Source organism: Coffea arabica, chromosome 3e, assembly GCF_036785885.1.
Source record: "Coffea arabica cultivar ET-39 chromosome 3e, Coffea Arabica ET-39 HiFi, whole genome shotgun sequence".
Taxonomy (NCBI): Eukaryota; Viridiplantae; Streptophyta; class Magnoliopsida; order Gentianales; family Rubiaceae; genus Coffea; species Coffea arabica.
The window spans coordinates 36,982,959-37,055,047 of NC_092315.1; the positions used below are offsets into that span (position 1 = coordinate 36,982,959).

At 34.8% G+C, this 72,089-nt stretch overlaps 2 protein-coding genes and 1 pseudogene across 2 annotated transcripts in view; all 3 read right to left on the bottom strand.

The window, feature by feature from the left end:
• Positions 1-1,376: 1,376 nt before the first annotated feature.
• Positions 1,377-11,527, bottom strand: LOC113736763 (uncharacterized). Its single transcript, XM_027263856.2, has 7 exons — positions 10,818-11,527; positions 9,126-9,225; positions 7,479-7,541; positions 6,607-6,658; positions 4,511-4,593; positions 3,228-3,289; positions 1,377-1,771 (listed from the first exon to the last, which is right to left on the bottom strand). The coding sequence occupies exons 1-7, from the start codon at positions 11,180-11,182 to the stop codon at positions 1,663-1,665; spliced, it is 834 nt and encodes a 277-aa protein (XP_027119657.1). The 5' UTR covers positions 11,183-11,527; the 3' UTR covers positions 1,377-1,662.
• Positions 11,528-47,494: 35,967 nt separating this feature from the next.
• LOC113736765 (uncharacterized) lies at positions 47,495-54,815 on the bottom strand (annotated as a pseudogene).
• A 15,909-nt stretch (positions 54,816-70,724) lies between these two features.
• Positions 70,725-72,089, bottom strand: part of LOC113736766 (serine/threonine-protein kinase RUNKEL) — a 9,018-nt gene continuing 7,653 nt past the window's right edge. Inside the window, exons 10-11 of the mRNA XM_027263860.2 lie at positions 71,150-72,089; positions 70,725-70,993 (exon numbers count right to left, since the gene is read on the bottom strand). The exon at positions 71,150-72,089 is cut by the window's right edge and continues 185 nt beyond it. Of these exons, the coding sequence (XP_027119661.1) occupies positions 71,159-72,089 (931 nt within the window). The 3' untranslated portion in view covers positions 70,725-70,993; positions 71,150-71,158. The remainder of the gene's footprint in view (positions 70,994-71,149) is intronic.

A 72,089-nucleotide genomic window follows, 5' to 3' on the forward strand; every position in this document is an offset into this window, starting at 1 on the left:
ATGAGAAGAAAAATACCTTACCATGTGAACTCTTTTGAAATTTATTTACTAGGTGATTACAACTTTGTTCTGAGATTAAATGACCATGATAATTTCTTTTGTCCACACAGGAGCATATTGTATGTGATGATTTCATTTATTGGCTCTGGTCACAATTTTGTTTAAATTTTTCGTATTCTAGTATTGTGTTACAAATTGTTGTGTGAGTTGTCCTATAAAAAGTTAAATAAAAAGTTCTCACCCCTAACTAAACAATGGGAAGAACTCTGAAAGCCCTTCTCTGTCCAATTCAAGATCAATATACACAAAAACTTGGGAAAGTTTCTTGTATGAACTTGTCTACGGTTAATCTTTGGATGGTTATTTGTAATGGGCCCAATATTTTAAAAAGAAAGTTTAAACAATCAAAATTGGATTTGAACAAAAAATATAGAAAGGTTTCAATCCACCCCTAACTAGCAGACTCAAAATTCGAGTCCTGAGTTTGCCAATGGGAAGAACTCTAAAAGCCCTTCCCTCTTCAATTCAAGATCAATATATACAAAAACTTGGGAAAGTTTCTTGTATGAACTTGTCTAAGGTTAATTTTGGGTAGTTATTTGTAATGAGCCAATATTTTAAAAAGAAAGTTTAAACAATCAAAATTGGACTTGAACAAAAATAATAGAAAGGGTTCAATCCACGTGGACCAGATGATTGCATGGTATATCTATACATCTATACAACATACAATATATGAAGGGAAGCAGTTGGAGTGGGTGTAACATTTTTTATACCATCATTTAAATTTTCAATTTTATCATTAGAAAAATTAATTCTTACTTTAATCTCCTAATGACATTTGCCAAGATAACCACTTATAACTACCAAAATATCTATTATTTTATTGGCAAAATATATATGATTAATGAAAAATTTATATAAATTTTTTTTGTGTAAAAACAAAATTTATATATTCATGAAAAGTAATAATTATTTCTGAATTGCTCAGACATTGAATGTGTCCTTAACACGCATATACGTGTCAACCGCAATGGACTTACATTTGTTATGTAAAGTAGAAGAGGAAGAAGAGTTCTTTAATAATTGATAATTATCTTTTTTATCGTTCTGATGCTTTATGCTTTATTCATATGATGAACTGAACAAACAACCACGATCCACAGCAAGAAGAATTCATCAGCTAATGGCAAATAAGATGAACTGAACTCATCAGCTGATCCAACATAAACATATCCAATACTTTGTAAACAAAAAGCAGGAAAAAAAAAAGCTATTTGGGATAAATTCATCTAAATGTCCAATCGTTGCCTATTCTAAAGTGAGCCTAAGCAAGAATTAGTGTTAATGTGGGGTTCAGAACAAACTACAAGCCATTGAGCTGAAATTTCATGGATAAATTAACAAGTATACCTGTATAACTACAAAAAATATGGACATGAAACAGGTTTAGTTGTTTCAATCAGCAAACCCAAAACAGAACAAAAACTAATCTGATCTTCATACTTCAGTTAAACATGATCTCATTCACAGCGTTGCTAGCTGACAAAATTGCTGAGGTACTAAATCCACCTCTTTTTATCTACTATGGATTTGCTTGAAGAGTTAAGATGTCTCAAAACAGAATGGTCAGCACCGCTTCTGAAAAAATGCAGCAAATCCTCATTGCATTGGGTGAGTTGAATGGGGAAGGATGGAATTGGCTAGCTGTTCATTCACCTTTACTGGAAGTGCTGGCATTTGCTTCATCATGTAGGGTGGCTCATTGATCCTGCAAATGAGTAAATTAATAGATAGTTTCTCTTTCGTAGCAAGAAGGTATTGCATTGTCAAGATATGCCACATGGAGATGTTATTGCGAATCACATCCTACCGAGTAAGTCAAGTCCTCCCTTGTCTTCTGAGTACTAGATAGGATTGGTGGTGGTGCACCGCGTATGCAACACTAGGCATATCTTGACTATCTATAGGATAATTATCATGGAGAATCGAACTTATGTGATACTTAAAAGGAGGCAAAAAATGCAATCTGATTGTTCTTTTTACAATGGTCGTATGTCACAAAACTGGAAAGCAGTGTTAATTTAAGCTCCTCAAATTTGATATAACGTTAGATAGCAACCAATGTATCCCTAATAGAAAGATGTAAGCTAATTTAAGCTAACTCTCTATGATGACTGAAAATCCAAGCCAACATAATTGATTGTATGACCCTATGGAAGTTATGATTTGTATCTTGCACACTACCAAGTAACCTATGAATACAGCAGGCTGTCGCCAAAAGGGTAGCCTATGTACCAATTAAGAGAGTAAGGACATTTGTGCTGATGGTAATACCTTGAAACCTCTGGATATTACCCCTCAAGGTGGAGGGAGTTTACCACAAGCTCTAATCAAGAATATATCTTGCTTTATAGCCCTCAGAAGCTTTACTAAATGACTTAATAACTCTCTTGAGGTTCTTCTTCAGACTACTGTTCATAGACAAAATTTACAAGCAAATTGTATTCAAACCAATATGACACCAGATAATTTACAATTAGAAACTAATCATGCTTAGTACGAGTTATATCAGAACATTCATATACTGCATGTATCAAGAACAATGTTTATCCTAGTCTTCCGGGATAAGCTGACACCAACATGATAAGATACCATCCATACATCTTTGATTTATAATGCCCAATTAAACCCTTGAGCTTTCAGTGTGTGTCATTTAGTAACTGGTGGATTACCAAAATCCGAGCATTTATCCAAAGAAATTGGTAATTAAGCTGAATATTACATCCAACAATTACATGAATGAGGACTATCCATCAATCACCTTCCCCACAATTATATACAATGTGACAGCTCTATAAATACACTAAGCCACAAGGAAGAATGGGTAAACAGATAATGGCATATGTAAAATGCAAAATAATGAACATTTATGACGGTACATTGTCGTGACCTATATGGACATCTGTTTTGTCCTAATATGGCGTCAGTTTCAAAAACATTCACTTGGCAATCTTCTATCTTATGACCCTTACAAGGGAAAGATAAATATCAGGCGCAAGAACAGTGAAAACATTACAAAGGGAAGAATATTTCCAAAACCACACAATAGAGATTCATTCGGAAAATTGTAAATGAAAATACACATTGAGATGCACTTGTAAAGACAGAGGGCTTTCTGGAAAACTGAAAAATGGAAAGCAGCATGTAAAGATTGTTTTTCGTACCTCTTCAAGATCTGGGAGATGTTATCGCGGGCTTGACAGAAAATACCAATGTTGTTGTGCATCTGAAAATGGGGAGAGAGAGAGAGAGAGAGAGAGAGAGAGAGATATGTCATATAACGCGATCTGGAATAGGCAAGTAGAAAGCAACAGTGACTCAATGTTACACAATTTTCCTCCCTCTCTCAGCATATTACTGTAACATTTGTATAAAGTTCATTTGACACCCAAAATGTCAATAAACAAGTTATAACTGCATAAGTTCCAGAAGATATGAATGAGTAGGACAGTATGTATACATGTGAAATCATAAACGGTGAAAGCTTTTTGTTACCATATGTATATTACATAGATATATGACTATACCGTTAAGAATGTTTTTTAAAAAGGTTAAAACTGCATTACTTGCCAAGTTGATAAACTTTATTACTTACAATTCCTATAAGCCAGAACAATTTCATAAGAACTTGGGTTTCTGCTAACCAAGCAACTTAATGGAGCTTAACCATAGATATAAAGATTTGGCCAAGTTATTAGTAGTCCAGAATCTGAAAGCTTGTACCTAACTACCTGTTGGAGCCTAAACCAATTAAGCCAAATTCTTGTGGTACACAACCCAAAGCCTTGGAAACAATGTATGTTTTCCACATTTCTCTGCATGAGCTATATCTCTAGGGTATTACAATCAGCCACAACCATCAAACAAAAATTCTCATTGCTGCAGCCAATGAAAAGCCATTCTTTCTGTGTTCCAAGATCAAACTAGGCTACTCTATTACCAGCTTTGGCAACTAAACTGTTCGAGCCTAAGCCATTTTTCCAAAGTGCCCAAGTCCAAAATTTGCTGGTAGAACAAAACTCAAGGTCTTAAATACCAATAAAAAAAATCCTCGGATGCAATGTAGGGAAAAGTGCACGTTGTACTTTTATTAACATCAATAAGAAATTTACATCATAATCAAAATCCTTTTTAGTACAATAATCAAATCTTACCAGATTTTGCGCAAAGGATCATAAACCCCTTACATCATGTGCGAAGACAGATTCATGAAAACAATCTTACAAATTAAGTTGGTATATATATTGACTGGCACAAGTTCAACGAAGATTTCTTTGACTTATACCAGACTGCATTTACAAGGTAAACTTTTTATCTCTTAAAAGAGATGAGAATATTCATATTCAATCACAGGTGATAAAAGTATCTATCCCTATAAATATGTGGTTTCTTGGATGCTTTGTAGATGACATGAACTGAAATAAAATTAAATGGGAAAGCAATTCACCTGATAAGTGGCTAAATTTGCAGATATCTGTTCAAAGGCCCGAGCATTCTGTCGAAGTAGCTCTTGTGTAACACCATCAATGGCTGGCAAGAACACAAAATATTTGCTGGTTGATCAACATCATAACACTAGGATAAACAAACATGTAACACATTTACTATTGAAGATCTATATTCCTCATATCTTCAAACCCATTATACATTTTTCAGTGATAAGATCAACTTAAGGCATGATGAAATAGAAAGAGTTTCACAGATAGCAATTGTAAAGCAATACAGTCCTTTAGCCAGTGTCAACTGAACATCTTAAAAGGCACAAATAATCTTTTTGTTTTTAGTGCCATTCTTAAAAGGCACAACTGGCAGTATGTGATGCCATTCTGAAGCGTGAGATGTTTTCCAAAACCTTTTGGGGATACTCATCAAATCATTGATTAAACATTATGGACTGAATCCAACTTAATGTTTGAACTATAGAAATGTCAGAATATTATGGCTCGTCCCAGCATGTGGCACAAACAGCTAAACAAGGTTCTACAAAAGCTGAAAAGTAATGATAACCAAAGAAAAAAACAATAAGCAGAAGTATACAGCAAAAACATATGTAATGGGAACGTGTTTCTCAAGCATTTAAAATTTTGTATTATACAATGCTTGCTTCAACTTTTCCAACCATGATTAGTTGCCTGTTCCAACTATATGGACTTTGTTAAAGATATGGACTTTTACCTTTACCAATCTAATAAAATGCCTTATGAAAAATAAGTTTGTTTTATGAACCTAAACATGCTTCTGACAATGATTTTTTTTTTTAAATGTGGATCCAGCCACCACATATGGCATTCTAATACTGTATCTTAACATTTGCATTTGGAAAAGTGATACCTTATAACCTGGACACTGTCTCCAGCCAGTATATCTCCTATGCTACTTTTAAATTCTCAAGTGTGGTTTTGTCTCAGTTTCATTCCTTTTTCCTACTCATATTGCCTATTTCTAACACAGAAATATCGCAGAACTCTTGCAGTCATTCAATACCAGCAATTTACTTCAAAATCATGCCATTAATTGAAAATCAAACGACAAACATATACTGTTTTGGTTAGGTGCACAACTAGGAACCATAAGATGTCTGAAGTCTACAAAGATTTCTAATAGAGAAGACAGAATTTTAACATCTATTGAATTAGTTGCTTAGATGAATACATGTAGTGTATCTGTATGAGGTATTTCTACAGAGGGTGGTGCTTAAAACTAATTTAGATTAATACGTGTCTGAGGATCGCTTGACCCGCATATGATCCAGTTATACATCTTATCAGTACAACAATATAGAGACACTAAACCTCAACTCATGAAACAGGATAAGCATCATGGGTAGCAAGCTGCTCTCAATGTTGAACCTTTCTTTTCAACCTTTTCTCTTTGTGTTGGTGATTCTAGTTTTATTACATATGGTGTAATCAGAATTTTATCCACAGATCCAGAAAGTCATCAGTCTTCCTATGTACTTTCCACAGTTGTTAGAATTTTAAAAATTTGGTCACATCACTCAAATAACTTACGTTAACTTTTATAGTGTATGATGTCTAGAGAAATAATCCCGCTCCGACTCGAACAATATGATATATATTGTATCTGCTTTCTGTCCTTTCTGCCACATCCCACTTTCACTTTTCCTACATATCACCTCAAACTAGAGTACAAAATGAATGTGGGCCAACTTTTAGATTGTGTTCACAAGTAATATTCCTTAAAAAGCATATAGTTAGTTTCTGGATTTTCCATTGGCTTACTTCTGCATCAAATAATGTTCCATAACACATTTTCCACCGAACATATTTAAGGGAAAAATAGTGTATCAAACTTCAGCACTCAGCAATTCATTTTCAAACATAAGATGCCAAAGAAAAACAAAGTCACAAGATATTCTTCACCCAAAGCAGTATATGCTCAATAAGATTCAATATATGTCCTTGTAAAGTCAATCACAATCAGAATATGCTTTAGGAATAATATTATTATATATCCAAACATTGCAAGAGATTCCAAAAGCAATCTTATTAGTAACCACTCCTTGAGCATATGGAAGAAAACCTGGTTGCATCAGTGCCTGAGATGACATTGCTGAAGGATCAGTTGCTTTTTCCTGAGAAAAGAAGGTAAGAAAATTCTTGAGTCTCTGCTAGTCCATAAAAGTGAACATGACAATGAAGTGCAGGGAAAATAAGCCCGTTATTGTAGCCTTAAACAGTTTTTCGTAATTCTGATATAAGCAGGAGGAGAACAATATAAGGGTAATCCTACAAGAGATATTGCTATCCTTGAGATGCCAGTTAGAGTGAATCAGATACTAATACCTTAAGCTGAGCTCATCACAAACACTTTACTGGACATCCTATCCGTAGTACACAGTTCGATTTCATATATTCTTGTTTATAGCTTCAGCATGCCAACTTCAAAATTTACCCTTACAAATAACTTCTATGAACCATGAAATATATCTAGCCATACATGTTACCTTGCATTTACAGATATTCAGTCGCTCAATTAGCTCAGACATGAGGACCCCTTAAAACAGATTGTGTAAATAATATGCTACTCATTTATTATGTGCAGAAAAGAATCAAAGTACAAGGATGCTGTAGCTAAATGAAAAAATAAATAAATAAAAATATTACACACACACACACACATATATGCATGAACAATTTTTTTTGTTGTATTATGTTCTTGCATTTGCTTCGTGTCAAAATGCCAGGACCAGAACTATTATGAGTTTGTTTGACACTCTTCCGATGCAGCAAACACACTCTTCTTGGAAGATACACAATCTTCTCTGATCTCATTTCAACTTAGTCAACGAGGCTTTTTCATTTACTGCTTTGTGCTTTAGATATTCTTCACGGATAAATTTTTTTTATTGCATTTAACACGCATATTTAATTCTTAAATACAAGAGTTCTTACCTTTCTTTCCTTACTTTTCCTCAAACTAAGATCGTCTTTTCTTCTCCTGCTGAAATCTCTTTTCTGGATATAAATGCATAGTTAAAATATAAATAAGAAGCATCAAGCACTAAAATGAAATGTCAAAAAGAAATTAAGAGCTTGAATCTGAAAATCAATCATGGTAATAATTATGGTAATTGATGATGCACTCAAGCACTAAAAGAAATGTCAAAAAGAAATTAAGAGCTTGAATCTGAAAATCAATCATGTAATAATTATGGTAATTGATGATGCACTCAAAAGTCCAATTGAGTACGAGAAAGAGTAAGAGGCAGATATGAAAACTACTCAGTATTCCTTCAGAATCAGAAAGGGACTGGAGAAAGAATGACAACTATATAAAAGTTGTTGAAAGAAGTAATGAAATTTAGAATCAGAAACACTAAGTGTTCCTTTATCAATAATCCTGATGAGTAGGAGAAGAGTCATTGGAGAGGTAGTGGCTTTGTATAGTGATGGGTAATCAGGGATACAATCCCCTGATATAAAGGTATAGTCATAAATGTGCTTATTTCTGAGTAAACAGGGTGCCTCACAGTTTAGCACCATTAGGAAATGAGATAAGAACATGCCTTTGTCAAAGCAATAGCTTAACAAAAAATGGAAAAGCACTGAACTAAACATATAACAGTGTAACCATTAGAAATAGGAGCATAAGTCATGAAATGAGAAATTAGAAGAACAAAAAGTGGGACATCAAAGACACATTAAAAAGTTTAATCTCTCTTAAGATGTAACTGTAGAACAAGGCACAAAAAATAATTTTAAACTTCATGTTTGTTACTCAATTACCAGAAATTTCATATAATTAAGGGGCACTTATATGTAATACAAAATGGTCTTATAAAGCAATAGCATCAGAAAGAATTGAAAAGCCAGCATTTAAGCATCCAACACAGCCCAACATAGCTCAGCCAAGACATCAAAAAGATGGGATACAAGAAAGAAAGAAATTGGCTATTAGAGTCAGTCAATCAACTCTTTTGACTTGAATGTTTTATTACTTAGTATCACGATCGTTGATTTACCTATTCATCTCAAACCTTAGGCTGTAGGAAAGGAGGCCTAGTTTCTCTTTTAAGTCTTTGTATTGCAGGGCAAAAACTCTTTTAGTATGTTCATAAGTACTACAACACAGATACGAGACTCAGATTCATGAGTTCAATTCAAATGGGATCAAGTAATGTACAAGGCAGCAGGAAGATTCAACTTTGAAGTTCTTTTTCTTCTTTACTCCCTCATGTCAAACTGAAAGTATGAAACAAAAAGAAATATTCTATAACTTCACTTGTGAGATGCGTATTTGATCGAATTTTTTACAATGTTTAAACTGCTCATCCATCTAAAGTGTAAACATTCAATGCTTTACCAAGCAACAAATGAATGAATTTAAGGCCTGTTCTTCTCTCTAGTTTAGTTCGAACTATCAATGAAGTGAGACTCGCCATCAATTTCAAAACTTTTCCCTAGCAATACCTTTCAGTCCATTCACAAACAATCAAATTGGACATTTATATTAGATGGTTTCAACCCTTTGTAAGGCAGAAATAGAAAAATAAAGTCCTCTGGTATGGAAAATAGTTATGGCTTTATAACAACACTTACCGTCATCCATCTGTAGCGTAAAGCAACGTCACGGACTGTTTTGTTCTTTAGCAGCACGGCAATCTTTGCATAACGGGCAATGATTGATTCAGCAGCATATCTGGAGAGTATTTAAGCAAACTGAATTTTATACACCTCTCATTGATTAGAAAATAGTGCTTGTGAAATACGTGGATGAACTCCAGCAATAAACAATACAGTACCAAAGAGTAGTTAAATCATTTTAGTGAAGTACTAACACTATCCAAAGTTATAAATATGTCTAAGCACAAATAAAGAGAATGCTAGATAGTAAATAAGGGAGTCCTTTATCTTGCCAAGCACCAGCTATAGAAATGTTAAATTACACCCTCTGCTATGAGTCCATTTATCCCAGAAATCTATCTCCTTCCAAATAGCTTAATAGTTGTTGAACTTGATTTCTTTCCAAATGAGTTAATAGTTCTTGAGGAGCCAAAATTTAGGTTGGACAACTTAGACACAAGAGTGGTAAGTATAGATTTCTAAGAAAATCCGCTAACGAAGTTATTATAAGCATAACGAAAAATCACAAAGGGTGGTGTGCCCACTTGCTAAATTAGTAGCCTTGTGCCGACTTGCTAAATTACATACTTCATTCCATCAGACCCCCTTGTACTCCGTTGATTCTAACAATCAGAACTGATAAAAGAACTGCTTCAAGCACAAAGATACATGTTTGCAGTCATGACGAGGGAGAGGGAGAGGCCAGAAGATATTAGTTTGTCATGATCTAGCTCACATTTGTTGAATTTATTTATAGATAAATATTTTAGTTTCTTTCGAGGTAAAGAACAATTGCTTATAGATTTCTGGTATAATTCCTAGATTAATAATTGACTGACCAATCAATCTTCAACTATAGATTGTAAACGTTTCTAAATATACCTTGAAAATGGTCTTAAAATCAACACCAAAATCCACTTTCTACGCTAGATGCAAACTATGAGTGGATCTCGTCTATTTATTACTATCTTAGGAAAAGCAGCCCATAGATTCAAAAGTGTAGTGCACTGATAGTGTGTGATAGGGGAATGGAGCATCATTATTGATTTTGCAGCCATATTATAGTAATCAATTTGACAACGTACCTAACTTGATTTTTCTCCCAATCACCAATTGCTAATTGCCAAGTCTAAACTCGTATTAATAAAGTAATTATTATCTAACTCACAGAAATCTGAAAAGTTCATATTCTAAGGTAGAAGTGATAGGATCCAATGAAATAATCTATCTAAATTTCACGGAATAAAAAAAGGTAAAATTTCATTCATATAATTAAGCAAACGAACAGCAGAAATACAACCTAATCACCTAACTGAAAAGTTAAAAGGAGGAGAAATCTTATGAACCAACAGAAACAGTATGCAATCAAGTGCAAAGGGCCAAAGACGTTCAGAAACAAGAATCATACATCAAATCTATTCCATTTCCAAATTAAAAGCTACAAAATTCTCTTTCAACAAATGTATGATTACTAACTGTCAAAAAATCATCACAAGAATTCAACGCACCAATCCATCAAGCACAAAAAAGTAACCCAACAAGCAGCACAGAAATTATCAAGAAAAATTTAACCAAAACCAATATTAGACAAAAAACAGAAAAACCCATCTCAAGAAATAAAACATAAATCAAGAAAACGCCCAAAATAATATACATATATAATCTCACGTTTTCAATCCTTCATCAAGTATGGCCTGCTCGTCTGGTGTCCAATCCATTGAAATTCCATGCAGATTAGGCTGGAACCTGGTTGTAGCAGTACTAGTATTATAAGAACTCTCAAGAACTCCTGCTCCAGAAGAAACACCGGAACCTTTCCCATTATTATTAGTATTATACGAACAAACCACAGCTGATGGTGATGCTGCCGCTGCTGATGGTTGAACTACTGATGGTGGTTGTTTTAAGCAGCCGCCACCATGATCAGCGCCACCACCACCGCCACCACTATGATGATGAAGGTAACTCCTAGCTACTGATGCAGCTTCTTGGTGATGTTTCATCATACTTGATGAATTGTTGCTGGCCATCATCAAAATTCATGCAAGAAAAAGCAGTAAAAAGATTAATATATATTATATTATATGTTTATATGGTTTCTTGGGGTGTGAGTTTCTGTAAAGATTCTGCTGCTATGTGTGTCTGTGAGCGTTTGAGCTGGATGGAAATGGAAGGATGCTTTAAGCCATTAAGGTGGAGAGAGAGAAAGAGAAAGAGAGAGAGAGAGAGAGAGATGGAGAGAGGGGAATCTATTGATGGGCACGTAAGAAGTAGTAGTGTTGAAAAGGGAGATTTCTGCAAGTAAACCACTAAGACTCGGAGTAGCCAAAAGAATTGAAGCAAAGCCAAATCTAATGTTTTGGTTGTTTGTTTTGATTTTGTGATCTGTACGTTTTTGTTGTAACTGGTAACTGTTTCCATTGAATGGGATTCTGGGAATTTATTACTCGTATTTATTACGACTTGTCAGTTTGTAGAATAAATATTCTGCTATTTTGTTGAGTTTTAAAATCAAGAAAACCCTTTAAACACATAAATTATCATCTAAATGTACACATTTATTCCGTATAATTAATTATTAGATTCAGGATGCGTTTGATAAAGATTAATTCTGAAATCTGAAATTTGAAATATGAAGTTTGAATCTATTAAATTATTGAATTGTTAATTATAAAATCTAATACATTTGAATATATTTCTTAAGTACCAAAATTAATACATTTGAGTATATATTACATTAAATAAATAATTTATCACTTATGTTTGAGAGCAAATTTAGACTAGAAAATTCAGTAACACTAATTAATTCAGATGTTCTAGTTTTAATCATTAAAACACATCTAAACATGTTCAGATCTGAATTCATTAATTTTAAATGTTAAATTGGGTTATCAAATAGGACATTTTTTTTTTAATATAAAGCGAAGGACTCGAACTCGAGACCTCTCGCTAACACTCCCTTCCCCCCAAATCAAATGAGGCCTTAGCTTAACTTCTAGAAAATATTACCACATAGAGCTGCAATCAATGAGTGTCCCCGGACACTGATTAGACAAATCTTTTTCTTTTTTGACCACATATAATTCGACAGTTCATTATTTTTGCCATGACAAATAAGGCAAAATTGTTATTGTTTACTGATACACATGACCCTCTTGTTTTTAGTTATTTTTTTTGCTTTAAGCTATCCGTTATGTTCAGGACACATTAGACAACCCTTTTGCTTATTTTATTTGTCACTTTTTTTTTTTAATTTGGTTTAACTTTTGTCCTGTATTGCAGGGGAGGGATGGGCAAAAGAATTTGTTATAGAAGCAAGTCCAGGGCAAAGACAACGTGTTCAGTTAGGCCATGTTATGGCACGTATGCAATTAGTTTTACTGAAGCCGCTTCAAATCATTTGCTTCGAATTTTATCTTTGTCACGCCTACCCATATTTTGATTAACGGCTATGCATATTGGGCTGCTGGACATCCTCCAATCCATTAAGTTTTTTAATTGTTAAATATTAAATTTAATACATTTTAGTATATATCACATTCACTGATAAGTGAATAGCTTATCACTTATTTTTCGAAATCAATTTTGTCTAAGAAATTTAGTGTCACTTAATTAATTCAGATGTTCAATTTTTTATTATCAAACGTGTTGAACATATTAAGATCTGAATCCATTAAATTTAAGTGTTCAATTGAATTATCAAACGGGGTCTAAGTACTATGAATTGTTGGACTTATCTACAATAAAATCCTAGGAGTTATTAATACTTAAATAGGGACAAAACAAAAGGGCAGTAAACAAAATCCGGGATAGACGATTTCAAACGGTTAAAGAAGAGTATATTTTAAGTTTTTGACAATTTTTGTTTTTAAACACTATTTGGTCTTAAAAACTTTAAGATAGAAGATTTATTCTAGTAAGTCGTTTTCAGTAGTGCTTCCGAATACTTCGTACAAGTTTTTCAACCTTGGTAATTTGTAAGGCATAATCAAATAAGTACGAACTATAAAAAATCACATAAGTACCTTAGCCAAATTTTCAGTTTACAAATGTTAAATCAAGTTCAGTCTCAGCAAATTCATTAGAACCTGCCCAAAGGGCTTGCTTATACTTCAGCATCAGCTTAAGTTAAGCTACTTTAAGGATTTGAAATTAATTGATTTTTTTTACACTTTTATCTGTACTTATATATTTGTCTATGTATTTTTGCAATTGGCGAGCAATTCAAGAAAATTTAGTGTTTTGAGAGCTAAATTTTTCCACATAATATTTCGCTTGTATCATAAACGCATTTTTCAATCCACATTTTTATATTCCCAACTACTTTTTTATCTCACATATATCACATCATAAAAAATACTATAATAATTATTTCACATAATATTTTAAATAATACTTTCTTCAAACACGGCTGAAAAACTTTTTTGCTCAATAATTGGCAATTATTTCTGAATAATTAGTAGGTTGAAATGACAAGTGTACCAATTCAATAGAAAATTTTTGTGGGGTCCACTTTTGTAAATTTGGAGGGGTAATTATACAGTTAAGAATAATGATACCGACATAGGAGTTAATTTTATTGGTCTGCACATGTACAAAAAGAGGGCTGGGATTTTACTATTCAGTCTTTTCTTTTTCATAAGCCTTTAAAGAAACGGACGGTTGAGGTTTGGGTTGGGTGGTTTTGGCCCTTTTGGCAGTTTTGAAGAAAAATTTTGCATTTTGTAAAGACAAAAAGACCGAAGCGCAAGTGCGGGCTGACGCATTGACAGCTTCACTTCTGCTTTTAAAAAGAGAAAAGTTCTTTTATGCTCAGTATTTGTTACCCATTGGCTTGGCAAAAGGTTAATAGATTTTTCATTTTTTCCTCTTTCCACATTCTTTTATTCTTTTTAGACAAATTACATCCACAAATCCTTTGGAATATTAGTCTTCAAGCTATCTATAACGATTCCATTGTATCTTTGCCATCCAAATTTTTTAAGGTATCACAACTAGGGGGAAAAAAACTCAAAGAAATCACTAAAGTTTAGAGAAAACATATCTCAATAGCTAAAGTAGTATCACATAACTTACTTTTTGTTAAAAATTTTAGTAAAAATGGCCTAAAACAACTTAAGAGTAACTTAAGAGTAAATGTTTGTGATGGAAAACAAATCCACCTATGATGGTCCCACCTGATAAGACACTTGATAAGAAAAGAGTCTAACTGTCTAATGGTCTTCACAGGCTTTATAAACTCTCCTTTTCATCGAATAGAATAAATTAGATTACAGGAATATTATTGTTGCGGCAAAAAAAAAAGAAGAGGAAGATTGGGATGGAAAACTTCCTCTCCTTATATGTTTCTATTTCCAGAAGTTTTTCTGATCTCTATGTAATTGTGTAAGACAAAGTGGAATAAACTGGGATTGACTAGGGCACTCCAGCCGCGGATATTTGGTTGCATTTCTGGTAGGTTCAACCCCGCGTGAGTTTCGCGTCAAGAACATTGTAAAAGAACTTTTAAGATACGTAATTTTATAAAAGAACTTTTAAGATACGTATTTTCGCGATTACTTAAACAGATATTAGAAAAAAGATGCCATTCTGTTCATGTTTTTAGATATTTAATTGTGTTTGATTTTAGATATTAGATTTTTTCTGATTTAAAACCATGTTTTGTTACACAGTGATAGTATATATACTATCACTGTTATATGGTAAGGATCAATTAAGTCATAAAAATTGAACCAAAAAGACATTGATCTAGTGGTTAAGGTTGATACTTTACAAATTAAAAGTTTTAGACTCTAATCCCATATTCTCTTCCCACTTCTTAAATTCCATCCCACTTTTTAAATCCACCCTTCTCCTACTAAAAAGAAAGAAAAAAAAAATCCATTCCCATGCTGGAAAAATTAAATTCAAAACATTATCATCTATAACATGTATAAACGATGTGAAGCCATTATTATTTAGAACATGTATGAAATTATCCATTCTCTCCTCCTTCTCTTTTTAGAGCTCATCGTCTCTTCTTCTCTCTAAAACTCCTCCGATCAAAATCTGATTTGACACTCTTATAGGGGAGAGACCAGATTCCCTATGGTAGGGAGTTGTTTCCCAAGTTTGATTTCCTTTATTTGAATAAATTCTCTTCTAGAGTTTCCTATGAGAGATTGTTCTCTCCTAAGGTTTCTTAACGAGAGATCTTTCTCCCCTAAATTTTTCTAACGACAGGTTTATTCTCTTCTAGAATATTCTTGTGAATTTTTTTTTTTATGTTTTAATCTTTTTTTTAGTGGGTGAGATTAGAGATCTGGTAGGAAGCCAAATCTGGAGGTCTTATCTAAATTTTTATTTGGATTTGAAGCAATTTTTATTAGATCTAATTGTTGAAAAACATGTTCACTGATTTATCGGGTTACAGTGATATTCATGTGATGGAAGATACTCTTGGAGTTTAGAAATTGTGATTAAGTTTTTTTTTTCTTTTTAGATATGTTGTTTTAGTTGATTTTGAGATCTATATACCTGTGTCACATTTGATATAGTTGCTGTTATGAGTATTGTTATTGGAATGAAATTATCCTTTTTTTTAGGAAAAAAGAACATGTATGAAATTTAAAATCTATTGGCCTTGCATTTTGGGAGAAAACCTAAATCCTAGTTTAAGTGAAATTCTCTAATGTCAATTCCCTAGGTTTGATGATTAACAAATCCATACAATATACAAATGGTTTAAATTGAGTTTAGTGGAGATTAGGATCAAGCTGAAGTTATCTTAAAGAGGTTGTGCATGATAAAAGGACCTCAAAAAGCGAAAAAAAAAAAAAAAAGTGACATAGTAGTGTTTGTCAAACGTAGGAAAGGACCTTCAGCCATCCTAAAGGTTCGGAAGGACTTTTTTTTTTTTTTCCGTCAAAACGGCATTGTTCGGAAGGACATTCTGACTCAAGTTCTTGTGCACAGCTGTCCGAAAAAAACCACAGATATTAAATTAAGAGATAATTTCAAAAACCTCCCTTGAGGTTTTATCTAATCACACCTAACACCCCTCAAATTTCTAAAATCACACTTAATATCCTTAATATGACAACCTTTGTAACATGTCGGCCCTTTTATGTAAAATAATATTAAAAAATATATTTATTAGAGGGATTATAGTATTCTTTCAATTTTACCCTTTGGTAAGTTGATTTTCGAATTTTAGAGGATGAAAATAAAAACAAATAGTGCTGCAATACTTACATAAAAATTGAGGGGGTGTAAGTACAATAACTGCTGAATTATATAATTTTTGTTGATTCATAATACCGTTATAAGATCTGTGCCAAAGTTTTGGATGGAAAAGAAATAAAATTTTTTGAATACTATTTGTTAACCAAATTTTCAAAAATTTTGTTTTCGATAATTGAAGTCCATTATAGGTATATTTAATATGCATTTTTTCATGATTTCAACTACATCCGAGCTTTTTTCTTCACCAAATGAATGATTTTAACCTATTTTTCCCTCACCTCTTACTGATTAAACTAGATAATAAGATAAAATTGCAGTTTAAAAAGATAGATTTTCTATGTTTAGATTGTCTAAGTATCTCAAAACCTATCTTTGGTCCCAAAATGTGCCCAAATTTTATGGCTTTTTTGTTACTTTATTTTTACATAATCAAACATAAGTGTTTTTTATTTTTTCTTGCCTTTTCCTTCATAAGAAATATGAAAATGGCAGAAAAAGAATCAACTTGTTTTTATTTTCATCTTCTAGTTTTCAAAAATCAACTTGCAAAAGGGCAAATATGAAAGAATATTAGTCTCTCTCCTAAATATATTTTTTTAATACTATTTTTACCTAAAGGGGTTGATATGTAATAAAAGTTGTCATTCTAAGGGTGCTAAGTGTGATTTCAAAAACTTTAGAGGTGCTAGGTGTGATTAGGAAAAACCTCAAGGGAGGTTTCTAAAATTATCCCTTAAATTAACTAGTAGATCTTTGTTAAATGAAGGATCAAACTAGGATTGCAAAATGAATCAACTGCTTGCGAGCGACTCGAGTTCGAACTTGACTTGAACTTGATCAATATCGAGTTCGAGTCGAGTTCAAGCTGACCAATTTGAACTTGAATTCAAAGATATTTAATTCGTTAGTTCGCAAATCGACTTGATTATACATATTTATTTATTTTAATAGTAAAATTACATATATATCCTTAATATTTTATAATTTATTAAGAAAATTATTATTTTATTTATTTTTCAAAAATAAAAATAATTATTTTTTATTTTTTTTAAATTCGAGCTCGACTCGAATTTGAGTCGACCTGAAAATCGAACTTTATATTGAGAGCTCGTCGAGGTTGAGTTCGAATTCAAGATTTATAACACTAAATTGAGATTTGACTTGATTAAACCAAAACTCGATTTAACTCGACTCGTTTGTGCTCTTAGATCAAACGCAAAAGGAATTGATTTGAAAGATAATTCTCGGCACATTGACTTCGGGCAAGCGGAGCTTGGGATGAGGAAGTCAAGCAAGTGGCATGGCTGAAGGTTTTATTTTTAGTAGCTCTCTCCGTTCCATTTTATGGCACCTCTTTAAGGATTAAACACTCTATTTGTGTTAGAAAATACTTCTATTTGTGATATTCGTGAGTTTGATCAGAATGTTGTCTTCAGAAAAAAGTGAGAAAATATCGCACTAAAATGAGGTCTTCTGGTGAGAGTTATATTTAGACCCACAATTTGGCAGTTCTATTCCAACATGGTCTTCACCCCTTTTTTGTTACTTTCTATAAGTAACTAGAATTTTGCCCATGCCTCAACACGATTTATTTTTATTTATTGTGAATTTATACAAATATGAATAATTTAAATTCAAAAATTAACAACAATTCTATATGTTCATTCATATTAACTTTAAAAAATTAATATATTCTAAATGTTCAATTATTTACTAATTTTTAAAAATATGTTTACATACTTTCACTATAATATAATATTATATATCAAATAACGTATCCCATATCAAAAACTTGGTAGATATTCTTTTTTTTTATAAATATTCTTTTTAGATAATTTAAATTTTTATAATAACCATAAATCTAGAACTATATATATTCACATTTGATTAAGTAGAAAAGATCCAGCAATCTATTTTTTTATCAAGAAATATTTAGTTTCCAACAATATTGGTAATTCCGTCGGTGTACTGGTTAATTTTTTTTGCACTAGGTTAATTCAAAATTAAGAGAAGAGATGATGAACAATTTGAATACTAATCAACGATATGGTGGTGAAAGAAAGTAATTTATAGAATATGTAAAATTTTAATAATTGTGATTTGAAAAAGCTTTTACTATAGTTCTATGTAATAATTTGATAGAAAGTAAACATCATTAAGATAAGATAAGTTATTTTTTAAAATTAGGGATAATTTTTAAACATATAATATAATATTCAACATGGATAGAATCCAAATAACCTCTAACCTGTTAATTATTTTCAATTAGGCATGTCACATAAGCGTGAGAAACATTTTAATTAAATAGCTACTTCCATATATATATATATATATATATTCTTGTACATTCAAAAATTAAGCTTCGAGACGAATCCAATGATATGAAATATGCACCAAAGAAATTTACAGCTTGAGAGATATGATCGTATAAAAATTGGATCATTTGCCGAAAATTGGTGGCAAGAGGTTTAAGACACTCGCACCCTCGTCAAGTGCGGCTGCCCACCACATTGAATCGAAAATGCCTGGATGGAACTGACCTCCCCACATTGAGACCATTCAGTAAACATTAACTAAAACACCCTAACCCAAAAGCTTAATTGTAATTTAGTCCATAATCTACTAGTTTGGGTTTACTGTGTAGGGATGGCAACGGGGCGGGGTTGGAGCGGGGGACCCCTCCCCCATCCCCCGCCCCGCTGCCTACAAACTCCCCCCGCCCCCACCCCATCCCCCGTCCCCCGCTCCCCCCGCCTTGTCCCCGCCCCGCCCCGCCCCGCTTCCCCCGCGGGGGCTAATAAAAATTTGTTATATAATTTTATTATGGTTAAATTTTAGCAAATAATCAAGTACTAAAATATCAACACATCATCAAATTATTATTCATTGTAATTTTACAATTGAAACTTATACAAACAATCAACTAAAAATTATTTGAATACAATCCAACATGATGAAATAAATATAACTAAAGTAGTCAAGTTTTCACTTTTGGCACAAATATAATCACTAATTCATTATTGTGCTTGTCCTTCTTTTAAGAAAAAAATGTTATTGTATTAAGTGTAATTAGGGATTTAGTATAAATGTATTAGTAAATTTAGTATAACCAATTAATAATTTGTATTAGTACACATATATAATTATTAGTATAATTAATAATATCAATTATATTATATATACTAATAGACATTATATAATACATATAACTAATAATATCATTATCATAAGTTTGTAACTAATTAAATTATATATTATATATATAATTATATACATATATATTTTATATATTTATTTTTTTAAAGTGGGTGGCGGGGCTGGGGATGGGGCGGGGGTACACTCCCCCGTCCCCCGCCCCGTTTCTAAGCGGGGGGGAAAAAATTCCCCCCGCCCCCGCCCCCGCCCCACCCCCCCCATTAGCCCCCTGCATCCCTATTACTGTGTGAATAATATTTAACTAAAAGGGGTAAAACTAGAATTAATAAACCTTGAGAGATATGTTTAAGATTTATTAAAAGTAGAAATCTAAATGCTTTTCAAAAGCTTGTTTTGAATCACTGTAAAAGAAAATAAGGGAGAGACGTATACACTAGAAACGAAAAACAAGACAGAATTAGGACAAATCATAGGAGGAAGGCTCGTTAGTGAAGAGATTACCCCTTCTGCAAATATTAAGCATGACATCTTAGTTTTCTTCGTTAGTAATCTAGTCTAAGAGCATGATATAATTAGGTTCTACAAATTCAACTGGTTTGATAGAACATTTTGTGTGTTAAATTGATTTTTTTTGTTAGAAAGACTAATTATAGCAAAGGTTCGAATCTTCAAACTAGTTGTATTGGAACAAATAAGTGTCAAATTTTACACAAAACAGGCGTGAGTTACTGCCCCTAATAAACACCGGACCATCAATTGTAGGAGTTGCCTAGTTGGTCATGTTCAAACCTGATATAGAGCAATGCAATGCACTCCATATGTGCATCACTTAGAATATTGAACCAAGTTCATGCGGCTTGTGGGGCATACTTATGATAAAGATTCTACAAGGAAAGTTATAATTAAATATTAAATTGACAGAACTGTAACCTCAAGTGAAGATCAATAAAAAAAAATATTTGAACTAGAGTAAAACTCATCTTGATTTCATGTTTGATTATATTGGTATCATTTCATATGATTATATGACATTTCATTGTAGCACACACAAATTTCATATGATTATATTGGTATCATGTCAACAAAGCAGGGACTCGGCACCTCATGTCTGATTCATCACCATGAGAATAATACCAGCGAATGCACTAGGAATTTATTAGTAAGAGTTCACCTCATGACGTCTTCGTTATTATTACCAAACTCATAAATGAAATTGGCACTGATCATATATCGTGCCATCTAGGTTAGAAAACAATTGTCTAGGGTATCATGCCTAACTTTTCGCGTAGCGAGAGCCTAACTTTTCATTTGGTTCCCCTGTATTATTGGTTTTCATTTAGACTAGGTTAACGTGTCATTGATATATTTGGTTAATTTCTAAATTTTAGGTTTGGGGATATATGTTTTTCTATACAATAGAATTATATATTTGGTCTGACAGGAAAATTGAGATGCTTCAATTTTTTATAGGCCAAAATTTATTATTTAGTTAGTATAATGCATGTGTTTTAGTGTGAATTTATGGGTTGTTTTAGTGTTTTTTTTAGTTGCTAAAGTGTCAAAATGAATGTTTTTTTTGGTTGATTCTCACATCTAAGTATTGAGTGAAGAAAAAATAGCACTTCTATTGATAAATTCGCTGAAATCCAAGCGGTGAAGGGCCCAAATTAGGAATCCAAACTAAAAGTTACACTATTTATATCACATTAAAGGAGCATACAATCACAAAATTCCAAACAAATTACCAAGGAATCCAATAACAACGCAAAGAAAACAAAAAAGGAAAGAAAAAAAGCTCAAAACATCCAAACAGGTCGCATGAACTTGGAGATTAGAAACGGAAACGAGATAACAAGGACCTTCTAATGCATTTGCACTTAAAAACATCAATTGGGAAGCGATGGGCCGTTACAGCGACTGCGAGGACGACGACTTCTCCACCTCCTTTTGCTCCTCCACTTTGCTCCTGTTATGTGTTTTCTGTTTTCTTCATGATTTGCTTGTTTTGCCTTTAAACTCTTTGTTTATTTATTCTAGAAAGAAATAAATTCTAAATAATACAAAATTATATCAAAAACCAAATTTCTTAAAAATTAAAAGAACTTCCTTACACAATTTGGGAATTGTGAATTCATTGACTTTAGGAAGTATAGGGTTATTACATTTGCCTTACTCGATATTTGGGCAAATAACAAAATTTATCCCATAATTTGATCAAATTGTGATAAACCCCTTATAATGTTGCGATAAACCCCAAAATTAAGTTGCTCTATCCAATTGTTGTTAGTAACTAAAGCAGATTTGTCATTAATTAAAGCACCATCACCCTGTGCATTGTCCTTAAATGCAGAATGTAAGACCCGAGCATACGCCTCTGCAAAGGATGATAATTGTTCACGTGCTAAAATTTGAGATTTGATTGGTTCAAATTCTGGATTGTGGCCAGCCAAGAACTTGAGCACAAGCATTTGTTCTCTTTGCCTCTGCATAACTGTGATGTCACTTAAAGGAGGCATTACAACATTTAATTCTTCTGAAACTCGCTTAAGATCAACAAAATATTCAGTTACTGTCTTGTTATCTTGTTGCAACTGAAAATACTCCAAAAAAATATCATACATTTGTGAAAGATTACTGCAGTATAATAACCGGACATAATTCTAGACTTCTTTTGTTGTCTCACAATGAGAACACATGTAAGCAATTAGTGTCTCCATAGAATTCCATAATGCTTCAAGAATTTGGGCATCCTTTTGAATCCACATTAGTCTCTTGTTATCCTCCATATGAGAGTCATCTATGAGATATCGTTGCTTTCCTAAGCCTATCTGATACCATTTACATGGACGAATCCAGCAAACAAAAGAAATGAATTCAGGAGCTTAACTGTGACGAAGATGTCAGCCTTGAGCACCTACATACACCCAATGCAAACCAATTGCTACTTTAGTTGTCTTCTAGTTTTGAAGCCAAACATAAGTAAACTTAGCTTCAAAAAGTAGCATTAAAGAAAATCCCTCAAGTGAACATGCATGAGAAGAAAATAAAATAAAAGCAAAGTCCCACATTCCAAACTTTTATTGGAAAAAGCTGTGTAACATTGAGCTCTGGACACTTGGTCATACTCAATTTTCAAAACTAAAGGAAAAAGAGAAAAATAATAATACAATGTCCCATATCTCATATAGGTCATATGAATTATAAACGTAAAATTAAAGCCTAATCTGACAAATTGAAGATTGTTTGTACTAATAATTGACTCTCTAGTAGTAGGGGCATAACTGAAAACTTCTAATATACAGCTACTTGTTTCAAAAAGTTGGGGGTGAACATATAAAGTTTGAAAAATTTGCAGAACTCGGCTGCATCTTCAAAAATATTTTCTTCTTCCTCGTTTTCTCCAGCAGTCATGCTGGCTTAGGGCCGTGTTTGAACACTACCTCCTACCTCTTACACACTCATACATACAGTACATTCACTAAAACTAGCAAAAATAGGGAAAAAAAACATTAAAAAATGAGGGAGACAAATCAGCAAAAACCAGCATTAAGATCTCTAAACTTCTTTTTGAAATGCTCGTTGGAGCCTAATTTGTTCTACCTTTGTCACAAACTACAAAATACTACACGTTCCAAACTCCGACTCTCAACAAAATCATTAATCAAACTTTTCCTTTAGTCTAGGTTTTTCATCAAGCATGTCTCGAGCATAAAAGGTTCCAAAAAATCCGCTGAAATCCAAGCGGAGAAGGGCCCAAATTAGGAATCTAAACCAAAAGTCACAGTATTTATATCACATTAAAGGAGCATACAATCACAAAATTCCAAACAAATTACCAAGGAATCCAATAACAACGCAACGAAAACAATAAAGGAAAGAAAAAAAGCTCAAAACATCCAAACAGGTCGCATGAACTTGGAGATTAGAAGTAGCAACGAGATAACAAGTACCTTCCAATGCATTTGCACTTAAAAACATCAATTGGGAAGCGATGGGCCGTTGTAGCGACTGTGAGGACGACGACTTCTCCACCTCCTTTTGCTCCTCCGCTTTGCTCCTATTTTGTGTTTTCTATTTTCTTCATGGTTTGATTGTTTTGCCTTTAAACTCTTTTTTTATTTATTCTAGAAAGAAATAAAATCTAAATAATACAAAATTATATCAAAAACCAAATTTCTTGAAAATTATAAGAACTTCCTTACACAATTTGGGAATTGTGAATTCATTGACTTTAGGAAGTATAGGGTTATTGCATTTACCATAATCGATATTTGGGCAAATAACAAAATTTACCCCATAATTTGATCAAATTGCAATAAACCCCATACAATGTTGCGATAAACCCCAAAATTAAGTTGCTCTATCCGATTGTTGTTAGCAACTAAAGCAGATTTGTCATTAATTAAAGCACCATCACCCTATGCATTGTCCTTAGATGCAGAACGTATGACTCGAGCATACGCCTCTGCAAAGGATGATAATTGTTCACAGGCTAAAATTTGAGATTTGATTGGTTCAAATTATGGATTGAGGCCAGCCAAGAATTTGAGCACAAGCATTTGTTTTCTTTGCCTCTACATAACTGTAATATCACTTGAGAGAGGTATTACAGCATTTAATTCTTCTGAAACTCGCTTAAGATCAACAAAGTATTCAGTTACTGTCTTGTTATCTTGTTGTAACTGAAAATACTCCATAGAAATATCAATACATTCGTGAAAGATTACTACAGTATAATAACCAAACATAATTCTAAACTTCTTTTGTTATCTCACAATGAGAATACATGTAAACAATTCGTGGCTCCATAGAATTCCATATTGCTCCAAGAATTTGGGCATCCTCTTGAATCCACATTAGTCTTTTGTTGTCCTCGTCTGTGAGATATCGTTGCGTTCTTAAGGCTGTCAGATACCATTTACATGCACGAATCCAGCAAACAAGAGAAATGAGTTCAGGAGCTTAACTGTGATGAAGATGTTAGCCTCGAGCACCTACATACACCCAATGCAAATCAATTGCTACTTTAGTTGTCTTCAGGTTTTGAAGCTAAACACAAGTGAACTTAACTTCAAAAAATAGCATTAAAGAAAATCCCACAAGTGAACATGCATGAGAAGAAAATAAAATAAAAGCAAAGTCCCACATTCTAAACTTTTGTTGGAAAAAGCTATGTAACAGTGAGCTCTGGACACTTGGTCATACTCGATTTTAAAAACTAAAGGAAAAAAAGAAAAAAAAATAATACAATGTCCTATATCTCATATAGGTCATGTGAATTATAAATATAAAATTAAAGCCTAATCTGACAAATTGAAGACTGTTTGTACTAATAATTGACTCTCTAGTAGTAGGGGCATAACTGAAAACTTCTAATATACAGCTACCGGTTTCAAAAAGCTGAGGGTGAACATATAAAGTTAGGGAAAATTGCGGGACTTGGCTGCATCTTCAAAAATATTTTCTTCTTACTCTTCTTCTCCAGTAGTCATGCTGGCTTGCGGCCGTGTTTGAACACCACCTCCTACCTCTTACACACTCATACACACAGTACATGCACTAAAACTCACAAAAACAGGAAACAAACATTAAAAAAAAAAAGAGGGAGACAAATCAACAAAAACCAACACTAAGATCTCTAAACCTCTTTTTGAAATGCCCGTTGGAGCCTAATTTGTTCTACCTTTGTCACAAACTACAAAATACTACACGTTCCAATCTCCGACTCTCAACAAAATCACTAATCAAACTTTTCTTTTAGTCTAGGCTTTTCATCAAGCATGTCTTGAGCATAAAAGGTTCAAGAAAATCCGCTAAAATCCAAGCGGAGAAGGGCCCAAATTGGGAATCCAGACCAAAATTCGCAGTATTTATATCACATTAAAGGAGCATACAATCACAAAATTGCAAACAAATTACCAAGGAATCTAATAACAACGCAAAGAAAACAAAAAAAAAAGGAAAGAAAAAAAGCTCAAAACATCCAAACCGGTTGTATGAACTTGGAGATTAGGAGCAGAAACGAGATAACAAGGACCTTCCAATGCATTTGCACTCAAAAATATCAATTTGGAAGTGATTGGCCGTTGCAGCGACTGCGAGGACGACGACTTTTCCACCTCCTTTTGCTCCTCCGCTTTGCTCCTCCGCTTTGCTCCTGTTTTGTGTTTTCTGTTTTCTTCATGGTTTGCTTGTTTTGCCTTTAAACTCTTTGTTTATTTATTCTAGAAAGAAATAAAATCTAAATAATACAAAATTATATCAAAAACCAAAATTTCTTGAAAATTAAAAGAACTTCCTTATACAATTTGGGAATTGTGAATTCATTGACTTTAAGAAGTATAGGGTTATTGCATTTAGCTTACTCGATATTTGGGCAAATAACAAAATTTACCCCATAATTTGATCAAATTGCGATAAACCCCTTACAATGTTGCGATAAATCCCAAAATTAAGTTGCTCTATCCGATTGTTGTTAGCAACTAAAGTAGATTTGTCATTAATTAAAGCACCATCACCCTGTGCATTGTCCTTAGATGCAGAACGTAAGACCCGAGCATACGCCTCTGCAAAGGATGATAATTGTTTACCTGCTAAAATTTGAGATTTGATTGGTTCAAATTCTGGATTAAGGCCATGTGACGCCCCCACTTCTCCCTAGAGCGAGCCCCAGGGTTTCGGCAGAACGCCTGCCTAACTCTCGCCAGGACTCACTACACAACCCGACATATAAATACAAGTATTCACTCTTAAACCATAGACGAAGTCTATTATCCACCAGTCAAACTTACATAAGTACAAGCCCATTACTTTCATCTGAATTACAATAATAATATCCTAAGTACACTAATCCATAAGGTTAACAAATCAAATCATTCTTATACAAAAGAGCGAAAATCCTATAAAGAAACTAAGTTCCTCGAGTACCGAACTCCGCTTCAAAACCTGTTAAGGAAAACAAACTTATGGGATGAGCAAAGCTAAGTGAGGTCAAGAAAACCATGCATGCAAACAAGTTCATGTCGAAGCCAATTTCACAAGACAAGAATGTTTAACAACGATTTCATGTGCAAGTTCAAGTACCGAGAATAAATCACACATCAGATAAGAATATGGGAGCTCTCAGAAGCTATTCCACAGCTTGATCAAGAGTTTAACATTAAGTTGACACTCCGTTAACATAACAAGATTAGTCCGTAGACACCACTTACAACATTCCCCGTCCACCATTTCACCCCTTGTACCGGGCCCGCTCGTCAAACAAGCAAGTTGGTAATACTGGAGTATACCTAGTCGGCGAGCGCATTCCAACCAACGAAAAACAAGTCAAGACCTAAGGCTTGCCAATCCCTTGGTCGAGCCCTTGTTGGCCCGAAATGAAAGGTTTACCGATGAGTTTTGGGCGTCCCCAACCGGTTCAAGTATCAAATAGGATGATGAGACAACACTCTATCACCAATCAAATACAAGTACAAGTTCATTATTCAAGTTCAAGCACGTAGTACAAGTAAGATAGTAACAAGTATGGCATCAAGCCAGGCACTTGACACTCACCGATGATTCACTTTAGAAGACAAGCAAGCAAGCACACGAGAGTTAAGTTTCGATAGGTTCTTCCTCAGCAAGATCATGGTCACCTGAGCCAAAGTTAATCATCAATCACTAACTAATCAACTCAACTCAAGAACTCAACTTAATCACTTAAAATCTTTCAAGGCCGGACTGCCACCGGTTCTTCTTTGGACCAAATCTAAGGCTACACTCATCGGAATTAGGCAAAGTCTATGGCTATGGAAACTAGCCTCGGAGTACTACAATTCCCGAGAAGAGCTCAATCCAAGATTCATTGGGTAAGATAAGCTAAATCGAGCCACAAGTCACCAAAATGAGCAAAAGACATGAAAACAGTTTGATAAAACAGCCATTTTTATGAAATTTCTGGTATTGATAGGAAATGAGTTAGCATGCAAACCATACATCATTGGAAAGCCCTTGAAGTCTAGTTTCAAACGCCACCAACGGCGCTCAATTTCGACTCCCGAGCAAAGAGATATGGCCGTTAGAATGAAAGGTGTAAAGCTGTCCTGCCACTACGTTTTTCCAGTTTTGAAGAGCAATCTTTGGGGCATTGTGAGAACCCGTAATTTTTCCATTTTTAGGTTTTATTCGGGTTAATGGCTTGTTTTTTGCATTTTCTTTATTAGGAAAATTTTCTAGATAATTTTTATGAGTAAATATAGTTTTTAGATGATTTTTCTAGTATCGAATAGGTTTTGAGAAATTAAGAGCGTATACCGGACGTGGGACCCACTAGTGCGAAAAGTTTGAAAAAATTCGGCCAACTAGGTTAAGTTTTGGATACTGGAATTAATTTACCGGATGTTAAGAGATAAGTAGAGGTTGCAATTTGGATTGGTGTGAGAGGAAACAAAGTGATAGACTTGCATTAATGAAGGTGACAAGTGTCACCATGAGATTTGTCCTTAAGTAAGACTACTATTCCTTTTCTTACCATTGACTAAATAAATCACAAAAATAACCAAAAATTCACCATTTTCTCTTCATCTTGGCCGAGCTCCTTGAGCAACAAAAGAAAGAAAACTCTTCAAGTTTTTGGCTTCAATCTTGCTTCAATCAACTCACTCAACCATCCAATCTTGGTTTTGCTCCATAAAAACACTTAAGGAAGTGATAGTGAGGTGTTGTGTGAAGTTATTTGGAAAGCTAATAGGACTTGTTGCTCTCTCTCTCTTGTTTCTAAGGTGAGTCGTGAAGAACCACTCTCCTCCCTCTAATGATGCTTAAGTTATGCTTAGTGGTGGTATAAGATGCAACTTTATGGATTATATTGTGATTTTTGGTTGAATTGATGAAGTTTTGTAATTATTGGGGATTTTTCTGTTTTAATATGAATATGATTGTGTGGCTATGTATGATGATTGGAAATGGTATGTAAGGGACCTAGGAGGTAGAAAAAGTGGTTAATTGCAATCAATTGCTGTTTTGGAAGAAAATTGAAAAAATTAGGGTTTGATGTTCTTCATTCTGCCTGGTACTGTAGCTCAAAGCTAGGGGCCGAATTGGCCTTGGCTTAAAACATAAAAGTTGTAGAAAATGATATTTTAGAGGTGCCTACAAAATTTCAGGTCAATCAGACTAGCGTAGCTTGAGAAAAGTAAAAATTACCCTTGCTGTCCTGGTTTTACCCGAATTTGGGAATTGCTTCTGTAATTGGTTATTTTGGTTAGGAATGCTTTAGAATTGGTTGTTGAGGCCTCCTAATGAAATATAGCCCTGTTTCTTAGCTTTCATCTGGTTTTAGAATTTCTGGATTTGGACTTATGTAGGCTGTTTTATGATGTTTACACTAGAATGCATTCTGTGAATCTGTTTTTGCGGTTCTGGCATAGTAGATTGCATTTTTGACCTGGTTACACTCGAAACTGGGTTGAGTGACCTTCTGTAATATTATAGCCCTATCTCTTAGCTTCGAAACGGTGGGTCTTGGACCTTCATCCGATAATCGTAGTGCCTTTCGTGCCATTACCGCAAAATGAGGTCGAAAACTGTTTCTTTCAGGGTTAAAGCTAGTTTCATTTCCGGATTTTCTGGTTTTCCCCTAATGCTTGTATATGCTTATGGAACCCTATTAGGGTCATGTTTAGCATTGGTTTATGACTCTTTATCGAGTTTCATTGTACTTGTTTGCATGTTTTAGGGCGTGACGGTGGTTCACGACGTTCTTTTGACGGAAGTGCATGGAACACCATTTGCAAGTTTGGTGAGTGTACTACTCACATATGTGTTACAATATAGCTTTGATACGTGAACTTGATGAGTTGAATGTTAATTGATTGAAGTGAGAGCGTGCTTTATCACTCTCACTTATTGTTTCTCATGTTATTGGAATGTTACATGAAATGAAAGTGCTTGACTTGGTGTCGATTGGACGAGTATCCAACGACTACAATTGTTATCATTGAGCTCAACCCCATTGGTAGTTGATTGAATCGAGCCGGTGAGAGTTTGGTCGTGCCAATTAATGATCATTGGGGAAATGTTATATGGAATCTTGTAGTAGGAGAGACTCTCGATTCCGGTATACTCGAGTAATACCACAGTGCAAGTGTTTGGAGTTCGGGCCCGGTAGGGGTATGTTGGGTGGAAGGAATGGAAGTAAAGTGGAGTCTACGGTTGGTTACTCTTAAACATTGACGGAGGGTCAATGAGCTTCGATCAAGAATGCAAACGGGGAAAATGGCTCTTGAGAGCCGCCCGTATCCTTTTATCACCACCATTAATGTGTGCCTTTGTTTACTTTTGATGTATTGAAATGAAAAGCTTGATGCTTATATGAACTTGGTTGCTTGAGTAGTATTATCTCACTGGGCAATTAGCTCACTCTATTCCTTTTGTTTTCCTTACAGGAAAATAAATACTTTTGGACTGCAATTGATAATTGGTTGCCGAAATGAGCTAGTTGGACATATTTTTTGTATAGCTCATTTAGAGAAACCCTAAATGTACTTTTGGGACCGTTTCTCTTTTGATTTGGCAAACCAGACATGTATCCACTTTTGAATACTTTTGTATGCCACTTTGGCTTGTAATTGCTAAAGTTCAAGACGTGAATGTTTGCTTGATAGTTGGTTGGGTTCTGATGGGTCGGTTACTATTCATGGCCGACTCCGGATTTTATTTTTTTATTTTGGGATTATTTTGCCATTTTGACCAGTTTACGCGCGTTGTAAGTTCCGGAACACAATAGATCGCTCTAAACTGCACCGTTAGTCCTGGCGAGAGTTGGGCAGGCAATCCGCTAACCCCTTTGGTTCGCCTTAGGGGAAGGTGGGGCTGTCACAGGTGGTATCAGAGCCTAGGTTTGAATTAGCTTGGGTGTAATAGGAATGCTCGATTTGAGGGTTCTTTGTTTATGGCCTTTAAGCTTATTTATGGTTAATTGCTCTTTGGGTGTAGGATGACCGGACAGGTGAGTCTAGTGATAGTCCTCCGGGCGAGAGACCTCGTGGAGCGCTCCCCGTGATACCATACCAGATACGGCCAGGAGGGGCCGTCGTGCGTTGGAGCCCGTCTAACTGTCTCCGACGGTGTGAGTGTCGACATAAGTATGCTTACCCTAACGCTCTAGTGTTTGCCATGGCCGAGGAGCGTAAGGAGTTGGCCGGAGAGAATGCTAGACTTGAGGCCGAGGTGACCCAGTTGAGGGCGGCCAATGAGAGACAGACTGAGCGCATTAAGAGGCAAGAGTATGACGTGCTTGAGGCAGAGGATAGGGTTGATGACCTCTGCACTCAGCTTAGGGAAGTCCAAGAGCGCGAGTCCAAGAGAGCTCGAAAGGTTAAGGTTCGAGCCGCATCGATCTTGAACCTTTGCGCGGACGTGGTCGAGGGCGTGAGTGACGAGGACTCTTGTGCTGGGCCTGAGGCTGGAGTTGGATTCACTCCGTCCGGTGGGTCTACAAGCTCGTCGTCGGACTAGGTCACGACTCCTAGGGTTTGTTTTGGATAGTTTTGTTTCTATACATAGGGCGGATAGGGAAAGAGCCTTAGCTAATCGTTTTGTACATCTAGATTAGCTATGTGTATATTTCTTTTGATGAGGCCATTCCCTTGGGGAATGTCTATGTTTGTACTTGACTTGACTGTACTTGACTTGACTGCTTGTTGCTATGTGTGTTGTTTGCCTTGTTTGGAATGTATAGATCTGCTTGGAAAAGTTTTGGGTTTTACTTACATGCATTGTTCTTATATTGGTTTAGTACATTTGTCTAGACCAAGTAAAGTTCATGGAAGGCACACGTAGTGGACAGGGGCGTGGGCGCGGTAATAGACAACCCACACCGGATAGGGGTATTGGGGAAACCTCTTCTGGACCTAACCCTGACCCCAATGTGCAAATCGCTGCCGCTATGCAGCAAATGACTAACTTGCTAGCACAAGTGGTGCAGCAACAAAGCCAGAACCCAAACCCTAATCCTGAAAACCCTGGAAACCCTGGCAATCATGTCGAGAGCGAAGACAGAGCTCTCGAACGATTTCAAAAGTTTGCTCCACCCAAGTTCATTGGGGGACTCGATCCGGATGTCGCCGAAAGGTGGCTCAAAAAGATGGTCGATATTTTTGCAGCCTTGCACTACACCGATGAACGGCATGTGACTTTTGCCGTTTTCCAGTTAGAAGGGGCGGCCTGTTCCTGGTGGAATGTCGTTCGGCAGAAATGGGAACGGGAACAAACGCCCAGGACTTGGGTAAATTTTATGAGAAAGTTTAATGCGAAATTCTTCCCTCCTCTGGTTCAGGAGAGGAAGGAAGATGAATTCATCCGACTCCGCCAAGAGACTCAATCGGTAGCGGAGTACGAGAGCCAATTCACCCGCCTGTCCAAATTTGCCCCTGAGTTGATTGTGACAGAGTAAAGGCGAATTAGGCGTTTTATCCAGGGCCTAAACGTGAAAATTCAAAAGGACCTCGCAGTGGCTCAAATCACTGCTTTTAGCGAGGCCGTTGAGAAGGGCCAACGGGTAGAAAGCGCGAGGATGCAAGTGCGGAACTTCCAGGCGAAAAAGCGGGGCTTTTCTGGAAGCAACTCTGGACAAGGGGATAAAGGTAACCCCTCCAAGTTCGGACGCGGAGCTGGAGGTGGACGACAGTCAAGTTCCGGCAGAGGGGCTCAGTCTAGAGGTGGCCCAGCCGGGAGAGGCCAAGGCGGAAACTTCCAAAAGGGTTCAGGTTCGGCGTCCCGCGGGCCTTGTGGGTACTGCGGAAAGCCGAATCACTCCGAAGATAATTGCTGGAAGAAGGGAGGCAAATGTCTGCGTTGCGGAAGCGCAGACCACCAGCTTGCTACCTGCCCACTCTTAAAGCAAGACGGAAAGGGAACTCAGACCGCGCCAAAGACCAATACGGGACCGGATAAGGGGAATGGGACGAAACCTAAGGTGCCAGCTCGCGTATATTCATTAGAACCTCAACAGGTCCCAGATTCCTCAGAGGTCGTGGAAAGTACGATCCCTATTTTTCACCGTTTTGCCAAAGTTTTAATTGATCCTGGTGCCACTCATTCTTTCGTTGACCCTGATTCCATGTGTGGCATCGATATAAAACCTGCTAGTTTACCATACGACCTAGAAGTTAGTACACCTACGGGGAATCAACGGTTGGTTACTAGTATGGTATATAGGGATTGTGAAGTGTGGGTAGGAGAGAAGAGATTGTTAGGGGACTTGATAAGTTTGGTCATTAAGGGGTATGATGTAATTCTGGGTATGGACTGGCTCGCCAAGTATAATGCCCAACTGGATTGTAAAACGAAAGTGGTAGAATTCCGCATTCCTGGTGAGGCGATCTTAAGGTTGGATATCAGGGGTCGGTTAGCCTCATCTGCTTTGATTTCGGGCATTCGGACTAGGAAATTGCTAAGTAGATGGACGCAAGGATTTTTGGCCTTTCTGATCAATACCCCTTCGGATAAAGTAAAGGTAGAGGACGTGGCCACAGTAAAGGAATTTCAGGACGTGTTTCCTGATGAGTTAGTAGCCTTACCTCCGGAACGAGAGATTGAATTCAAAATAGACCTGCTACCAGGATCCTCACCTATCTCAAAAACACCATACCGAATGGCTCCTGCTGAGCTCAAGGAGCTAAAGTTACAATTACAGGACCTTCTGGAGCGGAGATTCATTCAAGAGAGTGAGTCTCCTTGGGGAGCTCCTGTACTGTTTGTGAAGAAAAAAGATGGTGGGCTGAGGATGTGTATCGATTATCGGGGCCTGAATAATATTACGGTGAAAAATAAGTATCCACTGCCCCACATAGATGAGTTGTTCGACCAGCTGCAAGGAACAGTGGTCTTTTCAAAATTGGACCTCCGACAAGGGTATTACCAGTTATTAATCAGGAAGGAGGATATTCCGAAAACTGCCTTCAACTCGAGATATGGGCATTACGTGTTCGCAGTTATGCCCTTTGGACTAACTAATGCTCCTGCCGCCTTCATGGATTTAATGCATAGGATTTTTAAGCCCTACCTGGATCAATTTGTAGTAGTCTTCATCGATGATATCCTGGTCTATTCCAAGACCCGTGAAGAGCATGAGCACCACTTGAGGATTATCTTACAAACCCTAAGAGACCATCAACTGTACGCCAAGTTCAGCAAGTGCGAATTTTGGCTGGAGAAAATTGCTTTTCTAGGGCACGTAATTTCTCAAGAGGGTATTTCAGTTGACCCGGCGAAAGTAGAGGCTGTAACTAATTGGAAGAGGCCAGAAAATCCCACAGAGGTTCGCAGCTTTCTAGGATTGGTTGGATATTACCGGCGTTTTATCAAGGACTTTTCCAAACTAGCCGGTCCTCTAACCGATTTGACGAAGAAACATGGTCGGTTCTTATGGAACGCCCGAAGTGAGACAAGTTTTCAAGAATTAAAGAAGAGATTGACCATGGCTCCAGTTCTAGTCTTACCTAACGGAGGTGACGGGTTTGTTGTGTATACTGACGCGTCACGAGAAGGCCTGGGTTGTGTATTAATACAAAACCGACATGTGATATTTTTTGCCTGTTGAAACCTCACGAGCAGAATTACCCGACGCATGATTTGGAGCTAACTGCCGTTGTTTTCGCTCTTAAAAAGTGGAGACACTACCTATATGGGGTAACCTTCGAGATTTACTCCGATCACAAAAGTCTGAGGTACCTCTTCTCACAGAAGGAATTGAACATGAGGCAGCGACGGTGGATGGAATTTCTGGAAGATTACGATTGTACTATTAACTACCATCCAGGAAAGGCGAACGTAGTGGCCGATGCTTTGAGTCGCAAGGCGCAAGTAGCAGGATTAATGATTAAAGAGTGGAATTTGCTCGAGTCGATTTGCGAGTGGAAACCCTGCCTTGGGAGCCATAAGGTGATTTTTGGCAATATTAAAGTGACTTCCACTCTCTTGGAAAGGATTAAAGAACCTCAAAAGGAAGATTTGATGGTGCAGAAATGGGGAGAGAAAGTGGGAAAAGGATAAACGACTGATTTCAATTTCAGTCCTGAGGGTATTTTAAAATACCGAAACCGAATAGTGGTGCCGAAGGATGAATCATTGAAAACGGAGATTCTAGAGGAAGCCCATCGATCCAAGTATACAATCCATCCGGATAGTAGCAAGATGCATCAAGACCTGAAAGGAACCTATTGGTGGGACAATATGAAGAAGGAAATTTCTCTGTACGTGCAAAAATGTCTCATTTGCCAACAGGTTAAAGCAGAGCATCAAAAACCATCGGGTTTGTTACAACCCCTTGAGATACCCGAGTGGAAGTGGGAAAACATCACCATGAATTTCGTTTCAGGTTTGCCGCGAACGCAAAAAGGGCACGATGCCGTTTGGGTGATAATCGATCGATTAACCAAATCGGCCCATTTTTTGCCAGTAAACATGAAGTATTCCATGGACAAATTGGCTCAACTGTACATGGACGAGATTGTAAAGCTACACGGTGTTCCTGTCAGCATCGTCTCCGATCGAGATCCACGTTTCGTATCTCGGTTTTGGCAAAAGTTCCAGGAGACTCTAGGGACGAAACTCAACTTGAGCACAACCTATCACCCTCAGACGGATGAACAATCGGAACGAACAATCCAAACTCTCGAGAACATGCTACGGACTTGCATTCTGGATTTTGGAGGCAACTGGGGTCAACACATGACCTTAGTAGAGTTCGCGTACAACAATAGCTACCATTCATCGATTCAAATGGCTCCATCTGAAGCACTATATGGACGAAAATGCCGATCACCAATTTATTGGGATGAAGTTGGCGAGAGGAAGGCATTAGATCCAACCACTATTTTGTGGATGAAAGAGGCTCGAGAAAAGGTGAAATTGATACGACAACGACTCCAAACAGCTCAAAGCCGACAAAAGAGCTACGCAGACAACCGAAGAAAAAACTTGGAGTTCGAGGTTGGAGACCATGTGTTTCTTAAAGTCACACCATTACGGAGCATTACAGCAGGCAAAGGAAAGAAGCTCCAACCGAGGTTCGTCGGACCTTACAAGATTCTCCAAAGAATAGGAGCGGTAGCGTATCGATTAGAGCTGCCGTCCAGTCTCTCTCGAATTCATGACGTTTTCCACGTCTCGATGCTAAAGAAGTACTATCCCGACCCCTCCCATATCTTACAACCAGAGGAGATCGACGTAGACGAATCGCTTGTTTATGAAGAGAAACCTGTCCAAGTGCTTGACCGGAAAGTCAAAGAACTAAGAAACAAGCAAATTCCGTTAGTGAAGCTACTATGGAGAAACCATGGGATAGAGGAAGCTACCTGGGAAGTGGAAGACGAAATACGAAAGAAATACCCTAACCTTTTCGTGAGTTAAGCTGAGAAATTTCGAAGGCGAAATTCTTTTAAGGGGGAGAAAGTGTGAGAACCCGTATTTTTTCCATTTTTAGGTTTTATTCGGGTTAATGGCTTGTTTTCTGCATTTTCTTTATTAGGAAAATTTTCTAGATAATTTTTATGAGTAAATATAGTTTTTAGATGATTTTTCTAGTATCGAATAGGTTTTGAGAAATTAAGAGCGTATACCGGACGTGGGACCCACTAGTGCGAAAAGTTCGAAAAAATTCGACCAACTAGGTTAAGTTTTGGATACTGGAATTAATTTAACGGATGTTAAGAGATAAATAGAGGTTGCAATTTGGATTGGTGTGAGAGGAAACAAAGTGATAGACTTGCATTAATGAAGGTGACAAGTGTCACCATGAGATTTGTCCTTAAGTAAGACTACTATTCCTTTTCTTACCATTGACTAAATAAATCACAAAAATAACCAAAAATTCACCATTTTCTCTTCATCTTGGCCGAGCTCCTTGAGCAACAAAAGAAAGAAAACTCTTCAAGTTTTTGGCTTCAATCTTGCTTCAATCAACTCACTCAACCATCCAATCTTGGTTTTGCTCCATAAAAACACTTAAGGAAGTGATAGTGAGGTGTTGTGTGGAGTTATTTGGAAAGCTAAGAGGACTTGTTGCTCTCTCTCTCTTGTTTCTAAGGTGAGTCATGAAGAACCACTCTCCTCCCTCTAATGATGCTTAAGTTATGCTTAGTGGTGGTATAAGATGCAACTTTATGGATTATATTGTGATTTTTGGTTGAATTGATGAAGTTTTGTAATTATTGGGGATTTTTCTGTTTTAATATGAATATGATTGTGTGGCTATGTATGATGATTGGAAATGGTATGTAAGGGACCTAGGAGGTGGAAAAAGTGGTTAATTGCAATCAATTGCTGTTTTGGAAGAAAATTGAAAAAATTAGGGTTTGATGTTCTTCATTCTGCCCGGTACTGTAACTCATAGCTAGGGGCCGAATTGGCCTTGGCTTAAAACATGAAAGTTGTAGCGAATGATATTTTAGAAGTTCCTGCAAAATTTCAGGTCAATCGGAGTAGCGTATCTTGAGAAAATTCGAAATTACCCTTGCTGTCCTGGTTTTACCCGAATTTGGGAATTGCTTCTGTAATTGGTTATTTTGGTTAGGAATGCTTCAGAATTGGTTGTTGAGACCTTCTGATGAAATATAGCCCTGTTTCTTAGCTTTCAGCTGGTTTTGGAATTTCTGGATTTGGACTTATGTAGGCTGTTTTATGATGTTTACACTAGAATGCATTCTGTGAATCTGTTTTTACGGTTCTTGCATAGTAGATTGCATTTTTGACCTGGTTACACTCGAAACTAGGTTGAGTGACCTTCTATAATATTGTAGCCCTATCTCTTAGTTTCGAAACGGTGGGTTTTGGACCTTCATCCGATAATCGTAGTGCCTTTGGTGCCATTACCGTAAAATGAGGTCGAAAACTGTTTTTTTCAGGGTTAAAGCTAGTTTCATTTCCGAATTTTCTGGTTTTCCCCTAATGCTTGTATATGCTTATGGAATCCTATTGGGGTCGTGTTTGGCATTGGTTTATGACTCGTTATCGAGTCTCATTGTACTTGTTTGCATGTTTTAGGGCGTGACGGTGGTTCACGACGTTCTTTTGACGGAAGTGCATGAAACACCATTTGCAAGCTTGGTGAGTGTACTACTCACTTATGTGTTACAATATAGCTTTGATATGTAAACTTGATGAGTTGAATGTTAATTGATTGAATTGAGAGCGTACTTTATTACTCTCACTTATTGTTTCTCATGTTATTGGAATGTTAAATGAAATGTTACATGAAATGAAAGTGCTTGACTTGGTGTCGATTGGACGAGTATCCAACGACTACAATTGTTATCATTGATCTCAACTCCATTGGTAGTTGATTGAATCGAGCCGGCGAGGGCTTGGTCGTGCCAATTAATGATCCTTGGGGAAATGTTATATGGAATCTTGTAGTATGAGAGACTCTCGATTTCGGTATACTCGAGTAATACCACAGTGCAAGTGTTTGGAGTTCGGGCCCGGTAGGGGTATGTTGGGTGGAAGGAATGGAAGTAAAGTGAAGTCTACGGTTGGTTACTCTTAAACATTGACGGAGGGTCAATGAACTTCGATCAAGAATGCAAACGGGGAAAAGGGCTCTTGAGAGCCGCCCGTATCCTTTTATCACCACCATTAATGTGTGCCTTTGTTTACTTTTGATGTATTGAAATGAAAAGCTTGATGCTTATATGAACTTGGTTGCTTGAGTAGTATTATCTCACTGGGCAATTAGCTCACTCTATTCCTTTTGTTTTTCTTACAGGAAAATAAATACTTTTGGACTGCAATTGATAATTGGTTGCCGAAATGAGCTAGTTGGACATATCTTTTGTATAGCTCATTTAGAGAAACCCTAAATGTACTTTTGGGACCGTTTCTCTTTTGATTTGGCAAACCAGACATGTATCCACTTTTGAATACTTTTGTATGTCACTTTGGCTTGTAATTGCTAAAGTTCAAGATGTGAATGTTTGCTTGATAGTTGGTTGGGTTCTTGACGGGTCGGTTACTATTCATGGCCGACTCCGGATTTCATTTTTTTATTTTGGGGTTATTTTGCCATTTTGACCTGTTTACGCGCGTTGTAAGTTCCGGAACGCAATAGATCGCTCTAAATTGCACCGTTAGTCCTGGCGAGAGTTGGGCAGGCAGTCCGCTAACCCCTTTGGTTCGCCTTAGGGGAAGGTGGGGCTGTCACAGGCATCATTTGGGCATCGAAATGGAATTGTAATTACGGAAAATTTGGTACACTTAAACTTCCATATATGGACTACCCCTCTGCCAAAATTTAGGCAAAAACTCGCACAGAAAGGCAGTTAACAAAATGACTAAAGTTTGTGAAATTCTTGAAGCAAATCTGCCAACCCTATCATTCTTTCTTTTCCAAAAGTTTTGTCCAATGAAATCAGCCCCAATTCGGTCCATTCTTTAAACCAAGATTCTAGCAACATTTAATGAGCAATTGATGGTTAAATAACACTAAAATTTTCAAAATAAAACACCCCAAAACAGACTTGACCATTCGGTCACCAGGGAATGGAAAATTTCCAGATTTTTGGCAAATCTTTTCATGCATTTTTGAAGCACCAAATGAAAGAGTTTTTGGCTAGAAATTTGTCCACTTAAACCTCAACATATCAGCTCTCAAATAGGCCAAGAAAGTCACGAAAATATGGCATTAAAACAGAGTAACAAAAACTGAAAATTTCGGCCAGCACTTCCCTCTCTTCTCTCGGTTTCTCTCTTTCATTTCCTCTTCTAGTTTCTAACATCAAAACTCATCACAAACACACTAACACACACATAAACATCATGGCAGTCCTCATTTAACCAAGGTGGGAGTTCATAGAGCCCACTTCAACTAACCAAATCCAACCAACAACAACAAGAAGGAAGCCACAAGCTTCAAAGCCAAGAAATGAAACAAGAAAGCAAGAGTTGTGTGAGGGATGTTTATACCTTCCAAACACAAAAGGAAACTCTAGATTTTTTGTGTGAGAAACTCCCCAAAACAGCCCCAAATAGCCGGCCCTCTCTCCTCTCCAAGATGGTCTTCAAGTTCCAAGTTAAGCTAGCAAGGAGATGCAAGTTCTCTTGGTGATTTTGGATGGAGGAGGAAGAAGATCTTTTGGAAGCAAAATGAAGAGGGAAAATGGGCAAGGGGGTTCGGCAAAATGGGGAAGAAAAGGGAGGGAGAGTTTGAGTGATGTGAGGTTTTGACTTTTGGGGCATTGATGGGAAATAAAGTGTGAAAGAAGAGAGAGACATTCGATTGACATAAAGTAACATTTTGTCGCGTCGGAGTCGATTCGCGCGACGAGACACTACGACCCCGATTTCTCTCACTTATATACCTCAAATACATGTCCTAACACTCGAAACTTATGTCTAAAAGTCGATCCTAGACTCGAGTGCGAAATTTACACATCCAGGTAAAGTAATTTTCGAAAAATCCAAATGTGTACAATGTACTTTAAAAATTTTCGTGCCGATGCAATTGACTTAATAAAATCAATTAAATTTCTAAATGAAATCAATAAAATTGATTTGAAAATTGCAATGTACATCTATATATATAAATAAAAAAATGATAATATGGGTCCTCACAGGCCATCTAAGAATTTAAGCACAAGCATTTGTTCTCTTTGCCTCTGCTTAACTGTAATATCACTTAAGAGAGGCATTACAGCATTTAATTCTTCTGAAACTCGCTTAGGATCAACAAAGTATTCAGTTACTGTCTTGTTATCTTGTTGCAACTGAAAATATTCCAAAGAAATATCATACATTCGTGAAAGATTACTGCAGTATAATAACCGGACATAATTCCAAACTTCTTTTGTTGTCTCACAATGAGAACACATGTAAGCATTTCGTGCCTCCATAGAATTCCATATTGCTCCAAGAATTTGGGCATCCTCTTGAATCCACATTAGTCTCTTGTTGTCCTCCATAGGAGAGTCATCTGTGAGATATCATTGCTTTCCTAAACCTATCAGATACCATTTACATGGACGAATCCAGCAAACAATAGAAATGAGTTCAGGAGCTTAACTGTGACGAAGATGTCAGCTTTGTGCACCTACATACACCCAATGCAAACCAATTGCTACTTTATTTGTCTTCTAGTTTTGAAGCCAAAACACAAGAAAACTTAACTTCAAAAAGTAGCATTAAAGAAAATCCCACAAGTGAACATGCATGAGAAGAAAATAAAATAAAAGCAAAGTCCCACATTCCAAACTTTTGTTGGAAAAAGCTATATAACAGTGAGTTCTGGACACTTGGTCATACTCAATTTCAAAAACTAAAGGAAAAAGAGAAAAAAAATAAAACAATGTCCCATATCTCATATAGGACATATGAATTATAAACGTACAATTAAAGCCTAATCTAAAAAATTGAAAACTGTTTGTACTAATAATTGACTCTCTAGTAGTAAGGAGATAACTCAAAACTTCTAATATACAACCACCGGTTTCAAAAAGTTGGGGGTAAACATATAAAGTTAAGAAAAGTTGCAGGACTTGGCTGCATCTTCAAAAATATTTTCTTCTTCCTCTTCTTCTCCAGCAGTCATACTGGCTTGCAGTCGTGTTTGAATACTACCTCCTACCTCTTACACACTCATACACACAATACTTGCACTAAAACTCGCAAAAAACAGGAAAAATATGAAATAAAAGAGGGAGACAAATCAGCAAAAACCAACACTGAGATCTCTAAACCTCTTTTTGAAATGCCCGTCGGAGCCTAATTTGTTCTCCCTTTGTCACAAACTACAAAATACTACACGTTCCAATCTCCGACTCTCAACAAAACTATTAATCAAACTTTCTTTTACTCTAGACTTTTCATCAAGCATGTCTCGAGCATAAAAGGTTCAAGAAAATCCACTAGAATCCAAGCGGAGAAGGGCCCAAATTAGGAATCCAAACCAAAAGTCACTGTATTTATATCACATTAAAGGAGCATACAATCACAAAATTCCAAACAAATTACCAAGGAATTCAATAACAACGCAAAGAAAACAAAAAAGGAAAGAAAAAAAAGCTTAAAACATCCAAACAGGTCGCATGAACTTGGAGATTAGAAGCGGAAACGAGATAACAAGGACCTTCCAATGCATTTGCACTTAAAAACATCAATTAAAAACATCATTTGCTCCTCCGCTTTGCTCCTGTTTTGTGCTTTCTGTTTTCTTCATGGTTTGCTTGTTTTGCCTTTAAACTCTTTTTTTATTTATTCTAGAAAGAAATAAAATCTAAATAATACAAAATTATATCAAAAACCAAAATTTCTTGAAAATTAAAAGAACTTCCTTACACAATTTGGGAGTTGTGAATTCATTGACTTTGGGAAGTATAGGGTTATTACATTTACCTTACTCGATATTTGGGCAAATAATAAAATTTACCCCATAATTTGATCAAATTGCAATAAACCCCTTGTAATGTTGCGATAAACCCCAAAATTAAGTTGCTCTATCCGATTATTGTTAGCAACTAAAGCAGATTTGTCATTAATTAAAGCACTATCACCTTGTGCATTGTCCTTAGATGCAGAACGTAAGACCTGAGCATACGCCTCTGCAAAGGATGATAATTGTTCACTGGCTAAAATTTGAGATTTGATTGGTTCAAATTCTGGATTGAGGCCAGCCAAGAATTTGAGTACAAACATTTGTACTCTTTGCCTTTGCATAACTGTAATATCACTTGAGAGAGGCATTACAGCATTTAATTCTTCTGAAACTCGTTTAAGATCAACAAAGTATTCAATTACTGTCTTGTTATCTTGTTCCAACTGAAAATACTCCAAATAAATATCATACATTCGTGAAATATTACTGCAATATACTCCCGTCATCCCGTAAAGTCCGTCGTACTTTGGGAACAACGCTTTTTATGCATAGTAATAACCGCTTATTGTTCCAAGTTTGCCCTTTACGTTTCGCTGACTCGTCCAAGAAATAAATGGGTCAAAGTGGGACCCATCAAAAAGCACTCCGTTGTTTTGACTACAAAAACTTCATTTCCTTACCAAAATCTTCTTCATCCAAGAAACAAATGGGTCAAAGTGGGACCCACCAAAAAGCAATCCTTTGTTTCAACCACAAAAAATCAGTTTTCTTATCAAAATCTTCTTCTAGCAGATTTCTTCTCCATTGTTTTTTCTCCTAGTAGAATAATATGCCTTATTATTTTGCTCGTTTAGTTTTTGGGTCAATCTAAAATTATTCACCTATTTTTCCACTATTTTCTTGCTTTCAAAATGAATTTATTTTGTGAAAGTTGATTATTCTTAACAAATTAGTGTATATGAAAATAATTTAAAAATTGAAAGGTTTTAAAAGAAAATCACTAATTAAGCCATCTCGATATTCTATTTATTACAAAAAATCAAAATTATCCTCTTGATAACAAAATCAGTCTTCAATTGAAGTTTGAAAGAGCCATATACACATTCTTGGTGATGAATTTGGCTAGAGTCGGAACCAAGAATTTTGCTGGAGCCGGAAATCAAACATGGTACAAGTTGGGACATTTGGATGTCCTTTGGGACTATACATCAATTTGTGGGCCAACTAGCACATGCATTGTCACATCATTAGTGAAGGGTAGAAATGAGATTTCATAACTTAAAATAGTTTGAAATGTTAAACATGACAAACATTTTGGGACAGCTCAAAAAGGAAAGTATGACACTTTCAATGGGACGGAGAGAGTAATAACTTAACATAATTCTAAACTTCTTTTGTTGTCTCACAATGAGAATACATGTAAGTAATTCGTGGCTCCATAGAATTCCATATTACTCCAAGAATTTGGACATCCTCTTGAATCCACATTAGTCTCTTGCTGTCCTCCATAGGAGAGTCATCTGTGAGATATCGTTGCTTTCCTGAGCCTGTCAGATACCATTTACATGGACGAATCCAGCAAACAAGAGAAATGAGTTCAGGAGCTTAACTGTGACGAAGATGTCAGCCTTGAGCACCTACATACACCCAATGCAAACCAATTGCTACTTTAGTTGTCTTCTAGTTTTGAAGCCAAACACAAGTAAATTTAACTTCAAAAAGTAGCATTAAAGAAAATCCCACAAGTGAACATCCGTGACAAGAAAAGAAAATAAAAGCAAAGTCCCACATTCCAAACTTTTGTTGGAAAAAGCTATGTAAAAAAACAGTGAGCTCTGGACACTTGGTCATACTCAATTTTAAAAACTAAAGGAAAAAGAGAAAAAAAAAATACAATGTCACATATCTCATATAGGTCATATGAATTATAAACGTAAAATTAAAGTCTAATCTGACAAATTGAAGACTGTTTGTACTAATAATTGACTCTCTAGTAGTAGGGGCATAACTAAAAACTTCTAATATACACCCACTGGTTTCAAAAAGTTGGGGGTGAACATATAGAGTTAGGAAAAATTGGAGGACTTGGCTGCATCTTCAAAAATATTTTCTTCTTCCTCTTCTTCTCCAGCAGTCATGCTGGCATGCAGCCGTGTTTGAACCCTCCTCCTACCTCTTACACACTCATACACACAGTACATGCACTAAAACTCGCAAAAACAGGAAAAAAAATATTAAAAAAGAGGGAGATAAATCAGCAAAAGCTAACACTAAGGTCTCTAAACCTCTTTTTGAAATGCCCGTTGGAGCCTAATTTGTTCTCCCTTTGTCACTAACTACAAAATACTACATGTTCCAATCTCCGACTCTCAACAAAATCACTAATCAAACTTTTCCTTTAGTCTAGACTTTTCATCAAGCATGTCTCGGGCATAAAAGGTTCCAGAAAATCCGCTGAAATCCAAGCGGAGAAGGGCCCAAATTAGAAATCCAAACCAAAAGTCACTGTATTTATATCACATTAAAGGAGCATACAATCACAAAATTCCAAACAAATTACCAAGGAATCCAATAACAACGCAAAGAAAACAAAAAAGGAAAGAAAAAAAGCTCAAAACATCCAAACAGGTCGCATGAACTTGGAGATTAGAAACGGAAATGAGATAACAAGGACCTTCCAATACATTTGCACTTAAAAACATCAATTGGGAAGTGATGGCCTTTGCAGCGACTGCGAGGACGATGACTTCTCTACCTCCTTTTGCTCCTCTGCTTTGCTCCTGTTTTGTGTTTTCTGTTTTCTTCATGGTTTGCTTATTTTGCCTTCAAACTCTTTTTTTATTTATTCTAGAAAGAAATAAAATCTAAATAATACAAAATTATATCAAAAACCAAAATTTCTTGAAAATTAAAAGAACTTCCTTACACAATTTGGGAATACTTATATTCTCTTAACAATCATAAACAATAAAATTTTCAGCAATTATCATCACTCAAACTACTGCAAGTGTACATCAATCACAGGAAATTACCATGTCATTCTCGGATAAGTTCTGGCTACAATGTCCTGTAGTGAAGCTACTGGAGTATAGGCTTAAAGAAAGTTACTTAAGTTTACAAACAAAGAAAAATACAAAATTCTAAACGAAAGCAAGACTTAGACTTTAAGATACTTAGTGGTAAAAAGCAAGGAGGTGCAGCAAGTTATTCCTGATCTTAATAGCTCTAGCATCCAGGAAATTTTCACAATGGGCAATCTTGAAATATATATATAACACAGATTTACAGTAGACTACACCAAGGAAATTAGAAAGGAGTTGAAATGTGGAAACACATATATAATAATGATTAATAACCATGACAAATGGAAAGAAGCACCACAGACTGATTCTTCAAATTCTCATATATGATCTCTTTACTCTAAATATGGAAAACTCAACAATTCCCCAAAAATTAATTTTTCTCCAAAATAGGACAAAACTTTTGAACAAAATACTTGACTTACTGGCATTTTTCTCAGAATATGAACACTTTATCTAGGTCTCGGATGCAACTGAATAAAAAACCTATGGACCAGAAATCTTGAAAAATTTGGCAATTAACCAAAGACCAAACAAAATACTAACTCCAAATATCAGAAATTACTACTAAAACTATCTAGCGGTACACCAACTTAACTATTAAATTGAAGAAACATGCTGTTAATCACCACAGACACCTGCCTTTAACCCAAAAGGAGTTCTTAACTGAACAGAACAACGCATCCAGATACCATTATCTTTGTACATCCAATTAAATAACGATGCATCATCATCTATGGTGATATCTACTGCCCTAACAAATTGCTCAATCCTGTTGCAGCACACATCTTATTGTTTAACCATAACCTACCCAAGTTGACAGAATTATGTGTAAGTATAAGAATCAGCACCTAGTGATACAAAGGCTTTGCCCAAACTTAGCCAAACAGTTTGTCACTGAGGAAAAGGGAACATAAAAATGAAATAAATAAAAATAAAAAAACTAAATCAGTGGATTCTAACAAACTGAAGACTTCGCAATTATAAGCAAAGATAAAAGCAGCTATAGAATATTGTATTACTCTGCAACTTCCCATCAGCTTTTTTTTCAAAACATCAAACTCATTTGGTCAAGTTTCAAATCAAGTATCCCCTTTATCAAAATCATGATGATGAAGAACATGTATCAGACACAACTAAATCAGAAATCTAAATGCAAATGCTTATTAACATCTCCAGACTCATCGCATTAGTGATTTTTATAGCAATTTTTTGGTCTTTGACATCATAAAACTCTCTCATCCCAAACTAAGCAGCATACACAACAAGTTACCACCACCAACTCATTCTCCCCCTCTTAACTTCTCCACATCAAGTTTTTCTCCACTTGCTACCTTGATCTCCACTACCCCATCCATCAGAGAAGTCAAGTTTATTCTGTAGGCCCTGAATAGAGACTAAAACTAGCTTATTCCTACTTAGAACAATTTTTTAAAAAAATTTAATCCATTAAATTGGCGATAAAAATGGCACCAGAAAAATGGATGGATCTAGTAGATTGCATATACAGCTTCTTTTCCAAGAAAATCAATACCAAGTATGAGTTTAGATATAAAAGCTAAATAATTACAAAACACCATGTTACTTCATTGCTGCACACATATTGCACAAACTGAGTGCCGCAAGAAATTGTTATGCTATGAACTAAATAGACCTATATAGCTCTATGAACTATTAGCTTGAGCAGAAAACATGTGTCACCAAAACTTGAATAGCTATGAAGTAAAAGTCCACGTAGTGCAATTTTACAAGAACGTCATATGTACCTGTCATCAAAGTTAATGAACACATGCTATTATCACAGTCCACGAAGTATATAGCTATGGCTCATTATCAGTTCTTTAGAAATAGATTAAAATTATCTAAGATGTAGAATCTTGTTTTCTACCAGTCATTAAGAGTGACTGAGCATCATTCTCTGGCTATTCATGAGATTAATGACCACCAACAACTTCAATTTTCTACCTAAACTTTTCACAGGTATCAAATAGTCAGGAAAAATTTCGAAACACACTTGTTTGGTTTTTTAAGTTTCTTCATTCATTAATCTTGAACTGCACTGCTCCTTGAAGTTGTAACCATAACACAGTTCATTTTACTAGAAGTGGCTGATAAACTCAATGTCTTACTGCCCTGATCATAGCTTATCAATTGTCTTGCAATTTGGAGATATAAAAACATCTATAACAAATAGCTTCAGTTTAGCAAGCATTTCTTGCAAATAGACAGGCAAATTGAACAAAATTTTACCACAATACTCTTGCTTTTTTAAAAACCAGAAATATGCTCCAGTTAAAGATGCAAGAGCATTTTTTATCCCTCTAAGTTTACATGTAAAGTGAATATTTGGCCAATCATGCATCAAATATTGTTTTCCAAAATAGACAGATTAAGACAAACAAGTATTTTAAATTTTGCCAACAGGGAGACAAAACTTAGTGTTTGCTGCTTCAAACAGCGATAACAAGATAAAATGCAGTATACGTAAGATTAAGGAAAGCAAGCACCTAACAGAAAATAGAACAAACAGAGCAATATGTGGGTGTAAACAAATTAAAATAAATATTGCAAAATAAAATCTTTCTCAATACAAATTCTCATTCAGCATTCCATTTACTTTGATGTACAGATCCTGAACCTAGTATTCTAGTATAAGAGACACTGCCTGTTTCTTCATCACATGACTCTATTTCCCCAATATGAGTTCCATCATCCTCATAATCTATTTCACTTGCAGATGCAGCATTATTCTTGTGTTTATCATCAAATTCAGAGATTTCTTCAGATTCTAAGATTTCATCATCCATGGAATCAATTTCTGTTTGAAAGAGAGTATGAGAATATTCTTCAGTCATTGAAGATGCATCTTCTTTTACCTCAACCTTCCTTGCCCATTCTATCCGTCTTGGTTTATCAAAGATTGAGTTCAGATTCCGGTCATTTGAGTCACCGTAAAGTGCCACATGTCTATAGTATAACTCAAGCTCCTTCTCAGCGTTAGCAATAAACCGTCTAACAGACTCAAGTGACTGCTCGTACTTGGATTTTTCTAATGCCTGAAAGAAGATGAAAAAATCACTGAAAAGGTTAACAAAATTGTAATCTACAATGGAAAAGAGAAGGAAAAAGAGCGCATCAAAAACCAGACAAATGCATGCTGAGTAAGACCCCCTTTTCTTTGATTGCCTAAGAGATGACCGCACATTAAACTGATGCCCACAGGATACCCAATCATAAAGGAGATGAATGATTCCAACAAAACAGCCCATCTATGGAGCATTTATATAGCTCGAGCAAAAGTCACATGAGTGTAAAAATTTTTTTGCCTAGAAGATTCGACAATATTCTCGAATAAGGTAATGTTAATGGTGAGCTTTATAAAATTGAAACCCTCATATGACAACCTTGCGGACAATTATTATGAAGAATTGTTAAAAATTATTATGAAGGCCCCAACAACAGAATAAGAAAGCAGAAAACTAAAGATTAAACCATTTTTTAAAAAACAAAGGGTGCCAGAATGCAGTCATTTTCAAAATTATGGCTTCACTTCAAGCCAATTCATCATCCGGAATTTTATTTATCCCTCCTTTTCTTCTTTCATTTTAGACACAGCTGGAGTCCAAATAAACCTTTTGATATAAATGAAAGAGGACCTCTTCCATAGAGTAATCCAATAAAGAGGCGGCTTTCAAAACACTAGATTTTATAAAAATCTACCATTGACTTCAAACAAGAAGCAAAATTGAAGTTTATTACAACAAGTCCAGGTATAATTGTCAGCTTGAGTGCCACTGCAAACGTGACATATGCATTTCTGCTGAAGGCATTCATAAGAGCACTGCCACAACCTATAGTGATGTCGCAGTTACAAAATTACAGTAAAAGCTAACTGCACATTCTCAAATGTCATGTCAGACATCCCTGAATGTATACTGAATTTGGCACCTAACAAAAGCATGGAACCCTTGTTCAGAACTCCATATATACTCCTTTCAATAGACAAAACAAGTACTTGTCCATGATAACCATGACAAGGAAAGAACTATAAATTCCTGTAGTAGCCAAGTTGAACGTAAACACAACCTTGTTTCCCTCCCCTTTTTTAATTTTGTTTCTTTATTATTTTTTACCGATCACTGTTTTAGCACCCAAACAACCATATAATTCCTATACAAGTGAGTTATCATGGATTAGAGTTGAGGAATTTTCTAAAACAACAATGCCGTGATCCTGAAATTCAGCATCAGCCCTTAAGCTAGGACTTGCTACAGTCATATAAAAACCACCAACAGCCCTACACAAAGTCACCAAATTAAGCCTTTATCAATCGAAACAGAAGCATAAAGGCACTGATGTCAAAAGTCAAATTAACTGACATGGTTGGAATCCTTGAATCAATTGAAAGCTATTTCCAAATGCAAACAGGACCACTAGCATCTAAAATAGAACCCAAATAAACAAAGCCACAATCAGTATTCAGGATTGCACCCAAAACAATCTTATTGTTGGATCACAAGAACAACTGAATTGATAAAGAAAATTAAAACTTCGAAGATCAAATATTCATGTAGAACCATCAAACTGGCTGTAAAGGCAAATAATCCTCGATCTTTTTAATAACACCCAGGCACTCATCATGGTCCTGGACGAATATATTTAGGACAAACAATCCACATTTATTTGCAACATTTTTCAGACATCCAACATTTTCATTATAAGAGATATATAGCCAAGAACACAGGAGAGAAATCTAATGCTCAAACTATGCTTGCAAAAACTCCAGCAGAGTGCATAGTTATTCCCAAGAAAACAAATTTTTTGGTCGACCAACTCCTATGTACAAGAAACTGACATAAGTTAAGTCCTACCAGTATGTTCCAAAAAGTTCTAAAAATCTTACAAATTTCTATTACACATATCCCTAGTACTGGTTTTCAAAAGCTAGCAATTTGACATACCAATATTACTTAGATTCTATCGACTTTGCACCCATATGATCATACATGCAACAACACGTGCTTGGTACTGAAGTTCAGTAGAAACTTCAGTGATAAGGATGGCCTGTATGACTGAGGGATAACCAAATAATCCAAATGTACTATACATGTCCGGTTTTGTTATTTCAAGGAAAATGTTTGTCATTGTAGATTGTGTTCATGTCCCACGTCCAATGTCAATTTTTCAGCTTCAAAAAAAAAAAAAAAGAAGAAGCATACAGTCTTATCAGAAACAGACCCAGAAGTCTTGAAGAAGGAAAAGTAACTGAAAAACCATCATAAAGTTGCATAAGTTATACAAGCCAATGAATGAGTCTAAATCAACTCAGACGCTAATAGGATTAAAAAATGCAAAAGAAAAGATATGTAGGAAAACCAATCCACAAAGCAATCAAAGATAACTGAGAATCTCCTACAGGTAGCCAGAGACTTATGTAGGACCCAAAGAAGTATAGATTTAAAAACAAAGTAAATCATACAAGAAACTTACCCTCTTCTGGGACAATGTATCGATGGGTGACATAACTTCTGGTTGCACATAATCCTTTCCGCGATAAAAAACTATTGTATCATCACCGATTATTTGAATTGGAATTCCTCCACTAAGCCTTGCAATTTCACTAGCATAATCTTGCACTTGACCAGGTTTGCAAGGTTTGCAAATGACCTTGACAGTTTCATGCTTCTTCCAATGCAAATGCGTATTAAGAATGACACCACCAAATACTCCTCTCCTACCAATAGGTACATAATTTGACCTTTTCTGGGCCATTTTCTTCATGTAAAATCGTTCTTCCCCAGTCAACTCATGTGGCTTAACAACAGGACCCTGGACCTTGTTGCCCTCATACCGCCTTAGTCTTTCAATTAGCAAGGCTTCCTTAATTTTAGCCTGAGGAAAAGAAAAATCAGCCCGTCAGTTAACTAACCAAACTAAGCCAATCTGAGGCATACATATACAACCCATAGCCAATCTGAGGCTTCCTTAATTTTAGCCTGAGGAAAAGAAAAAATCAGCCCGTCAGTTAACTAACCAAACTAAGCCAATCTGAGGCATACATATACAACCCATAGCCAATTCTGTCTCTTTGAGAATAACTCTAGAAGGAAAAACAGGGAAAATAGAAATAATCAATACCTAGGAATTAAAGGACAGCCTTAAGGAGAATTCTGACCACCAATAGTTGATCAGATAGATAAAAAAACACAAACAAGAATTAATTGACATCAAAATAAGCGCTAACAAATTGAGTAGCACCGCAAAGACACACCGCGATGTGCCCATTTTTAACCAGTGAACTATGAACTGCTTAGCCAAAACTATCCACTATGATCATTCCAGGCACAGAGTTTGTGTCAAGCACACAATTAGTAAGCTATTAATTGAGTCCATATATATGAAGATGAATACTAGAAGCTTCAAAAGAGAATACATATCCGAATTATCTTATTCAGAAACAGGCAGTTCTTTAAATGCTGCATTGAGAGAGATAATAATACTTAGTTGTTTGTCAACTTACCCTTTCAAGCTTGTATTTAATCCTTTCCTCAGCATATTAGCAAACCTCTGCTTTTTCTTCTTCCCTTTGACACCAAGTCTTCTGGGGTCTCTTTTATTGGCAGCCTTTCCCTTTTGCTTTTCTTTTTTCCTTTGCATCTTCAGCCTCTTCTTTGTCATCCACTTATCCTTTTTAGGCAGCTCAATTTCATGAGTCTCGAATTTCGGCATTCCCTGTGGAGATATCACTAAATTCACCGTGCCATGGCTAAAATTCCTCAGTGCCAACCATGAACTTCTCGAAGTCAATTGCATTGAAGGCCTAAAGATCACTGAAAAGGGTTGGCACAGGTTCTGAAGAATTGGCTATAAAGTAACCAGAAAAACTAATGAAGACCCAGTAAACCTCAACTAAAAGTAGAAAGCTAAGCAAACAAATCTTTACTGAATTTTCTATAAAAAAGAGCCCATTTTTCTTCAATTTCTCGAATTATTGCTCATGATAATCCCAAATTCCTTAACACTTTTTATTTGCTCCTCGCAGGTTACAGAAAGATTAAACTTAATTAGGAATTAACAAATTCAGTTACAAAATTTCTTAAAGGATTTAAAATCACGATTTTTTCCTACTAGATTGTTTTTAATCTACACATATATAATTGTTTTTCTTTACACAAACAAAAACATTGAGCAGTAAAGAAACCAAAGAATTACATAAACTTTTCTTTTTTTTTTAGGTACCTGAAATGAAGAGAAGTTGGAGAGGATGGTTTGAGAATTGAAGAAATAGAGAATCGACGGGTACCACCAATCAAAGACTTCACCATCTCTTTTGTTCCTACATTCCGCACAGCTCTCTGTATTAGGATGTGCACTGAGAGAGAGAGAGAGGTTGGATCAATTTCATTCTAGCTCTCCCAAGTAGCTTGAAACTTAAATTCAGGCCCTAAAATCCAAAAAAAAAAAAAAAATCAATTCAGCAGCCTTATTAGGGGTGGCAATGGGGCGGGGGATCCTTCCCCCATCCCCCGCCCCATTGTCAAATAACTCCCCCCGTCCCCCGCCCCCTGCCCCCCACCCCCCGCCCCGTTTCCCCCGCGGTCCCCCGCGAGGAAAGACAAAATGAAGGGAAAAACAAAGCCATGGTTGTTGGAACTGCTTATAAACGATATCATAGGACATGGAAAGAATTCTTGTTCCATTAGGCTCTCGTATTTACATTTTCATTAAGGCTTTTTCACAAACATCTTATATGCACAAGGAAAACAAATTAACCACATATCACTATCCAGAAAGAAAACAACTTTATCCCATATGATCACGCTACATGGTTTAAGCCCCATAAATTGTATTTAGGCTTGATTGTATTACAGCAGAATTCTCTTATAGATATACTCTTTTAATGTTACTAGCTTACTTATTGTTTTTTGGATCATGTCGAATTGTTAACTTAGAGAGCAATAATTTCTTCAGCTTTGGCATCCAATATTCCATTTTCCTTTCACGCTATATTCGTAAAATGAGAGAAGAGTTGGTTAAAAAAAAACAGTTTCATTTTTTAATTCTTTGAATAGCTTGAAATAAATTGATATTTTTCTAGTATTTTGCGTAATTATTAGGCTTTTTTGAAAAATTTTCACTTTGACTCATGCGTGACAAGACACTCTTCGATTTGCATAAAATATGTGGCACTGGCATACAATTCATTTAACACCATGAAATCAAGCTGCAAATTCTTCTCGGTATAAAGTTTCCTATTAATTTAGGCACTTATCAGTATTCTAAGTTTGCTAATCAAATAACTATTCGTTCAACCAGAAACAAAGACAGATCCGTTCCTTCCTAATTATCAAACAATTTAAGCGCACAAGGAAAACAAAGACGAAGACATCAGCAAGAAAAAGATGAAGATTTACCTCCGATCACTTGCCGAAGAAGATATCAGCTCGATCTGGGATTCTGGGTTGGGTAAAATTTTAGGAGGATTTATGGGTTGGGTAAAATTTTAGGAGGATTTAGGCAGAGAGGATGGGTTTAGTTGAGTAGTGATTAGATGGACCTGCTTACATTATGAATGACCTAAACTTTGAGGAAGTTAATTTGATAAAGTAGAAAAAGTCAAGCTGTTTGAGTATTAATATACCTCGGTTTAAAATTACATTGACGGTCCTGGCAATAGAAAGAATTATACAGATTATATCCGAGGCAAAACAGAATATAGTACATATCATTTTGAAGTAATTATTGAAATTATCAAGCTGACGTTGAACTTCCATAAAAAAATTATGCCAGATGATTTTATGTTTTGCAGCATTTGCCAAAAGTTAATAAAAGCTATATACTTATTTACCACCACTATATATACTTATTCTTGAACACAAAAACCAAAATCTGTCAGCAAATAGCTAGAGGAATGGAGGAGGAGCTGGGAGGAGAGTGTTTTACAGCAGGAGGCAGATGACCACCCAAATTTCTTAGTTCAATGCTCAACAGCCAAAAAGGACTGGATATTGGATACTGGAGAGGGTCTGGTAAGGAAAAATTTTACTACTGTTTAGAGATAGACGGACAGAAAGAGAGAAGAGAGCTTATCTCCTACTCTACACTCGACTGACTCAAATTGGCACTCTAACTTCAGGGGACTTTTTGTTTACATCACTTTCTTTCTTCCTTTTGTCCTTTCTCTTTTCTTTAATTTAACCTAATCCCACAATTATATATCTCCAAGCGCACAACACCAACTAGAAAGTCTACAAAAATGAATAACCAGAGGAGAATTCAAGTCGAGAGCCCCTCCACATGATGAATACCCAGCCAACTCAATCAGGTTCAGGGTAATTATTTCCTGTTCTGCCCCAATTAACCTGTCTTTGATTCTTTCGTGAACACTTAGCATATCCTTCAACTTCTAGATTTTAACAGTTAACCCCCTAGTATAAAAACTCAACCCATCGCAGAAGAATTGAGCAAAAACTTTCAGCTAAAATGAAAAATAATTTGGGCAACAAAATTTGGCAAATGGAATAATTGATCATGTAAATAACCATACAGGAGGTGATTGCACCCAAAACTGAAAAGATTCCGAAAGAATTCGGAAAGAAATTTTCAGAAAATAAAAAGGAAAGATTAGGGCAAAATATTGGGAAAAATTAGAAAGAAATAGGAGAGAGAGAGAGAGAGAGAGAGAGAGAGAAAGAACCTACCTTTTAGCAGAGACTTGGAGAAAACTCTTGTTCGTCTGCACGAGACCGTAGAGCAATGATGCATCGTTAGATACTAGCAAGTGAGAGAGCGGGAGAAAAAGAAGTAACGAGCACGGCTTTCTGTTGTGTAGAGTGAAAGGCAGGGTGAAAAGAAATGGATTCCAACCTTAACGAACTGGTAGGTTTAGACATTCAATAGAGTGGGCCACGTACTAGATAACAAATATTTTCATGCAAGCATCACAGACAATTTCTAAAATATAAAGTTTCCACTCAAATATATTACCAGTAAATCGCCAAAATATTACATGCTCAAACTGAATTTTTATACTAAATATATTTTTTTCCAACTAAGGTTTCGTTTGATAAAACTGAATCTGAATTCTGAAGTCTGAATTCTGAAGTCTGAATGCTGAAATAATTAATTTGCTGAATTTTAAACATTGAAAAAAATATATAAATGTCTGAATTTTAATGTTAAACCTATTTATATTGTTTGAAAAATATTTATAACTGAATGCTTAATAAGTTTAATTTGACAATTTTGCCCTCATATCATTTCATTCAAAAAAGAAATAGAACCTATGATTTAATTAGTTTAAAATTGTTACGTATGAAAATGACAATATTTATTCTTAAATCAAATTAATATAAAAGATGAAATATATTATATGAGGAGTATGGAGAATATGTGAAAGTTATTAAAAAGGGAGAAAAGAGAAACTAAAAATCGTTAGATAGAGAATATTATGTTGTTTAATTAGATAAGAATTTTGAATATAATTAACAAACAATGGTAGATTTGGTAGATAAGATAAGGTAGTTGAAGTAATTCTATTGATTCTTATCAGAATTAAGCATTCAATTAGGATTCTTGTGCTAAAAAAAATACACACAGGTTCAGCACTGCTTAACAAGTTCAGCAAATATATTTTCATTTATCAAACATTCAACATCTGAATGTCTAAAAAAATTCAGATTCAGCACTTTTTTATATTATCAAACAGGCCCTAAGTTAGAAAACTGTTTAGAGAATAATGGAAGAAAACAGGAAGTACTTACCTTTTTAGCAATAAAAAATACATGGGTCTAGCTTAAATGATTTGATACCCATCAGACAATTGAAATATCTCAATTTTTGTTCCAAACCAAATATATAATTTGTACTATAGCACAAAATAAATCCCAAAACCTTTAGAAATTCACCAAATACACCAATGACACGGTAAACTAACTTGAATGAAAACCAATTAATGCAGGGGAGCTAAATGAAAAGTTGGGCACAGTACGTAGACAATTGTTTTTTATGACTTTTGGGTTACTAGGTGGCATGATATACAATTAGTTCCAAATTCATTCTTGAGTTTGTCAATAATAATGGCATCGAGAAGGGCACTCCTATACTAATTAATTTCTAGTGCGGCCTCGAGCATTTTTCATATGGCAATGAATCAGGGGGAAAATGCACTTTTCATCCTCATTGTTTGGGGTGCTGGACAATTCCGTACCTAAAATTTCAGTCAAAATATTCTTCATCCTCATGATTTTATAATTTTGATCAATTTTATCCTTAAAGTTTCACTCAAACGCATTTCATCCTTATAGTTTCATAAATTTGACTAATAATTGATGGATTGTCAAGCAATTTGAATGAAATATCATCATTTGACCATAGCATGTCTGTTAGTAAAATACAAAAACATTGGATCAACAAAAAACTCAAAAATCATTTTTTAATTCACTTTCTTACCTTTTTAAAAAAAATTAAGAAATTTTCGGTTACCATTACTCTCATCTTAATCACTTTCTTATTTGATGCATTATATACATGTTTTGCAAATTATCTATCTATTATCCAATCTTTTTTTCATCTCACATACATCATATCACAAATTTTTAAAAAAAATAATCTCTTATTGAACACACTCATTATTACTCATGTAATTTAATCAATGACCAATTAAGTATCAACAATACAATTATTAATAGGACATGCTAGTAACGTGATGATATTAGGTCCATATTAGTTAACAATCATTCAATTGTTCTCAATTGGTCAAATTTATGAAACTATGAGAATGAAATATGTTTAATTTGCATGAAATTTAAGGATGAAATTGGTAGAAATTACAAAATTACGAGGATAAAATGTATTTTGACTGAAACTTTAGGAGCGAAATTGTCCAGCAACACAAACACTGGGAATGAAAAATGCATTTTTTCCCAATGAATCAGAGATGAAATGTTGGATCCGTACCTTACTAAATTCATACTAATATATTTATATGAAATTTATAGAGCCAATATTAATGATAGTTCAAGATGATCAAGGAAGACCATTGAATACATCTTAAGTGTTCTAAGGGAAGTCTTGAATTCTTTCATCATATGTGGAAGATATTCTCTTAGTTAGAAATGATGTCCCTACGAGAAACCGGATCCTCTTAATTTGAATGAATGATATGGGCAAGGCAAATTATATGCTTTGAATAATGATATTTTAAGAATCATTGAAGGAAACTTCTTACTTTGTCAGAAACACTTACTTTAGAAAAGCTCTTGAGCACTTCCAAATGTAAAACTACAACATATTGACATTCTTGTATCCAAAGGGAAATTCTTGTGGACACTTAGTGTTGTTTATTCATTTGTGTGTGTATATACATATTGGAACAATGTTTTACTAATTTTCATCTTATTAGTGGATATATAAAATAACCCATAATTAATATTATACTAATTTACACTTGCAATATATGAAGACAAATTGGCAAAGTTATTAGAAAGCACAGATAATTAAAAAAAAGGACTAATAAATAGAATTTTTTTTATTGCTATTGGTTTATTACATGTTAACAATGCTAAACATTTCTTATTGTCACGATTATGTGCAACCTGTGACCAAAAAAGAATCTTTTTATCACAGTTGAAAGATGATCGTAGTAAATAATGATTATTTCCAACAGTTTTATAGTTACGTCAATAAAACTGTGAAAAACATTACCTTATTATCATGGGCACTTAAAATGTGACAATGGTCATCATTTTGTCACCATTTTGGGACCGTGATATAAAAAAGTGTAGCAAAAACTCATTTTTTTCAGTAGTGCATATATCCCTGTGCCTGTATATATAGGCAAAGTTATGCCTCCTTTAAAAACACTACGTGCATCATTCTTTTGGAGATTTTTCCCTTGTTTCCCAGTGAAGTGTATAATTCTGAGTTTTTATGTACTTGTAATAAATCATGTACACTGCACGTGAAATCCTTTTTTGTGCTATGTTACATGAAAGTTATCAGGCTGAAATAGAGTTCAAGTGATTAAAGTTGTCCAAATTTACATGACACATATGTTACCTATATGAATTGTCTGGATATTACCTTCTCCATATCATATATATATATATATATATATATATATATATATATATATATATATATATATATATATATATATATATATATATATATATATATATAATAAAGTCAAATTCTCATTTTTATCCCTTCATGTTTTCTCTTTCCTACGTGGCTTAATAAGACATTAAGTAGTTTCCTACGTGGCTTGCTCCTTTTTTGTTTGGATTTATATCAATTCTTATTTCCTATAAGAATTCTTAAGATTATAGGATTCTTATTTCCTATCCAAAGTTATATACTTTAAGCAACTTAAATCAAGTTAAACCTACTTTTAATGTTCTTATCAATATCTCTTTATATCCTTATCAATTCTTATTTCTTATACCTACACTACATATAGCCTCTAATATATTGAATTCAAGCATCAAATTCATTGTTAGGTATTTTTAGTGCAAGCGATTGGCACATTAAAGCATCGATTTTGGGTTTCCACTCCTCTTGATTATGAGGTACATCTTCTTTCAATACATATTTTTTTTTAAAAAGGCATGTTGATCTTCAATTGTAAGAGTTTCGTAACATATCTTGAATTTTGTTTTTTTTTTTTTTTTTTGTTTGTTTTGTATGAAGACATAGGATTTAAACAAGTACTTTCATCGTTATTTTTGTAGGATTCTTGCTAACATGTTTGTTAATTGATTTTTGTGATCATATGCTAAGATGTTTGTTAATTTGCCTTTAGGAAAAACAACCAAAAACAAAAGGCACTGGAAAGTAATGCGATATAAATATAAGAGATTTAAATATCTCTATTAGATATATCTGCAAATTCATTAGTTAATTAAAATACTTTGGCCGTTTACTTAATTAATCCACTTGAGAATATTCATCCACTTGAGAATGCTTTCACAAGGTTTTTTAAAAAGTATCCAGCCTTATGTCTTACCAACATAGTTTAAATAGAAGAGAGGTTAGGAACCTGATCACTTAAACAACATGAACTTCCGGCAACTATTGGCTATATACACTTATAGTTTATGCTTCATAAATAGCGCCACGAAAATGCTTTGCAGAATACATCAATTCCTTGCTCCCATAATCAAGAAGTTTAGAAGCAAATTCTATCTACATTCAGAATATTAGCTACCACTATCAATGCTGTCAGTAGTCGACATCCAAGGAGTATTCTCAAATGTTGTCGGTGGTCGACATCCAAGGCCCTGTATTGTAAGAAAAATATGGAGTATCCTAAACTGTGTAATGCTTGCAATCAAAATGTGAAGTATTCTAAATTGAGGTATGTCGTAGGTGTTAACCTTTTTATCATTTTAATTGCTACAATATCTATATAAACATAACTTTTAGAATATGTGTATTTATACAGGGATATGTTAAAAGTCTTGGCAAGTGATGCAACCAGTAGTGCTTGGTTTGTTATATTTGATCAAGAGGCTAAAAGAATAATAGAACACAAACTTTCTTTTGTTCTTGAAGAATTTAACAAGGTAAACTTATATCTAATTTTTTAAAATATTTTTAATAATAGTAGACAATCCGACACTTATCTCAACCGTTGAATATTCTAACAAAAAAAATCTATTACGCATTTCATTTCCAGAAAGGATTTAGCAATGAAATCGTGTCAACAATTATAAATAAGATCACATGGAAACCTTTTGTGTTCCAAATCAAGTTGAACAATTACAATCTGGAACAAGGTAGTAATAGATTTACAATGACTAGATGGTTCCACTGTGATTTCGAGAGGGAAATGCATTTCATGCTTTCAGAAGTAATGTGCAATAAATTTCTCTTATGTTTCACATATTATATCTCACATAATATTTTTGCCTTTAATTTTGATAAATCATTATCAGATTGGTGGAACCGACAACCAATACCAACCTGAAGCATCTTCTTCCCAGATCCCAATTAGTACAACAGATGATTCTAATCAACGGCATTTCAATACACTTCATAAGAATCATTCATCCAAGGGTTCAACAAAAATCACAGAGGAAGGGAATCCTCATAAAAAGATTTGTATGAGAAGGTAGATTTAATATACTATTTTACTTTCTTAAATTATAATCTTTACGTATTGTTATACACAACCTTGAATGCGATAAATCATTTATTTTTTTTATACTTAGTTATCCTGCTTTGCTATCATGCAGTGATAATGGAAAATCGATAAATGCTAAGTTGCACGGACAAATCGAGGAGAATGTTCAAACAAAAGAAAAACAAAAACAAGTTTCTGAAAAGTAGAATATTATTTAATACTATTTACTGCACTTTTTATTTATTTTCAAGTTTTTGAATGTTATGATATTGTTGAATGTTATTTTTTCCATTTTTGAATTATTATTCACTGAATTAGATGTTCAAATTTATATTATAAGAATACTTTATATTACAATGCGCACATAGTAATATACTTAAGACAAGTTATAATAGATTATACATTAAATTTGTATTTTATATCGACATTTTTATAAAATTGACTAAATAGTTTATTTTTTTTCGACGATTCCCGTTCAACGAACGGGTACAAAACTAGTTCTCTCATAAACTAAAAGATTGAAAAAATAATCATGGCTAGTGTGTGTGTGTGTGTGTGTGAGAGAGAGAGAGAGAAGCTGTATGTATAGGCTTTTGAACACCGAAATTCTAGACTATATCTAGTAACAATTCACATGCTTTGTACATTAGTATTTGCCCAAATAGTAACATCTTTTAGATACTAAAATCTTTCACAAAGTGTCAAGTGTTGTTAATACATTTGTATGCCTTTCACTTTTTTGAATCAATTTTTTTTATAACTATGGCGTGATAAGAACCAGTATTTTTGCTCGTACATTGATATAGTTTTTTTATGATTATTATAAGTAGTTACAAATTTGTGCAAGCATGAATAATTTAAAAAAAAATAAAAAAACATATTCTTACATATGCAAGAATATTAATTTTAAAATTTTAAATTTTATTAAGTGTTCAAATACCATACTGATGTTTGAAAACTTCTATACATATATAGATTTGTTATGAAATAATAACATTCAACAAGCATACAAGGTATGCAAAAATATTGATAGATACTCTTTGAAACAATTATTAAATTTTTATATGATTAAAAACCTAAAACTACAGTTTTTGTATTCAACTAAATATAAAATATGCAAAATCTATATTCTCGTGAATGAATATTCAATATCTAACAATGTTAATGAAGTATCAATTAAAATTACACTAAATAAAGTTACTACATATGTATAAAATAAATTAATTAAATTTATTAATGAAAATATAAGTTGCTAGAAGAGAGAGAAAAATAGTTTAAATTTACTTAAAAAGATTAGGCTGTCAACTATGCGAAAAATTGGTTAGAGAAGAGTTGGAGACAAAAACAAGTAAAAGCCAAATATCTATATAACCCATTTAATCTCTTCAATTAGCATGTTCATAAAACCATTCCACTTGAACCATTCAATCTGCATGACTAAGCTACAAAAGACGGTTTTCCTTGTTAACTAGAGAATATTCACATTTTTTTCTTATTTTATGTCTGAAACAATATTTTGTTCTCCGTTATCAACTTTGGTCATATGCATACAACAATCACATGACCTTGAAAGATGAAAAGAAAAAACAATGGCGTCATTAATCTAACCAAATACTCTCTAATTGCTTTCATGACTTAAAATTTTTTTTTGTATATACTCAAGTTTTGATGTTAATTGTTTAAGGCATGGACAAAGAATGATTAAGTTCAAGCTAATGGCATGCCTCAATATTTGTTACAGCCTCTTCAATTAGTTAAGTTCTCTCATGAACTCACCTTTATTTTTTAAGGAGATTTTAAAGCTTTTTATGCGTGATGCCAAGTCAATCAACAATTGGAACATACATATTCCATAGTAATTAGTTACCTTTATTTCACAATTTTTTTTTGGCAAAATTTCTCCTTAATAGCAATTGGTAACCTTTGTGGGAAAAAAGAACCTTTTCAATATGTTCTGCATAAGATTCCAAAATATTTATTAATTTAACTATATAGCTATCAACAAAAAACAATATTGTTCGCCTATGAATTTAAGTCGATTCTGATTAAATATTCAAGAAACACATAATGAACAACTATATCTTTCTTTTTTTTTATAGAAAATTTATCATTGTATTTAGTTTTGCACAATTTTGTGTAATGATGGATACAAGTAGGGCTGTCAACGGGCCGGGTCCGGGCCGGAATTCATTATTCCGGACCCGGACCCGAATTACTATGCCGGATCCGGATCCGACCCGTTTACCCGACGGGTCTTTTATTCTATGTTCCGGATCCGGGTCTACCCGAACAAATTAACCAAAATTTATAATTTCTAATAAAAATGAGAAAAAAATTTATTTGTAAACTAATTTCTAACTAATGCAAAGAAAAAACCAAATAAGAAAAGAAATCAAATTAACTTTATTAAAATACATCACCCTAATCAAATTATATTGATAAATATATATTTTTTAAATTATTAATTCATTTATATCCAGATCCGGGTCTAATACGGGTCGGAATTCTATATTCCGTATCCGACCCGTTTTTTTGTTTGACAAAACGGATCCGGATCCGGATCCGGGAAACGGAATTAAATCCCTACCCATACCCGCAATAATTTCACGGATCCGGTCCGGATCCGGGTCTAGACCCGACCCGTTGACAGGCCTAGATACAAGTTTAAATGAGGAACATTCTCTTTAAACTCAGCTCCCATATGTTGCTGCAGAATCTACATGGAGAAATCATATGCATATAAGCATCATAAAAATTCTTGATAAGCTATTAGTTAAACTTTGTTTCTTAACTATTTTTGCATTCTAAAATTAAGTAGTAATATAATTAATATAGATAATTCTGTGGGTTGTCGCTATTTCTTAAGACTCGTCTTGGTTCTGGAGGAAACTCTTGAAACTTCGACACTTGGTTAGGGATCAGATCTTGGTTGTCCTTAGTAATGGTGAGACCAATCCATATCATCATGGTATGATCGATGACATCCTGCTGGACCTCTTTTAAATACAGGTGGTATATATTAGTGTTGTTAAGTAGGCTGTACCTCTCTTGATGCAAAAGTTTCAGCTATTATACAGAATGCTGTTTGGAGTTGGTCTCAAGATATGAAGAGAAATATGCAGGTACAATCCATTATTCAGTCATTACCTCTTACTCTTGTTCCATATCCTTCAGCGTGTGATTCTCATGGATGGTTATGTAATAGTTCTGGGGCCTTCACTACAAAACTTACTGTTAATCTTCTTAGGGATCATATAGCTAAGGTGGATTGGCATCATCTTGTCTGGTTCAAGCATGATGTGCCTAGACATTCTTTCATGTTTGGTTGGTTTGTAAATATAGATAGGCTACTAAAGATAGTCTTATTCATCATGGATTCCTACTGACTCTTGGTGCTCTCTTGGTAGCCATATGTCTGAGTTCGTGAATCATCTATTTTTTGAATGTGATTGCTCAGATTATAATTGGAGCAGAGTTTAAACCTATTATAGGATGTTTTGTGGTTCATATCCTTGGTATCAGGAATGGTCATGCTGTTACAGATTTTGTACAATGAGAATTTTATTGATCGTGTTAGAAACATTGCTTTAGGAGCCACTATCTGTCAAGTTTGGAGAGAAAGGAATGGTAGAATATTCTCACGTGGGAGTTTTCTTGCTGATGTTGTGGTGAATTCTATAGTTGACATCATAAGGATTCTGGTTGCAGGATGAGAAAGATGCCGCTACTAGAAACAATTATTTTCAGCTTGGAATAGAATTCTGATCAACGTATATTTTCAGATTTTGCTATATAGAGATAGACTTCATAGCTTTTGTCATTTTGGATGGTAGTTGACAGGGTGTCGAACCTGTGCAATAATAAATACCTGCTCAAATAAAATACAAATTCTGTATATAGCGGTAAGCAGGGTCGAATCCACAGGGACTGGGGATAATTTAATTTCTTCTCAAGTTCCAGATATGGGGGGTTTTTGAAAATGAGAGTAACTAAATTATTTGGAATAAATTAAAATAAAATAAAATAACTACAACTCAAATAACTAATTATCACAATAAAAATAATAGTGGACGAACTCTAGCCAAGAGACAACTTCGGAGATGGTTCACTTAATTCGATCACAGATGCAAGGATTATTCCAGTTACTATCTGATAAATTAGTTATAGTTGTCATACACGCGATAAACAACCAACTCTTCCTCAATTTGTCGACAGCCAAGGTACGACCGTTGACTATTTCTCTAATCAGGAAACAACCCTAGGTACGACCATAGAAGTTCAATTCCCTAATTGCATGAATAATTAGAAGAGCCTAATTCTAACCAATCAACACGCTACGAGGGTCTCTTTAAGTTAATTAGCTTGTCTATCTCTCTGACACAAACCCAATCATGCCAGTTGCCACCAGTTTAGAATAATTAAACAATTACGGATTTAACTACCCTAATTGGCTTCGGGTTATTGAATTAATCTAGAATCCGGGCCCTGAATAATCGAATAATAAAACAACCATATGAACATAGAGCAGAAGATAGACAAATACCAGTGAATAATAGAAATAAATAAAAACTAATTCGATCTCACAAATTTAGTAGAACCAAGTCCTCCGTTGTTCCTCGACTAGATCAGAAACTTAGCCACGCCTCATGAGAAAATTTCTCCGTAATTTAACTGAGGTCCAGGCCATCAAAAGAGCCAAGAAAGAAAAGAAAACTAAAACTATGCTAAAAGCTAAGCTAAAACTATTGATAAGAAAACTTCCTGTACGTTTCTCCCTTTTTAAAGCCAAAAGAAAGTCTAATGCTATCTCTAGTGGTCCCCACTGAATTGAGAGTCCAAGGGCCAAAGAATTGGAGCTTTGCCAAAGTCCTTGTTTTTAGTTTCCTCTTTACCTGTAAGACTCCTAGTACAAGTCCACCCTTTTCAGCATAAAGATAGGAAATCCCTTTTTGTAGCATCCTGTAGAGCCCGGCTTGTATTTCCTTTTAGAACTTCCCATGTGTGGAGTGTTTTTCTCTATAAAGTCTCTTTTTTAGCACTTGTTTGCTCCACTTCCTGTAATTAGGGCCAAATACCAAATATAAGTACATTTCAACAATTAAAACAATATTTGGCAAAGACAAAGAGCGAAATTAATCATAAAATTAACAACAAATTATGCCCTATCAGTAGTTAGGTGACAGAAGTTTGTAATTTTGAAAGTTACAGACAAAGTACAACACTCCCTCTAACATTACTCATATCAATTGGGATTTTAATAATTGGAAAAGTATCTATAAATCAGGAGAGTGAAAATAGCTAAAAGATAGGGATAAAGTTACAGGATAATAATAGACTTGAAAGAATTGGTCGTTGAATACTATGTTTTCCTTTGTTTTTATAGTCATTTTGGGTAGCTAGATGGTGATGTTGTTTTCTACTTTTCTTACTATAATAGTGCAGTTTTGTCACTTGTGACTGTTGCAAAATAGAAAATCTTGATAATTGGATAGCATGTATAAAAGTTCAGAATACTTGGAGATGGTTAGATAATAGAATCACCTAATAAAATAAGGAGATAACAATGTTAAACCCAAAATTGAATTTTTTTATCACTAAATAGAGAATAAGAAAAAAGGACAATTTGTGGAGCTAGGATTTGACATTATTGTGGGCTAATTAAGAGATAAAATACTGCAAAAGCTGTTTAAAATATAAAATATGTACTTTTTATATTTAAAGAATGTTTTGAGAAGTAAAATTTTTTATTTTTTATTTTTTATTTTTTATTACTACTAATGATGGTTTCAAATATAAACCAAAGTGAAATCAAAAGGAGTATTTTTCTAAACACAAACCAAAAAAAAAGTACAAAGATTATACTAGGGTACAATATTACATATGGAAGAATAAACAATTATAGTGCATTAGTACTACATATTGTTAATCTTCTATTGACAATTAATAACAAGAAAAAATTACAAAAACAATCAAAAAAATTTAAAGAGGAGAATGACAATAACATTTTGATGAAAAAGTTAGGTTGAGGGGGAAGGAGCCAAGAGAGTTAAACAAAATTTGTGGACAAAATAAAAGAGTTAAAATAGAATTCTATGAAAAGTTATAGGTAAATATGCCATTTTCCAAAAGTCGGGAGTTTGTGGGGTAGCACCCCCTCTTGGTTACACCCTCTCTGAAAAAGGTTGCATAGAAAACTTCAAATTAATGGCTAAACAACCACTCATTTTCATAGTTAATAGGTATTTGTGTCATGATAGATCTAGTTGGGTGTCATTTAAGCACATTCAAAGACAAAAAAAATGTAAGAAAATAAAGTCAAAAGGCCAAGAAGAGGGTTAATAGTTTTTCCAACTAATTAAACAGTAAGAAATAGTTGCATTTATTTTCTTCTTTTTCTCTTTTTATTTTTACTCTTTTCTATTCAACTAACAATTCAAAATATACCAAGAAGTTTCTTCTCTTCCATGTCCTTCTTTACCTTCTGCACACCATAATAATGTCCATACCACTAATGCATCATTACTCTCTTAATTTGAGTTAAAGCTTGATGAAGCTGCCTACCAAACAGACAAAAAGAAAAAAAAAAAAAAAAAAAAAGAGCTCGATGAAAGCTTAAATCTTCACAAACTCATCCGGTATATATCAATTTATGTGGACATGAATTTTTCTTCTTCTACTCATGCCAAAGGTTAGAATACATATTTTGGAGTATTTATGGCAAACTCGCGTATGAATGTGTATAGCAAACCAAATTTGAAGTCAAAGAGATATCAAATGATAAGGAAATTCTATAGGTGAAGTCTTCGATGGATTTTCTCATTAGATTCTAAGAAATGTTTACAAAGATGTGTTAAATAGTTACATTTGATTAAAAAAGGGAAAAAAAAACTACACAAAAGCAAGTAACTTACAAAATAAGTTAACCTATCCAAGGGTAGACGTGGTATTTGATACAAGCATCCCAAGGATACCCACACAACTCTAATATTGAATGTGATAGTTTAAAATATCTATTGAGAATGGAAGGAAATAGCTTCTTTTTTTTTCGTAATTAATTTGTTTTCAAGCAGCAAACATATTAATTTACCTATAATAAGGAGAAGAGGAAGTCACGTGGAGTTGGAGGGAAGCAGAATGCTTACATTTTCAAAACTATGCGAGAGTCAAACTCTAAACTTGGTATGAATGGACCTCTAGGAGGCCCCTCCTTGGCCACTAGAATAAAGTCTAGTAGTTTCAAACATTTTTCTAGAATTAAAAGTTAATATTAGTTCTGCATAACAAAATCAGGCACACAACCAATGGAAAAATGAGAAATTTCCAAATTGGTGATGAATTTCAAAAAAATTTCTGCAAAAAGGGTGATTTTGGTGTAGAATTCGGAACAGTGATGGTCGCTTTTAGACAAATGCGAGCTCAATTCCGACCAGTGATGTTCGCTTTTAGACAAATGCAAGCTCACCTGACTAAAAAAATATTTTTTATATTGGAGCTCGCATTTAATCCAAAACAAAAAAAAATTATTCTAGAGCTCGCATTTATATTGGTGGTTCTCAATATATAAAAGACACTTCAATGACTCATTGGTGTTGAGGATACTTCATTCTAATCTACCTATTTCAAGAGCATTAGTTTGGCTTGCCATGTTCTGATGCATATAGGTGTTTTTAGCATCTCACAGAACTTTGAAGCCACGGATGTCAAGATCCAAAATCTTATCATGCTATGCAAATGCAATGTCATCATATAGTTAGCCAATCTAATAATATGAAACTGGTGCTTTTGCATGCGGTGCTGTTACTCGGGAAGGCAAGATTTTGTTAGATGGTGGGCAAAACTAACGTAGTACAGATGAATGAAGTAAGCAGAGTATATCACAAGGACTATGACAGTACTTGAAAGCAGGCGTTTGCCATGTCTGTCGATCTCTTGTAACTTATAGAGACTAAGATTATTCTAGTACAAAGATGAAAATTTTTAAATTCCCTTGCACTAAGGTATGTGTCCTGACAGAAGCTTGTTTTTAAGCAATGAAAGGTCTTAACTCACCTAAGTTTCCTAAACAGTTGGGATCATACAACAAAAATACATATTGGTAGATCAAGTTGATGTTTTGACCAGATTAAAGAAGCTAGAATGTCCAGTACGAGCTCTGTTTCTTCTTTTGACTAATAGGTCAAGTTTATTTTTTAAAAAAAATACTAGCTCGCATTTGCTGAATGCGAAGTTACTTAATTTGCATTCAACAAATACGAACAACCTGATTTTAGAAATGACTCCACAAATAGTCTATCTTGTAGAAACACCTTTTTGTTTCATAATAATTTGAGAATTTACCCATGGAAAAATGGCATGAAACATTAGCTTCGAATATTTGTTCTTAATTTTAAAATCTTGTTCATTCTTTAAACTATGTTTGAGTTCTAATCACAACAGAATGATTTAGTATTTTGGGCTGCCTTCTTAAACCTAGTATTCTCACAAAAGATTACGATAGTCTAGTAATTGCTTAATTCTCATGTTGGTTTTTTGAGTTTAAGGAAGATTATAATCTATACCAGAAAAAATTAGAAAGTGAGAAGATTTGAGAGTAGAACCGCAGACCTCTAGATTACTTAGTTAATATTTCCAGTAGTTGGTGGGTATTGGAAACAATTTTGGGTTAGAGAAGATCTAGCTGCCATTTATTGTTGGTTACAAAGTTTAAACCCAAATAGTAAGTAATAACAATTTTCACTTTTTAACTCGTAGGAGTAAATATTTTCACGCTAAGATAAAGAACTTGGTAGCATACAAGTTTAAGGAAATAAGAATGAGAAAATGATTTAGTTTTGGTTTCTTATGTTAATTACAGTATCATTTAGTGTAGCCCTTTTTCCGTTGGGTAATATGAGCAATATCATGCTTTAATCCTTGTTTTCAGTCTAAAATTTCAGAACTCTAAAGCAGATTTTTGTTATGTTGCTCTTATATCGATTACTGAATACCATTATATTCTATTTCACCTGCTTTTTATCAAATTTACTTCTTAAATACCATTGTACTGGTTTTCTGCTTGTATTATTAAGATTGAGTGTCGTACTTTGGAACATTATAATAGAAATAAGCGCAAGTGGCAAGCCTAGTTCATGATGTAAATTCGTCTAGAGTGCTGAATAAAGCAGAGCAAACGCTGGATAAATTTTGTTGTGAACATAGTTATGTGCCTTGGTTTCCTATCTGTTTGGTACCAAGTAGATATCTCAAATTTCATAATTGAATTATGTTATCTTCCGTTTTGCATGGTTAAATGTATCATTTGCATCACATAGAGGAATCTTTTTTTTTTTTTTGGTAAGTGAGAGATCTTAAATCCAGAACCTCTTACTTATAATTTCTTCCACCTTATCACAAGAGATGGCAAAATGAATGGAGTGGGCAGGATCTGCTTGGGTTGGAGATGAAATTAAGTAATATGGGTTTGGGCCCAACCTTACCCATATGTATTCTAAGACTAATTTGAACGAGATTACTTTGAAATAGGTTTAGATTGATCCCGCCCAATACCCAATTCTATTTTCTGCATTCTTTTTTCCTTTAATTCTTTTTTATATAACTTTTAGTATCTTTAATTTATTAAAGTTCTTTTGGTCTTATTGTGAATTTATATTTTCCTGAATTCTTTTTTCCTCAACTTTTCTTTTATTTTTTTTATATTTAATTTCCAATGTTGGAGAAAAAATAAGTTCTATAAAAACATAAAAAAGACTTGTACTTATGATTACAAAGAAATGGCTTCAAAAGTATTCTGCAGAACTAATTTTCAGGTTAAATTATACAAGCAGCAGCTCACTACCATCATCAACCTTCAATAGCTATTTATATTACTGAGAGCAACAGCTCTTCCCAGTAAGGATGCATCAATTCATTCTTTTCTTTTTGAATTTGGTGCTTCACACAAAAGCATGAACCTTATCACAAAACCAAAAGTAACAACCCTCAATTACTTCAGATTCAGAATAGCTCAAACTATAAACGGGGCCATTAATATAATATAACTACCATGAAAGATGATTTGGGATCGAGTTTTTGAATGAATTAAATTTTTTGTGAGATATTTAGGTTTCACTCGATACCCAAATATTTTGCAAGAATTTCCATTGATTGACGTGTATAAATGGGATTAGTTCCATTTTAGATCCAATCTCAAAATTAGAAAATCCATATCATCCAAAGTCCCTCTGAGCTTGGATAGGACATTAGAACTTAGAACAAGTTGTCATCTTACTTATCACCCAACTCAACCCTCCCCCCACAATCACGTTGTATTTACATACCTATACATAAATAAGCTTTGATTATTATACTTGCATACAAGCTTTAGTTTCGACTTTCGAGTTTCAACCCATAATTCAGCATCTTTTCCAGCTCTTCCAAGTTCCAGTTACGTAGTTTGTCTGAATAATGGGAAGTAAATTGAATGCCACTCATTGCAGGTGAAACACTCAACTGCGTGATTTGTCAAAGAGAGACAGATTTTAACAATTTGACCGAAACATATTAATTGTCCTCTTAATTATTGACATTTTCCGGCCTCAATGTTATCAATTTTCCTTTCTGTTGGTCTGGACCTTCTGGTTGACACTCATAATGGGAACATATGCTTAAAATTTTTAAAAACATTACTCAGCTCAATACAAGTGATGCTACAAGTATACATGGATTATACAGGAAGTTGTAGCTAAGCCTCATAAGATATTCTTTTCTTAGGCTCTTCCAATGTGTTTCCTGAACAGTCAAACCTGTTCCTGTATTGATTTTCAAGCAGAGAAACAGATGCGCCTTGAAAACCGTCAGTACTTTTTTAAGAAATACAGCAGGTTCATGACATGAATAAGCACAGCAGGTTAATCATCCATTCTTCAACTCCCTGCAGGAAAAAATTTCAAAACAAAAATCAAAAAAAGAAAATGAATAAATCAAGGAACAAGAAATGAGTAAATAAAGGAGCATAAGGATTGAGAAACCTTTATTTTGCAAAAGAAGATGAACCTACTCTGTAATGTAAGAAATTCAGGCTACTAACCTATTGATCTCAAATACGACGAGGGAGCCTCTGCAGCTCCAGTGCCACACGCAAAGCAGCATCAGCTAGAGCTGGTACACCAGAACTTTTGATTTCTGAAACAATAGCTTCTATTTTCAATATCTCCGGTTTACTCAAGGATAGTATGATGGAGTATGATAGATATTGTCGACAGGAATAACCAAGGGCATGAAGAATCCGCTGCAACAGCAAGTGTGGAACGCCTCGACTCCAAGACTCCAGGATGGCGGAGACTTTTGATAGGTTAGTCAAAAAACCTGTAGTAGCTTCCCTCGGAGATGCCATGAAAAGCAAAATTAGACATTCAGAAGCTAAGTCAGCAACATTCATCTCATTGGATTTAGTCAACTCCAGCAAGACCCCAACATTGTCACCAAAGTCTGCTATATCTCTTATGCATTCATGCTGATCAAGGGCAATGATTCCATCAGAAGAATTATCAGACAGTAAATTTGGATCTTTAGCATAAATAAATCCTTTCCTACTGCCCACTTGGCGCAAAAGGAATGCTTTACACAGATTAAGAGTGGGCTCAACAAAATCTTCCATTTCCTTAGCACAGACAAACTCCAAAAGGTTCCCGATCTTTCTGACAACTTTTAGCTGAGACAATATCTTAGTCTCTAGTTCTGGAGCAGATGCTAGAGTGAAACAAAGCATGACATTGTTTACATTTGCAGTTGAGAGGTCACCAAGCAGAAATTCAAAGCACTGTGAAATGGTCTTTGTTTGAAGTATGTCTGAAATCTTTATGTACTCAAATTCAATGAGCATCACAAGAAGTTTCTGGGCATACATAGGAATAGGGTCTTCGTCTTCAATGAAAGATGGGTAAAGAGGAAGGAAATGAGAATTTGATATGGACTTCAAATCCTCTAATTTTTGCTCATTCTGTGATGTTTCATTCAGAAAGATGACC

Excerpts from the sequence above, each read along its gene's own strand:
- LOC113736763 (XM_027263856.2), bottom strand. The coding sequence starts at position 11,182 with ATGATGGCCAGCAACAATTCATCAAGTATGATGAAACATCACCAAGAA. Across the intron at positions 9,226-10,817 it reads CTTGATGAAGGATTGAAAAC|ATATGCTGCTGAATCAATCA; the intron begins GTGAGATTATAT and ends AATACTCTCCAG. Across the intron at positions 1,772-3,227 it reads ATCTCCCAGATCTTGAAGAG|GATCAATGAGCCACCCTACA; the intron begins GTACGAAAAACA and ends ACTCATTTGCAG.